This window comes from Eptatretus burgeri, chromosome 12, assembly GCF_056783735.1.
Source record: "Eptatretus burgeri isolate ZD-2024b chromosome 12, Ebu_testis_v1, whole genome shotgun sequence".
NCBI lineage: Eukaryota > Metazoa > Chordata > Myxini > Myxiniformes > Myxinidae > Eptatretus > Eptatretus burgeri.
The window spans coordinates 59,222,365-59,294,453 of NC_140972.1; the positions used below are offsets into that span (position 1 = coordinate 59,222,365).

Genomic DNA, 72,089 nt, shown 5'->3' on the forward strand with positions numbered 1-72,089 from the left:
ACATCATAGATGCTTTCATTATGACATCATAATTGCATATGGAGAATGCTACATCTGATCAGTATGAAAAATTTTGAGGGTCATCTAGTAGTACTGCAGCATAGCAAACCAATTGTTAGACTTTTCATAAAAGCACCAAAATTGGTACATATGTTGACTAATGTATTCTGAACAATTCTGGATCTGGAGCCACTCGAGATTTTGCCTTGGTCAGCTTTGGTGGCCATTTTCCAAAATGGCCGCCATTCTATTTTAACAACATGGAATATCTGTCGTTGTTATTCTCTTTGTAGGTTTCTCAGAGGTGATAAATACTCCATGTGATGTGCATTTACAAAGGAAAACAATACAAATGTCATTTGTGTTGATTTATTATGTTTCCAACCATTGTATTGGGGAAAAATGGTAATTTTTATTGGAAAATCCATTTTTGCACACAGCATCAGTAACAGGTTCAGAAGTATTACCAGGAAACTGGCAGAGTTTCCTACGTGTCGACGCAAACAAGGTGGAGCTCTTCACCTTCCTGTCCGATGTGCTGGTGCAGTCCTTCCATGACAAGGCAAAGGAGCTGGTAGTCACTGATGATGAAGCAGTCATCTGCCTTCCAAGGCAGGAAGATGAAAGCTCTCTGGCTCCATGCAGTCAAGAAGAGGCGGACACTCGCATCATGCTACATGTGGCCCATGCTGCAGAACATGACCACTGTCGGATTCAAGTTCGAACCGTAGACACCGACATCGTCGTTTTGGAGGTGATGGTAGCCCAGGCACTACCATGCGTGGATGAACTCTGGATTGCCTTTGGGACGGACAAGAACTACCGCTACATCCCTGCCCATGAAATAGCTGCCTCCCTCGGTCCACAGAAGGCACGTGCCCTCCCTGTCTTCCACGCCATGACCGGATGTGACACGGTATCAGCATTCGTGGGGCATGGGAAGAAATCTGCCTGGGCCACATGGAACTCGTTTCCAGAACTGACAGATTCTCTTGTGACCCTGACCACCACGCCAGTCAACATCCAGGATGACACAATGCACTGCATTGAAAGATTTGTGGTGCTCCTCTATGACCGCACCAGTCCATATACGGACGTCAACGGGGCCAGAAAGAAACTTCGCCAAGAGGAACTCCGTCCAGTGCATCCCACTTACCTACAATGCTTTGGAACAGCATGTGAAGAGATCAGTCTTCCAGGGTGGCTATGTCTGGGGGCAGGTCTTGGTCCCTCAACCCGTGCTTCCATCACCAAGCTGGGGCTGGCGGCAAACAGAGGTGTGTCCTACGAACCGCTCTGGACCACACTCCCTGAGGCTTCAAAAAGCTGCTTCGAGCTTGTGTCGTGCGGCTGCAAAGAAGGCTGTAGAAACCGCTGCAAATGCAAGAAGGCCAATCTGCAATGCACTGGACTGTGTGCTTGCGAAGGAGAATGCCAGTAGACAGACGCAGTAGACACAGACTGAGATATCGGCCAAGCTTAGAATGTGCAAATGCAAAGTCGCATTGCTTGTAAAAGTGTTAACTTCTTGATCCAGAGCCAGTACACTTGAGCTCAGAAACTCATATTGTACTAGACTGATGTATGTGTGTACCATGTGTCCTGGTAGAATGGTAGTAGACAGTAAACCGTAGCTACTTCAAAGTGAAGTGTGAAATAATTTGACTACATTTTCTGAGTTTGGCATTATCACGATTATCAGTTCCCTTTTCGAAATAGAGTAAAGTATGTAATCTATAATGCAATTTTTGTTGATTCCAAACCCATTGAATGTGATGAATATCATTTGACTCTTGTTCTCCAGGCAATAATGGGTACTTTTCAGCGAAAAGTTTCAGGAGAGCAGCAATTTACAAATCAAATAATGGCTTTTTTTACCGAAAATACTGGCTCATAATATTTGAATACGCATTTTCATGGTCAATTTACTGAATTTTACACTTTCCTTATATTATATCTACCACCAATACAATAAGAAAATAAGAGCATATAGCCAATTTCGCTAAAGTAGAATGGCAGCCATTTTGGAAAATGGTCGGCGAAGCTGACCAAGGCACAATCTCGGGTGGCTCCATATCTAGAATTGTTCGGAATACATTATTCTACATGTGTACCAATTTTGGTGCTTTTATGCAAATTTGAACAATTGATCTGAAATATCAGACTATGCTGCTGGACTATAGGGATAAAATGGTCCACAGAAAAAAAAATTGATGATGTCATCGGTCACGTGATTCGGCAGCCATCTTGTTTTAAAAAAAAAAAAAACCTTCAAAACTCCTCTCTGAAGTGGCTGAACAGATCGAGGCGAAACCTTACACGTATGACCGCCTATCCATGAGGAAAAAAAAGGTTCACACAAATGATATTAAAAGTCACATGGTTTGGCAGCCATATTGAATTGAAGAAAAATATTAAATGTTTTCTTTGGAACCGCTTAATCATTCGACATGAAACTTCACAATTATGATCTCGTAGTGATGGGGAATACATGTTTTAAATTTCAACTTGATCAGACACATGGTCTGGCAGGCATAATTATTAACTTTTTTTTTGATCTGGGTTCTTCTTTTAATCTTTTTTTGAATAAGGCTCACTTGTCTGTGCCTGGATGGGTTTGAAGGTAGAGGAGTCGCAGCTCAAATATGAATCCTATTCAGGTTCCTCATGATGACTTCAACTTTGCTTTTTGCTTGTTTGGGTTCTTCCTGATGACTCCAATACAGGACTGTACTTATTTGGTCTTCCATTTGATTTGAATTGAATTTATTTTAGTCCCAATCTAAATTCAATTGAATTGAATTTATTTTAGTCCCATTCTAAATTCAGTTGAATTGAATTAAATTTATTTTCATCCCACTGCGAATTCAATTGAATTATAATAAACGTCATGGGTCAGGGTCAGGTGTCCAACCAAAGCAGGGTTGCATCAAATCAGGATGTCTTGGTACCTGGTCATCACTGCCAGCAGTTATAAATTGACAGTTCTAGTTATGTCTGTTATTTATTATGTAACACACCATTACACATACACCACACAAAATAAGTCCTGGCGAGGGTCTACAATCTCTGATTGCTCTCTTCCTTGTTGCATTCGGATACTGCAATGGTTAAGTTATATGCAATGCAAACTAGAGGCGATCTGTCATCTCATTTTGGAACAACCATTTGCTGATTTCAAATTTACAAATCTGTTTGCCTTTTGCAATTTAACTTTTGCTGTAGAGCAGCTAGTCCACGGCAGTCATGGTGTTATTCTGACCAAAGGTAAGTGGCGATGTCTGCATCTGTTTATCACAGTGGTGAAAGTGTCAGTATCATCAGCATATGTAAAATAGGCATCATTCCTTGTGTTGTGATCTGAGGATTGTCAGGACTGATAGCTGCAGTGAAGGTAAACCATGAAGGAACCGTTTGCTTAACACTGTTGTGCAGACGACTCAAAATGCATGCTTCATTCTTCAGTTTGGCTTTTGCTCTTTCCTCACTGATTTCAAACCAAGTGTTTCTTTGGATCTCCTTTTCATCATAAAATGATGACTCATGTCCCTGTTGGCAAGGCTGCTTCATAAAGATGGTGAAGTTTTTGTAGAATGTTGTGCTTCAGTGACTTTTCATAGTCAATGTGTACGTCGCTGTTATCTCTCCTTGGAGCAGTTGCCATGACATCATTTGTGTGCAGTGGAAAAGTTTCATTTCCCCCCCCCCTCCCCCCATCAATGGTCTCCTCGAGAACATCAATATTGTCGCATGAGGCAAGAATCAAGTGACGAGGGACAATGCCATCAGGGATATAGACACCCTTTTCATGAAACTTGTCAAAAATGCCAGTGGCAAGTTGAATCAATTCTATGAACAGTATCCATGCAAGTGGGATGTCCAGCACAATAAAGGAGGTTGACAAGACATTCTGATCTTGTTGTTTGGTGTAAGGTGAAGCCAATACCAACACGTTTCAGGGTCAACTTCCTGTTTCTTGATGCTGCATACACATCATATTGTGCACAACAAACCCTCCTTTTTAGCTGCTCTTCACAATTCTCTGAATCACTGTGCTTTTAATCAACGAGGAACACACAGTAAACATGGAGGCAACAAAATAAAGTCAAAACGCGATGAACAACGACCGGAAACTTATTTTTGAGAAAGTCCGCAGAGACCCCTGGAGAGAACCAACCGTCGCCTCAAAAACCCAAGTTGTAACGTTGGTGGTCGGTCACCATTTACAGGTGACCGGTCATTTCTTATTGCGTCGTCAGTTTGTTCATCTCTGACTCTTAGTTCCTCCTTTGTGAATATTTTCCCTTGGACGATCTTTTTCTTTGAGTTCAGTATTGCCTGATTAAAATTAACTTTATCAGGGCATCGTCTTCAGAATATCTGTTCCCAGGTGATCACACTTCCTTTTCTCACACCTTTTCGTTTGGAATATCCCATTGCCCATATTAAGGTCCATTTTTCCTTCTTTGTCCAGCATTTCATTTTTACGCTGATTCTCTCTCCTTGGGTCATCCGATTTTTGTATTCCGTTGCTTGTTGTCTTGCTTTGTCAGTTATTTCCTTTATTCTTTCCTGGGTGAAGTATTTTTCCCTCATTGATGCTGTTGAATTGAATTTCGATCATGGAACACCTTCGGCCTTGGCTGACAGCTTTGTTTTTCCCTAAATTGGTTCATGAATCTTTCTCCTCCACCGTTAGTCCCCCATGCTTTATGCATAGAATAAACTTTGCAGTGGAGGATGATTTCCTTCTCCTCGAAGCTCACGCTCTGTTGATTTATTTTTCTCCGATTTGTCTGGAACCGAGTAGTTGTTGGTTGTGGAACAGGCGACACCTTTTTTGCTTTGGTGTAGACAGCTGTCCTTTCATGAGGCAAGGATCCCCTTCCTCGCTGGAGAAGGTGCAGTCATTATCCTTTTCAGCACACATTCCGACTGCTCGGAGTGGCCACACAGACTTCAGCCTCAACCTAGCAGGAGTCTGTGTCCCTTTAGTCACTTTCTTTGACTGATTGTCATTGTTTTTTGTTTTTTTTGTCCACCAAGTCAAGGCTCGTGTAAGACTGAATACACAGAACATTTAATAAGGCAGGAAACAAGAGGGGTGGGAGAGGGAAGCACAAAATAGTGGGGAACAAAGACAACAGGAGATCCGTGGAACAGGAGATCTGTCCCCCCAGGAGACCCCATATATTTTTATTGATCCATCCCAGAAGCTTGAAATTTTTTCATGCAATAACTGTATGGTAGTAGTATTCAAATACATGTTTACTTTTCTTAATCGGTCATATATAATACAGTCATGATCCCTCAAAAATTGAAAATTTTCATTTTTCCCCGAAATTCAGGTGAGGATTGCAAATACATGACAAGGTATACCACTTCAAATTGTTCACCATTGGAACGAGCATATTCAAGTTTACAAAAGTGTCAAATATCAGTGGCATATTTTTTTTAAATATATTTTCTATTTTTTTTTTTTAAATGTTTGTTAACACAGTCGTGAATACATGAAGTGTGTGCATGGTGTGGGCACCATAGTAATCATGAATGATTAGTTCTATGGTTAAAATTAATAATGCAAAAATGTATCACATACTGCGATCACAATGTAATAAAACATTTCACGTAAATAATTTGAATAGGTCCTTGATCTGCGATTCCAAGTTAGGTGCGAGCTTGTACTGCCTCCCAGTTGACGTTAGGGGAGCATCAAAAACTTTCATCACATAGTCATAGACCAAAGGAACCCAACAAATGTCCTCCCTTGAATGTAACTATATACACTGCTGACAGCAGATCAGCCACTATTCCTGAGTTCTATTTTTAGCCCCAGCCAGATGAGTTTAGCTCTTGCTATTTACAAATGAGAAACAAAGAATTACAAATTCATATTTCAAAGTATTGTGTTCATGGTATCCTAATAGCGGATGATATGTATGTACATTGTATATACATGTACTACATGTAAAAGGACTTCATTAAATAGCACACACAACGTGCACACTGCACAGCACTGGCAGATCATTTATTCAAATATTTTTAAAATATTGATAGAAACATTTTTTCCACTTTGATATTTGACACTTTTGTAAACTTGAATATGCTCTTTCCATTGGTGAACAATTTGAAGTGGTATACCTTGTCATATATTTGCAATCCTCACCTGAATTTTGGGGAAAAATGAAAATTTTCAATTTTTGAGGGATCATGACTGTATTATATATGACTGATTAAGAAAAGTAAACATGTATTTGAATACTACTACCACACAGTTATTACCTGAAAAAATTTAAAGCTTCTGGGATGGGTCAATAAAAATATATGGGGTCTCAAAGTTGGGTCTTCATACAAAACCAACTTTTTTTTCTGGATTTCAACTGATCAGGTCATAAAAATTAATAGAGGTATACTCCTTTTTATGTTTGTTTCTTGCAGAGCAGTTGTAGAAGAATAATCTCTGAAAATTTCAAGGCTCTAGCATTAATATTTAAAAAGTTGTGGGAGTTTATAAGTAGCCGTTCATTTTGTGATGCTCGCAACGACCATAAAAATGGGGCCACAACCACATTTTCAACCCTCAATATCTCGGAGTTGACCGCATCTATGGACCTAAAATTTTACGCAGCTTCATTTTGATACCTGGGAACTATTTTATGAAAGTTTAAAGTAAATCTGAAGGGGTCAACTGGGAACATTTTCTTAAATTTGGTGATTTCAGATGGAATGACTCAGCTGTTTCAGCCTATTTTCAGCTGTGAATTTCCAGTTGCAAGTTTTGTTCCATTCGATAAGATTTTCTTACTACAGTTCACTTTCAGTCAAGTGAAACGATCAGTAACATGTACCGAGTCATAATCGTTGAGCTTTCGTCTTTCATTGGAAACATTTAATGACCTGATCCTTTTATCATCTGATGGAGAGCGACACGGACGTTCATCGCTGTCCTTTTGGTAAGTGATGCACCATGGGAAATTTCATCTTCTTCCCTTTTGCGTTTTAATGAAGTAGGTTGATTGACCTCCATGCTTTCATTTTCAATCAGAAGCTGAAAGAAAAAATGATTTTCCAATTAGGTTACCTGCTGAAAATCTGAAATAATTAATACGGACACTGTTTATTCAATCCAAAAATATTTTAGATTATCTCATCACAAGGTTGACATTGCCATTGATCTGGACCATCAGTCGTGTGAAACAAGAATGGCACTCGGCGGACTTAACACTGATTCAATATGACCTTGAAAATGACCTTCAGGGTCAAATGCTGGAATAATGCACTATTTGATAATTTTGAGTCAAATGAATACATCTGGATGGAGTATAAAGTTTTATTTACATTTACTAGAAGGTAAGGGGCTAGTTACGAGAAAATTCCAACATTGGTTAATTTTTCATCAAAACGACCTTGAAGTTGCCCTTCAAGGTCAAATGCTGAGATGGTATCTCATCTCATTCAAAACATTGAGTCATGTAAAAGACATCTAGAGGGGATACAAAGTTGTAAGAAAAATGCCGTTCTAAGTGTATTTCAGGATTTTGACTGGCCAACTGGTATTTGTAATTGTTAAGAAAATGGTATTCTTACAGATTATATGTACGTATACTGTACTTTAAAATATAAAAACATTGTGTATTGGACTATTGTGAGTATCTTGGTAATCTTATTAATAATATCTTGGATGTTATGTCATGCCATCTTGTGACGTTGCTTTTCTCTCCACAATCATCAGGGCAATTATGAAGAAATCCCACCTCCCCGTCCCCAAGGGGATGCAAAACCCACAGTCTTTTTCCATGCTCTATCCTCTAAATGCTGAGCATCGAGCGAGAAAGTGGCACGTACCATTTTTAAATTATTTGGTTCGACTTGCGCAGGGTCAAAATGAATATGCCGACTGACCAGACTCAGAGCGAGCGGACATTCTAACTGCAGTACCATTGAGTCTGTTTTGCTTTTTCCTTCCCAGCGGTAGTGAGGACAGAAATTTGTAATTTGTTCCAGGGTGCCAACGATCACTCGCCTACTCTTTGTGAAAGATCTTTAACGTCCACTAGCTGATGCTGGCAGGTGGGACACCCGGCTTAATGTCAATTGACATCAGTCCGAGGAGGAGGTGCACTTATTGATGCTACACGCCTATGAAGCACCGATCTGACAGTTTAAGAGTCAGGTCAGGCAAAGGTGTGTGACCTCTTAGCGACCTTGTTGGACCAAACCTTGTATAACTGAACATAAAAATGGACTCTTTCTTGTGAATTGCTTGATCAAGTTCTGTTTATGGAAGCATTCACGAAAATTCACGTTTGGTTCATCGGAATTCGTTTGGTCCATCCAGAATTCAGTTGATGCTTAATGGGAATTGACAAGTCTGGATGTAGGTATGTGTTTGTTTGTTTGTTTGTTTGTTTTTTTACAACTTGTTCACCTAATGTTTCTTGATAACTGAACCCCATTTCTCTTTTCGATAATGATGTTGCAACTCAACAAACGTATTGATTGCACACCATGATAAATTGCGTCTAGTTTAAAGGACTTTTTTGTGATTATATGGACGTTTACTTTAAATATAAAAGTTGCAACAAGTTACAAAACACGTTTTATCTCCCACATGCACCCAGCCATATTTCATGTCCCACCCCTGCACGTCTTTGCATCATCATATTGTTAATTTCCTCCTTGTAGTTTTGCTTTTCAATTCTTTGAGCTTCTCACCGAAGCCGAATCGGTGAATACGATATCAATTCATGCACACGTTCGTGCCTGACGAACTGGTGGTTGCATTTCTGCTGTAACAGGTTTCTAACCGCAAAAAAAAGGTAACCGTTGTTGCACTTGCTGGTAAAATCTGAACCACTCTCAAATGAGTCTGTACGTACCGAGTTGACACACATCCCAAATACATCAGTTCAATGCACTTGCACTCACAAAGTGGACCTGACGATGGACCAAACCCACACGCGTGTTCCTTGTGAAAATGGCTTGTGCTACTCTCTTCATTCCTTAAATGTGTTGATTTTGAAAAGGAAAACCAATTGTTTTTTTTTGTTCTTTTTGTTTTGCTGCTGCTGCTGTTGTTGCCAAATGCAAACATGGTATGTTGCCTCATGTTGTGAATTTTGCTGTTTATCTTTTGCACGAACAATATTCCTCCTGCAATGTGAGGCTGCTCGTCCATTTGCTCATTGCTATCATGGTGTTCGTTCGGAATCGTTAACGTGCATTGCTCAGTTTGAACATTGTTCGTGCATTTCTGAAACCTGCATGTGCGAGTATGCTCGTTTGTTTCCCTCCCCGCCACCACGATAAACAATTCTGTATTGTTCACTGGTTTGTCATTTATACCTGCATCACCAGCAACGTTCCTTGCTTGCAGATGTTTCGGAATTTTATCCGAGGGTCAAACATTTAACTGCAATACTCGGTAGAGCACATACCTCCACCACGCTGAACAGTTTACATTTTGTATCCTGCTGATCGGTCGGATCTGGATTCGAACCTGAACCAAAATCGAATCGGCTTGTTCTTCTCACCGAACAAACTCATCCACCTAGTTTTGTCATAACTCGTCCACAGCCCCCCCCAATGCTCCCAAAACTCGTCCACAACTCCCCCAATGCTCCCATAACTCGTCCACAACTCCCCCAATGCTCCCATAACTCGTCCACAACTCCCACAACTCGTCCACAACTCCCCCAATGCTCCCATAACTTGTCCACAACTCCCCCAATGCTCCAAGAACTCGTCCACAACTCCCCCAACTCGTGCTACACAACGTTCTCCCACTGACGAAGAATCACTTGAAAAAATTTAATAATTCTCGTATCTCTCGGAAAGCTCAAGGATGAGAGGGTAGCCGAGGAGTTTGCAAACAGGCCGAGTGGACATTTGGGGGGTCTGGGTGCTTTGGGGGGGTCCTAAAGAGTTGTGGAGTGCCTTCAAGACCACCATCCTTGATGTTGCCGGTGGATGTCTTGGAACTCACCGCAGGGAAAAGAAGAATTTTGTCTCTCAAGGGACACTGGATACCATTGACCAGAGTCGCAGGGCCAGGGTGAATGGCAGAGCTGAGCTGTTCAGGGAGCTGAGGCGTAAAACTGTACGTGCACGAAGGGTGGACAAGGAGGCCTATGTGTGAGGAATCTGTGAGGGGGTAGAGCATCACCTGTGGACAGGTGATTCCATCCCGCTTACAGGGGAATTCACGCATTGCGTTCATCCAAGCTCATCCCTCGGAGCACTGCAGTTGGAGCAGAGAGTGGTAAGCTCTTGACAGAGGAGTCTGAAGTGAAGGCCCGCTGGGCCGGTTCCTTTGAGCGGTTGTACCAGGCTGATCCACCAGCTGTCGAGTTGGACGTCAAGGGTGTTGCAATGCCTGTTGCTGACCCTCCAATCAACTGTGGTCCACCTTCGTTTGTGGAAACAGGCTGCGGTGAACCGGTTGAAATGGGGTAAAGCTCCAGGGATCTGTGGCATCCATGCTGGAATTCTCAAGGCTGGTGGAAATGCTGCACTCGTGTCGTTGCATACAGTTTTGTGCTCTGCCTGGAACACAGGCATCATTCCAACTGATTGGAAGAGGGGCTTTGTTGTCCCTCTCTGGAAAGGGAAGGGTGATCGCCAAGACTGCAACTGCTACAGAGGGGTGACGCTGCTCTCAGTGCCGGGCAAGGTCTTTGCTTGGATAATTCTTGATAGGGTTCGCCACCATCTGCTTGAGCACTAGTGTCCAGACCAGTCAGGCTTTACACCAAAGAGGTCAACGATTGACCGTATCCTTGCTATTCGGGTCCTCACCGGATGCAGACGAGAGTTTCGGCAGGGGCTGCTTGCAGCCTATGTTCTTTGTAAAGTGTTCGATTCAGTGATTCGGGTTGCCCTCTGGAGGATTCTTGGTCTTTGTGGGGTGCCACCAAAACTGATCGATCTGATGTTTGAACTCAACTCTGGTACTGAGAGTGCTGTGAAATGTGGTGGTACCATCTCAGACTTATTTCCAGTTGTTACTGGAGTTCGTCAGGGGTGTGTACTGGCCCCCACACTTTTCAGCACTTGTATGGACTGGATTCTAGGGAGGATGTCGGAGAGATCAAGCTGCGGTGCATCGTTTTGGAATGTCAAGATCTCAGACGTTGATTTCGCAGATGATGCAGTCATCTTTGTGGAGACTTTAGATACCCTTTTCGGGGCCCTCGAGGTGCTGGGATTACGGGTTTCTTGGGACAAAACTAAGATCCAGGCTTTCAATGACATCTTGGATGCTGTTGTCCTGTCTGTGCCTGTTTGTGGTGAGGATGTTGAGGTCGTGGAGAGATTCACTTACCTTGGCAGTGATATTCATGTCTCTGCTGGCTGTGAGTCAGAGGTCAATAGACGTCTGGGTCGGGCCTGGGGAGTCATGGATTCACTGGATCATGGGGTGTGGCGCTGCCGGTACCTGTGCGGGAGGACGAAAGTCCGAGTCTTCAGGTCCTTGGTGCTTCCAGTCTTGCTCTATGGGTGCGAGACTGGGACTCTGACCAAGGATCTGAGATGGAGGCTTAATTCCTTTGGTACCAGGTCTCTTCGGAGAATCCTTGGCTATCGCTGGTCGGATTTTGTGTCCAACGAGCGGTTGCTGAGAGAGACTCGGATGAGATTTGTTACCTCCATAGTCCGTGAGCGTCAGCTGCGGCTGTATGGACATGTGGCTCGTTTTCCTAATGCTGCTCACTCGATTCTCTCAGCCGGGGAGTCTCGTGAGTGGAGGAGACCAATGGGCCGACCACGTTCCGCGTGGTTGCAGCAGGTTGACCATCATCTCAAGGAGATGGGGATGGCCAGACGGAGGCCCGTGGAGTACCGGTGGAAAGTGGACGCAGCGACGCGCTGTTTTGGCACATGCTGACCTGTTTTGAACTGACCACGTTCACCAAAATCGAATCGATTCGTCCTTGTCACAGACCCGCCTTGTCCACGTTTCGTCCGAATCCGTCCACAACCTTTTGAGGTATCCTGCTCCCAGACAAACAAGGGTGAAAACACGACCTCCACCCACCGATAAGTCGGCGAACAAAAGTGCGAAGTCCCCTCCCACTGCTCGAACAAGTGCGTCACATTATGGTTGGGGGTTGAGGGGGGGGGGTCAAATTGAAAGTTGTTGTTGTTTCAAGGGTTGTGGTCGAAATTAAAACGGACCTCACGTTAACACTGAAGATTGCTACCACCTATCCAAGTTTGTATGTACGATGCAATAAAAGTTATTTTAATGAGGAACTACATGGTTAAAAGTAATCGGCTGTACTGAATTCACGAATAAAAACCACTCACTCGCACGTGACCAGTATTGGCCAATCAGGAGCGAAAATGCTCAATGGACGTGAGGTAAACCGATAATTTTTTTGTTTTTTAAAATCATTCATCGAGCGTACTTCGTTGTTTTATGAGCTTGTCGGTGTTCGAGAGGAACGAAATTGCGATTCCGTCCCGATTCCGCAGGTTTCACGTGAACGTCCCGTTTCCCCCCTCATGAAGCAGCCAATGGCAGCACGAGACGGGTTTTTCCCCCGCCGGCCAATCAGACAGCCGGGTTCGGTTACTGCTGCCCCCACGTGGCGTGGAGACGCAAAACCCTTGACTGGGCTTGCCGCGGATCCAGTGCGAAAGTGTGAAAACAGGGGAAGTCAGAGCAGGTGACGGGTTACCAAGTGAGTTTTTTTTTAAATTTCCCTCGTACGTTCCGAAATGGCTCGACGTGGTGAGACGGCGACGCGTCCACGCCGTGACAATCGGATCGCTCATCCGGCCTAGAACGCTAGTGCTGAGCTTGTTGCTCGGCCTGCACACATTTGCTGCCGAACAAGTCGCTGGATGGAAGCGGGCGACGTTTTTTTCCGGTCGGCTCGAACGTTCGACTTGACGTTTCCCACGCCCGGTCGGGGAGGTTCGATGTCACCAACGACTCGAATGGTAGTGCCGGTGCCGCACGGCCAAAACTTTCCAATTTGCTTTAAGGATCGCGTTGCAGGGCCACTGGGTGAGAGTTGGGAGCGAATGGATTGTTAACTCTTTCTTCGTGCCTCACGGGTCGCTTGACGATGATTTATAATCTCAGCGAACAGCTTGTGACGTCACAGGCTTTTGGTCCCGAAATATTTTGTCCCCTGCGAAGTAAACCGGGCTATCCCACATCCAGGGTCAAAAATTGCGTTGAGAGCGCGAACCTAATCTTTTACAGGTCAGTACACTTGGTGTTTTTTTTATATTTTTTATGGCGTTATCAGTTGAATTGGAACTTTTACTTAAAAACCTCCTATTCTCGGAACTTATACATCTGGATAGCCCGGTGTACTCCTCCTCTGCTGCTTGTTTAGCCGGTTTCTGTGGCATTTTTCTTGATTTCAATGCAGTGCCTTCAGAATCGGTCAGGGGAAGAAAGGAAATCGGGGGGGGGGGGGATTATGGCTGAGTATGACGTCAGTGAAACGAGCCATGTGGACACGAGTTGGTCCGATGGACCAAGTTTTCAATGGTCTTCACTGCATTGCCGCATACCTGCCTGCCATACCGCGTGAGCATTTCACCAAGCCCAGATGTGCTTGGGCCAGGGCATGGATTATTATTGACAAATGATACTACTATTATTATTATTATTATTATTGTTATTGTTAATGGTATTGGTATTAATTAACATATGTTTTGTTACAATGTTATTCTTTTAATTTATTTTGTAATTAGAATGCCATGCCGTGGAAACATCTATTAAGCTGCTCAATACACCTTCAACAAACATGCTGTGCATTTAAAACATGGGAATTCTTCCGGGTTATTTGAAAGTTAATTGGCCTAATCAATTCGTGATGTAATGATCATTTTGCTGTATGACACTTCACATCGGAAAGCTCCAGTGGAACTCCACAAAAATATGCCACACACAAACCTTGCCCATTCATTTTAGATGATCAAGGCTTGTGGAGGAGCGAGAGCAGAATGGAAAGGAGGAAATGCCAATAACTGCAGGAGTGACATCAAGGGGAGGGGGAGAAGGACACATGGGGGGTGAACCATGTTGACGGTGGTAGTTGGGCCTACATGGTGAATGCAGTCACCAACTGGAAGGGCACTCGGTAGAGCGCATACCTCCGCTACGTAATGCCTGATCCATGAGAACATATCCGGCCCAATCAGTACATTTTTGAGATATTGTGCTATCGATCGTTTTTGGCCCAATCTCTCAATGGTGAAGAATCACTTTCAAAATTGTAGTAATCGGATCCGGATCTTCACCAAAGTCTAATCAGTTCATCCTTGTCACACGCCCAACCTATCCAAATTTCATCCGGATCCATCCACAAGTTTTTGACATATCCTGCACACAGACAGACAGACAGACAGACAGAAAGGGGGTGAAAACATAACCTCTTTCACCTTCGGTGGTGGAGGTAATAAAAACCACTTCCAAGCCTTGATATTTGGTTACACTAAATATGTGAAATCTACCAAAAATTTGAGGTTGTCTTTTGAAAAGATTATTAAATCTCAGATGGCTGCAAGAAAATATGTTGAGTTTGGAAACTTGAATGCTACATGCCAGTAAGTTGAGGTTGCTTTCATAGGAGTCGGTATTTGTTCTTACCTCTAACTCTGTGATTTATCTTAAGATGTATAAGAGTAACAAAGGCAGAAGAAGATTATTGTCGTTGTGAACATTGCATATGCCTGCTGTTGGCTTAATGGTTAGGGTGGTGGGCTTGGGATCCTAGGATCCTACGATCCTGAGTTCAAATCCTGCTTAGCTGTTGAATTAATACCAGGTGGGGTTGACTGTGCTTGTCATCCTTCCGAGGTTGGCAAAATTAGTGCCAGCTTGCTGGAATCCTGCATCGGAGTGGCGACCCATCCAGGATTGTGCCCAGGAGACTGCTTGGGCAGCACCTACTCTCTGCAGAGTGTGGTCCCAATGGATGGACGGATGGAACATTGCTTACACACTGTATGACAGTGTGTGATTCTTTGTTGCCCAACACGGCATTCAACATTTTCGGTTGAAGTATTTGAAGAGCCGATTGTTTGTGAAATATTGTGATGTCCACAGAAAGGAGTGCTACCCTCCCCCCACCAATAGTGTATATGCATTGAGATTAATCGATTAACTGCGCTGCTGTAAGGTGCTGTCTGTCCCACCTTGGGAGGGTGGGTGTCATATTACATATGTGTAGCACTACCTGTCAATGTGTTGTTGATGAGTCCCATAAACCGAAGTAAATCTGTCCTCTTGACCCCACCCCCACCACCTTTCCCAATGTATGAAATCAAAACCATCCTCCTTCCCCGACTCAAACATCCCTTTCCATCCCGACTGAGTAGCTTGATCCCAATTGGCCCAGCGTGGAATTGGTGGAACTGATTTTGCCGTGCAGGAGGATAACGTCGTCCCACATTCTGTCCTGTGATCAGATATACTGGTGCAGGCCCGTAGGTGCGTGCCCGTAAGGTGCTTAAACGACGACTGGATTGGGGTCTTTTTTATCCCCCCCCCTCACCCCCTCCCTCTCCACCTCTCTCGCCATCTCCCCTCGTGTCAGTACCCTCTCTCGTGGGTGAGGCGTGCCAGTATGTGCAGCTTCATTCCTTCGCTCTCATAAACGACGACTGGATTGGGGCATTTTTTCAATTAGATCGGAGCAACCGTATCATAAATGGCCATAACTTGGGAAACACCTGGGAAACATACTCAGGTCCCCAGCGTCAATTGTGACGTCGTATCAAATGAAGAAGAAGAAGAAGAATTGTGACACCCCCTCTATCTTGCTCCCCCCCTAGTCTCGCCCCTCCTCTCTCCCTGCCCCTCTCTCGCCCCCACTCTCACACCCAAAATGATCGGACCAAATAGTCTTTATTGAGGCCTATCTCAGACCTGTCCGCCTCGTTCGGTCTTCAAGTCGAGTCGACCCGGGCCCCAGCGAGAGGCGAGCCGAATCCAGGCACCGGCGAGCGACCCTTGCGGTTCTCGTGGGGGGGGGGGGATGGTGTCTCTCGAGCGCTCGATCGTGCGGCGGAGGAGGAGGAGGAGGAGGAAGAAGATGACCAAGACCAGCCAGACAGACTCCCTCCTGCGAGGATCTTCTGCTCCTTTATATCCTCTCCGGCGCGCTCGCTCAGGCGTCATTCGTTCTCGGGCGGGGCTCGACCTTTTCCCCACTTGGCGCTCTGCCAAGCGAATCGGTGGGTGGGGGCATAACCTTTCCCCAAGTGAGCGGTGGAGAGTGCCGGGAGCAGAGGGTTTCTCGTCATTGTTTTATTCCGAGCTTGAGTGGTCCGCAGCTGTCATTGTAGTTCTTGTTGGTGGAAAAATGAAAGAAAAACCCTAACTATCAAAATAACTCCACAGTGCATGGACATTTATTTACCCATTAGACAAGGGGAAGGAAGCTATCTATAAAACACATACTTACCGAAATAACTGCACTATAGGACCTGTATGTTGAGTGCGATAAACTTCCAAATCCGCAACAGATTGACCTCACCAACGCCGCTGCTTTGCAGAATCGCACCGTCTCTTTCCCCCAATGGCTCGACAGGATAGGAGGCTTCGAGGCTGTTCCCACCCGATTCAGCCCAACAGTCGATGACTCGCGTCTTACTTCGTCACGCGGACAAATTCACAGCACGACAAGAATTGCTGCTGTATTTCGTCGTGTCCAGACGGAGCCAACCAGCCAGCGAGACCCTTCTACTTGATCGTATCCTTTCACCACTGTCCTCCTCATTATCCTTTCAGAACACCGATTCTATCTCAATCATGGTCCGTTCGCCACAAACAGCGCGACCGTGTTTCTCTCCTCCTGCCACGAGCAGCTTCCCCCATTCTCCTGCCGAGATGCGCTCTTCTTCCTCTTACTAACGTCACGCCCATTAATCATCCACTCCATGGGCGTGGTTCACCAGCTGTCACCCCTGGAGGCGGGCCTCCTGCCTGCTTGGACGGGCTCTGTAGTTGTTGTTTTAGGGACGTGATCCCCCTTTATCTGCGGTTTTGAAATACAAAAACATAGAGAAAAGGTCACGGGGTGGGGGGGCAATTACATACTGGGGGAATTGGCGTTAATCCCTGTCTAATTAACACAGCACCCCCTGTGTGGTGATAAGTAACACTTAAGCTCACTTTCCCTACTTCATTTACATCAAGACGTCGCCTACACGTCCACGGACCAAGCAACTCTATACAATCCTTTCTTTCTTATGAAATTCCTCCATCTACCCCACAAACATAACAAAATCTTATGCTGAATGTACAACACAACACCCACACAAACACACAAGTGCTTGGCCGATTATAGGCAATTTTGATTGCGATTTATTTTATATTTTATTTATTTTATAGGTGATTATAGCCAGTCCCAACTTGAGGCATTGTTTAGCAAACCAAGCAAAATGGCGAATTAAGTCCCCAGTGAGGTAACTGAGGATGTGCCTGATAAAGGAAATAATAATTAAATCAGGCCATGAATATCTTCAAAAAGGGGTGTTTCAATTAACCCACGCACCCAATTTTCACTCGTGCACTTCCTTGGAGTTCCCATGGTATGCATGCAAAGTTTCAGGCTGCGAGGCTTCATGGTTTTAGAGTTGTGGAGGGCACACACCACACACACGCTGACATTTATTAGTATAGATTATGGGCCCATCAGATTCATACCTGGAAGGATGACTTAGCAAGAAGGAGTGATGAGAATAGTTTGAGGGTTTACGGCTTCTTTATTGTCCACACAAGCTGAGGAGCTTGCACTACCTCATCAACATGGGTAAGGGCAATGGGGAAAAATTGGACTGTCCTCCTCTTAATACTGCACTTTTTAAACATGGTTGGTTGAACGGACTGGACTGGACTGAACTGCTTGTCGAGGTTGCCCCAGCACTTCTCTCTGTTCTGTGCCACCATCCTCAACGCAGGAAATACCCAGATAGCGAAGGTTCCCTGATGCAGCGCTCTCTCTCTGTCTCTCCTCTCTCTTCTCTCCCCTCTTCTTCTCCTCTCTTCTCCTCTCTTCTCTCCTTCCTCTCTTCGGTCCAAAAGCCTTCACTGCGATCGATACTCCAAAAAAACCCACACAAAGCCTACATGCTAAATAACGCATTCACATCTTTTTAAGGCCCCCGAGGGGGGCACGGTCTTCTGGGGCGGCAGAGTCTGAGTCCCTGCCCTCTTCAGCCTGACTGCTGGGAACAAAGGTCAAAGCCCCTCGTCTTTCTCTGAATGCGGCATGCCCATTGATCCAAATGACCCTTTGCGTGACATCATTAATTGTCTCGCGAGCTTGCTGCTGTTTTGAAGTTCTCATTCCTCCTTGCGACTGGCCATGCCATAAAGTTCGGCATTTAACATGTCACATCTGTCATTCCCCATTTGCAGCCCAATTGTCTTGGAAGGGCAGGGTTTGTGCTCTTGGTAGCCAGTGACCTTATTTACAAGGTACGATTAGTTTGAATCCCACCGCAAACTTACACCGATCGATTTCCATGTCTTCTGTGATGGTGTTTTGCTGCGGCACGGATTGATGCTAAATTGCGCCTTCCTTCACGGTTTTGTGGTTATGGATTGCGTCTGTTGTGCTGGTGGGGCTTAGTGAAGCCATTGTAGTGTAGATTGTGGTTCCTTGGTTAGAATGCAGTTGGTCTGATGTGCGAGCTTTGCGAAATGGCGTCTTTGGTGATAGTGTTTGGTTTGTTGGTCAGTCTTGTGGAATAGCAAAGTGGTTGTAATTGTGGTTGATGTTGTGGTTAAATGGTGATGCTGGTCCTTGGATGATGAGTGAGTTATCGTTTGAATCGCGAGCGAGCGTTGTGTTGTAAGCTTCAAAAATGAAAAATAATTGTATTCTGGAAATAAAGTCTGTATTCCTCCTTTAATGTTCCCATTGTGTGCTGCCTTTTTGGCTGCTGGTTGCATCATTGGTTTTGGGCACGGCTATGCCGCTGATGCAGTGCCCTTATTACCAGTATAATGGTGCTCATTTCGCCAAACTCGGAAGGATGACAGGCTGAGTCAACCCCATGGTGTTAATTCAGTGGCCAACGGGGCTCAAACTCAGGACCCGAGGATCCCAAGCCACCACCCTAACCACTAAGCCAACACCAGGCTGCTTTACTGTTGAGATGGTGGTGTCCGAAATTGTGCTTAATTGTCTCCGTGGTTAACTGACAGTTGGGTTTTGGCGGGCAAATTTAAATGGGTTTTAGCGGGATATTTAAGTGTGCTCTATGCTTGTAAGCGAGGCTTCGCTGTGGCGCCTTTGTGATGGTGACCCATGCACTCATGATGTTAACTTTTAAATGAGATGAATTGGAAAAAGTGGGGAAAACCTATCTAACCCTTCATTAGGCATTGTCCATTCGTAACCCAACAGACACAAGGGGAGGACCCCATTTGGAACATGTAATAATGGAATAACTGACTCGGGAACTGCTGTTTTGTGCCATTGCCTTGGTGTCTTGGTTCCCAGAATCATCACAATATTAAACGACTTCTCCAATGGATTTTTCTTTAGTTGTGGCACCATTCTCAAAATGGAATCGGGGGGGGGGGGATCTCTGTCCTGTTGAGGGTAAGAAATATTATTCATGAGTGCATTGGGGAGCATGCTCTGTAGCACATGATCGAAGCTTGCTTTGGCCTTGAAGAGGTGGGGCAGATGCAAGCAGGTATGTGCAGAGTCAGCGTCTCACCCCATTGTGCAGTGCAAACCCCATTGTGCAGTGCAAACACCATCGTGTGAAAAGCTCAATGCGGGTTTTCCCTACTCCACCAACTGCAATACAAACTAGAAGAGCACTCGGGAGAGCACATACCTCCGCCACGTAATGCCTGATCCACGAGAACATATCGGGCCCAATACATTTTTAAACAAGAAGGGCTCTCAGTAGAGCACATGACTCTGCCACGTAATGCCTGATCCACGAGAACATATTGGGCCCAATACGTTTTTGAAATGTGATTTATATTGTTGTGGGGCCGGGTATCGGTGGCGAGCACGACCGCTAGGGGGAGCAGTGGAGTCGGCTCCACTGAATTTAGGTCGTACCTTTCAGATAATTCCGAAAGGTCACGGGTCCCTTATCGGACCGAAGATCGCCAATAGGTGGACCACGTGGGATAGAGTCAATTGCCAATTTCAATATACCTAAATACCCACGTCATCCAAACTACCAGGGAAATTCACCCTCGGCAGGATCTGCATGATCCGGGCCGTTACCGAGCCGGATCCGAGTCGTACCCCGAACGGAGAGTACCAGAACCCTGCCGGCCAATTGCATGATTACGGCAACAATGAGGCCTCCTAATTCCCGTTCGCAGCGCGGCAAACCAATGATAGAAATGATAAAGAACGAGCTGGTACATTCAACAAGAGGGGAATTTATTAACAACAATAATTGGGGAGGGAAACACAGAGCAGAGTTATCACGAATAAAGAAAGGTATCAAATATACAAGCAATTCCTTAAACAGTTCTACTTAGCAGACAGGGCCCACGGACACACACACGCACACACAAATACCCAGAAAGAGATGGACCTTGAGGTCTTTATTGCCCCTCCAGCTCAGAGGGAAGAGAAGGTGCTGGCTACCTGGCCGTGTTCGCGCCGCTCGACGTCCGCACCTTCCCAGAGCACCAGTCGCCAAATAACGGACCAGGGCGGCCGAATCCAGAGGAGGCGAGACGAGGTCAGTGGCAAATCCACGGGGGTTTCCTGGTTGCCTGGAACCCCCCCCCCTTCCCAACAAAAAAATATTTACCATTACCATGGCAAACCCAGGGGTTCCCTGTCACCCAGGACTCCTCCCATGAAAGTGTGCCACAAAAAAAGTCCAGAAGCCTCAGAAAAAACTGAATCAATACAGTACCGAACTAGAGGGGGAGCACTCGGTGGAGTGCAAAACCTCCGCCGCCAATAGCGGCCATATTGGATTTTGGACCAAGTCCAAAATCTAGTGACATGATCCTTGGACCATAACTCATCCCCCCACCAAGTTTCGTCGAAATCCGTCAAAGAATTTTTCCGTAATACTGTTCACCAACAAACAAACAGAAAGGGGTGAAAACAGTAACCTCCGATCTTCGATGGCGGAGGTTAACTCGAGGGGGAGCACTCGGTAGAGTGCAAAACCTCGGCCGCCCATACTGCTAGGTCACTCAAGTGAACCTGATATCCCATTCATTCAATTTGACGTCAACAGTGCTCAGAGTTATAGTTTGCAACTTTCCCTTTTACTTTTAACTTTTACATACTCAAATTCATTCGTGATAACTAGATTCCGTGAGACAGAAATTGATTTTACGTGGGTATATCCACCTGAAGTTCCAAAATCAGCCGCAATTATAATTTTGGCATGTTTTTTGTTGGAAATCACTTATGTAGAAATGCAAAAAAAAATCGAAATTTTGTTGAAAAAAAAAGTTGCAAAATTTTTTTTTCTCTAACAATTTTTTTTGGGGGGGGGGGTTGGAAATCACTTAAAACATGTAGAAATGCAAAAAAAAATTCAAATATTTTTTCAAAATGGCCGCCATAGCGGCCATATTGGATTTTGGACCAAGTCCAAAATCTAATAGCATGATTCTTGGACCATACCTAATCCCCCCACCAAGTTTCGTCGAAATCCGTCGGAGTTTTTCCGTAATACTGTTCACAAACAAACAAACAAGCAGTCATAGACTGGTACTTACGAAATCGACAACTTGACCTCTGACCTTGTCTAATAAAAGCTGTCTCCAGAGAAGGTAGCGACACAAACCAGAAGTTTCTACGATGATTCTGAACCAAACCATCAAAAATCGTAACGTCGACCGAAGCAAAAATCTCCATTTCTCCACGCAATTATTTTATATTATTTTATCAAAGTCACCAAACCGTAATGTTCGGCCATCCACCAACAATCTTTACATAATCCAACGGCTTAGCGAGTCAGGCATGCGACGATAACCTTTATTGGGATAAAAAATGACTTTTAAACACCATCTTTATCGAAAACACCGTTAGCGCGCACACACAAAACCTTTACGTGATCAACGCCTCCTCTGCTCAAGTGCACTGCACCACGTGACGACCCGTGGCGCGGCGAGTGCAATATTTTTTTACACAATCTTAATACGTCTCCAAAACATCTGATTTTTACCAGAATTTCGACAATCAAGTTTTAAGCGTCCTAAGCGATCACAAAAAGCGAAGCAAAAATCTCCATTTCTCCACGCAATTATTTAATATTATTTTATCAAATTCACTAAACCATAATATTCGGCCATCCACCAACAATCTTTACACAATCCGACGGCTCAGCGAGTCAGGCATGCGACGATAACCTTTATTGGGATAAAAAATGACTTTTAAACACCATCTTTATCGAAAACACCGTCAGCGCGCACACGGAAAACCTTTACCTGACTCAACGACGCGTCTGCTCAAGCGCACTGCATCACGTGACGACCCGTGACGCGTCGAGTGAAATATTTTTTATACAATCTTAAAACGTCTCCAAAACATCCGATTTTTTAAACAGAATTTCGACAACCGAGTTTTAAGCGTCCTAAGCGATCGCAAAAACCGAAGACAAAATTAAAATCGAAGTTAAAACGAACTCGTAACGTCGAGCGAAGCAAAAATACTCCATTTCTCCACATGGAATTATGTTTGACCTCACTGTGACCTTGACCTTTGACCGATTTTTGACCAAAATGTAATCAGCGCTAGTCATCACCCTCCTGAACCATGTGGTGTAATTTGACATTGGTAGCTTCTTCCGTTCTCGAGTTATCCTGCCTACAAACAAACACACAGAGGACGGAAGTCATCAATATACTTACGAAATCTTTAGATTTCGTAAGTAACAAACAGAAAGGGGTGAAAACAATAACCTCCGATCTTCGATGGCGGAGGTTAACTGGAGGGGGAGCACTCGGTAGAGTGCAAAACCTCCGCCGCCAATACTGCGAGGTCACTCAAGTGAACCTGATATCCTAGTCATTCAATTTGACGTCAACAGTGCTCACAGAGTTATAGTTTGCAACTTTCCCTTTTACTTTTAACTTTTACAGTCTCAATTCATTTGTCATAACTAGATTCCTTGAGACAGAAATTAATTTTACGTGGGTATATCCACCTGAAGTTCCAAAATCAGCCGTAATTATAATTTTGGCATGTTTTTTTTTTGTTGGAAATCACTTATAACATGTAGAAATGCAAAAAAAATCGAAATTTTGTCGAAAAATAAGTTGCAAAAAAAAATTTTTTTTCTCTAACAATTTTTTTTTTTGGGGGGGGGGGGGGGGTTGGAAATCACTTAAAACATGTGGAAATGCAAAAAAAAAAATTCAAATATTTTTTCGAAATGGCCGCCATAGCGGCCATATTGGATTTTGGACCAAGTCCAAAATCTAATGGCATGATCCTTGGACCATACCTAATCCCCCACCAAGTTTCGTCGAAATCCGTCGAGTTTTTCCGTAATACTTTTCACAAACAAACAAACAAACAGAAAGGGGTGAAAACAGTAACCTCCGATCTTCGATGGCGGAGGTTAATACACAATAAACCACTAACAAACAGCTCACAGTAACAAAAAACAAGATTTCAGTTTATGATCAGTCTGATAAGCAATGCATGTTAAAGACAGCCCTGGCATGTCTTTAAACAAAAGAGCTGGCTGTCAGATCTTTAATTAGCACACAGGAATCGGGGTCATATGACTTAGATTTTCTGTTATTTGGAAACTCCCCCCTACCCAATTCCTCTATTTGCCCCTGGAGGTGATCTCCCGTGATGAGATGGTCAACTGCTTGTCGTAATGCGCCAGACGAGACGCCTCGGATGCGCGCGATGCGATCAGCCGCAGACCCAGACAGAAGTGTGCTCGAGCAGACGGGACGCACTCATCAATTAATTCCGTTGCTTCCTCGGGGTAGGTCCGCTCCCCCGTCGCCTGCTCTCATTGGGTGGATGGCGTGTCGCGGCTCCGCCTTCTTGCAAAGGACCGCCCCGGTTCTGGTCCGCACATCGCCCATTGAGCGGAAAATGACGCATACCCTTATTTGGCGTGTACCCAGAGCGAAACGCTTCGTGACCATATTCGGTGCGAAATCCACACCGCCTGGGATATGGAATTCCGCCCATGCACACGCCCGCATGCTGACGAGCGCTCGAAGAATGCCGCGAGCAGAATGTTGTTGTAAAAGCGAAGATGGGTGTTGTTGGTGATGTAAAAATCCTACCGATAAAATAATTGCGCAGCGCACATACACTTAATCACCCATTAAACATTGGATGGGACCCTACCTAGAAACACATACTTAACGATATCTATAGGACCTGGCTGTTATGTGCAGTAAGCTTCCAAATTCGTAACAATACTGTATATCGTTTTTGGCCCCATCTCTCAATGGTGAAGAATCACTTTCTAACAATTAAATAATTCTCATATCCACATCCGGATTCAGATCTTCACCAAAATCGAATCAATTTCTCATGGTCACACGCAACCTGTCCACCAAGTTTCATCTGAATCCGTCCACAACTTTTTTGAGATATCGTGCTATATATTCGTTAAGCCCGATCTCTCACTGGTGAAGAATCGCTTAAAAAAATTATCGGATCCAGATTCAGATCTTCACCAAAATTGAATAAATTCTTCCTTGTCACACACACCCAATTTGTCCATCAAGTTTCGTCCGAATCCGTCCACATTTTTTATGAGATATCGTGCCACACTGTATGTCATTTTTGACCCAATCTCTCAATGGTGAAGAATAACTTTTAAAAATTCTAGTTGCCGGATCCGGAGCTTCACCAAAATCTAATCAGTTCGTCCTTGTCGCACACCCAACTTTCCCACAAACTTTCATCCGGATCCTTCCCCAACCTTTTGAGATATCCTGCACACAGACAAACAGACAGAAAGAGAGGGGTGAAAACATAACCTCCTTCAACTTCGGTGGCGGAGGTAATAACTTGGTATAAAAAACGCACATGATCACTGGCTATGTAGCACAAACAGGGATTCCTTCAGCTCCTTGTTTTGTGCTCGTTCCTGGCCCTGGTGGTCCACTTCCACATAACACCCTTTTTCTGGCCAACAATTGAAAAAAGAGAGCTGTCAACAGCTACTGATTGTAAAGAGATAAAACAGCAAGCCCTCTGTATTGTATGCCGTTGCTCTTGTGAATTTCCAGATTCCACTGCTTTAAGGCCCATATTTCTTGTGCCACTGCTTTCGTGACATTCCAATATCATTGGTTCCTGGTTGCCCTAGTGCAGCAGAGGGGACGTGCAGGTGGTTATCCTGGAACTCTTTTCTAACCGCTGCCTTTGCGGCCGGGCAAGCAAGAAGCGCTTGCTATTCAGTGGAAAGCCCAAGTCGAGGCAAAATCTTATGTCCTGTCTGTAAGATTCCCAAAATTGTAAGCACAAAAGACTTGGAATGAAGACACTTTTATGCACTTGTTATTCAATACATTGAATTGCAAAACTTACAGTGCCTATAGAAAGTCTATACCCCCTTCCAAAATTTTCACCCTTTGTTGCCATGTAGCCTGGTGGTTCAAACCAGTGGTTCAAAATCCACAAATCACATTACATCAGACTTTTTCCACCTTTGTTTATGCATCGTGACCCACAACTTCCAAATTAAAATACAAATTCTGCAAATTTCAGAATATTAATTAAAAATACAAAACTAGAATATCTTGGTTGGATAAGTGTCCACCCCACTGTGTTAAAACTTGGTGGAAGCACTTTTGACAGCAATTACAGCTGTGAGTCTGTTGAGATAGGTCTCTACCAACTTTGCACACCTTGATTGGATAATATTTGCCCATTCTTCTGCACAAAACTGTTCAAGCTCAGTGAAGTTGCGTGGGGAGCGTTGATGGACAGCAATCTTCAAGTCATGCCACAGATTTTTGATAGGATTTAGGTTGGGGCTCTGACTGGGCCACTCAAGTACATTTATCTTTTTGTTCCTTAGCCACTTCAGTGTCGCTTTGGCTGTTGTCATGCTTGGTTGTTCGGGTCATTGTCATGCTGAAAGGTGAACTTTCCTCCCAATTTCAGCTTTCTTGCAGAGAGCAACAGGTTTTCCTCAAGGATTTTTAATTATTTTGCTCCATCCATTTTCCCTTATATCCTTAAAAGTGCCCCAGTCCCTGCTGATGAGAAACATCCCCAAAACATGATGCTGCTACCACCATGCTTCACAGTGGGGATGGTGTTCTTTGGATGATTTGCTGTGTTGGGCTTGTGACAAATATAACATTTTGCATTTAGGCCAAGAAGTTTAATCTTGGTTTTGTCAGACCACAAAACTTTTTGCCACATGGTTTCATCATCTCCGGAGTGTTTTTTTTTTTACATAACTCAAGGTGGGCTTATTTTGAGTAATGGCTTCCTTCTTGCCACCCTCCCGTACAGACTGGACTTGTGGAGTGCTTGGGATATTGTTGTCACGTGCACATACTGTCGTGGCCAAAAATATTGGCACCCTTGCACTTTTTTCAAACAATGCACCATTTCTTCCAGAAAATTGTTGAAATTTAAAAATATTTTTGTATCCACAAGTGTATTTCTTTGGTTTGTAGTGGAACAAAACAAAAAAAGCTGAAAAACTTATTAAATTTTAGCTTATTCCACACAGAAATCCTAAAAAGGCTCGGACAATATTATTGGCATCTTTTTAGAAGTTGTAAGAAATAATAGGATTTCAAGCAGGTGATTCACCTTTACTTTGGAATTGAATTCACCTGTGGTAAGTTGCAGGTGCTTGCAATATAAAAATCAGTCATTCAACCAATTTGAATAGAGAAAAGGAGTCATTCTGCTGTTTTGTGTCACTGTGTGCACTGCAATGAGCATGGAGAAAAGGAAAAAAACCCAGAGAATTGTCTGAGGAGGTCAGACACATGGACAATCTCAAGGCTACAAGTCAATCTCTGGAGACCTTGATGTTCCTGTGTCCACCATATGCAATGTTGTCAGGAAGTTTAAGGCCCATGGCACTGCAGCCAACCTCCCTGTACGTGGCCTCAAGAGAAAACTTCATCGAACATTGCAGCAAAGGATTGTTTGAATAGTGGAAAAAGCACCTCGATCAACTGCCAACAGATTCAATCTGACCTACAGACACAAGGTACGACAGTTTAAACTCACACCATCCGTCGCCAACTCAATGAAAGGGGGTTCCATGGTAGGAGACCCAGGAGGGAGAACCCCACTGCTGAGAGAGGACATAAGAAAGCTCAACGAGAGTTTGCCATAACACACCTGAACAAGCCAAAATCCTTCTGGGAGAATGTCCTGTGGACAGATGAGACCAAATTAGAGCTTTTTGGTGAAGCACATAATCTCTGTTTACAGAAAACAAAATGAAGCATTCAAAGAAAAGAACACCTTCTCTACGGTCAAACATGGATGACGTTCAGTGATGTTTTGGGGTTGCTGTGCTGCCTCTGGCATTGAGTGCCTTGAATGTGTGCACGGCATCATGAAATCAGGAGATCGCCAAGGCATTTTGGAGCGCAATGTTTAACCCAGTGTTAGAAAGCTCGGTCTCCATCGGAGGTCATGGGTCTTGCAGCAGAACAATGACCCCAAACACACTTCAAAAAACACCCAGGAATGGTTCAAGACAAAATGCTGGACTGTTCTGAAGTGGCCAGCAATGAGTCTAGATTTAAATCTCATTGAACACCTGTGGAGAGATCTGAAAACAGCAGTTGGAAGAAGGCACCCTTCAAATCTGGGAGAACTGGAGCAGTTTACACAAGAAGAGTGGGCCAAACTGCAGTAAGGAGGTGTGGGAAGCTCATTCCTGGCTTTAGGAAGCGCTTGACTGCAGTTATTTTGTGCAAAGGCTGTGCTCCCAAATATTACGTCGAGGGTGTCAATAATTTTGTTCATGCCATTTATTTATTTTTATGATTTCATAGGATATATTCAGTTCTGAATCAAAAACAAAGGTCCTGTAATATTAACAGTGAAATAAAGAATTATGGAGACCAAATACTTTTCTCAGTTTCAACTTATTTTTGGACAAAATTGTGAGTTATTTGAAAAGTGTAAGGGTGCCAATATTTTTGGCCATGACTGGTGACCAGTCTTTGCCATAAAGGCCTGTAGCTCTTTCAAAGTTGCATTGTCCTATTGGTGGACTCTCAGTCTCCTCCTTGCTTGGTCATCCAGTTTGGAGGGAAGGTCTGATCTCGGCAGGGTCATGGTGGTACTGTACACGTTCCATTTCTTAATGATTGTCTTGACTGTGCTCCAAGAGATATTCAAGGCCTTTGAAATATTTTTTATACCCATCCCCTGATCTGTGCCTTTCCACAACTTTATCCCGGAGGTCTTTTGAAAGCTCTTTGGTGCTCATGGTTGAGTCTTTGCTGTGAAATGTACTATCCAGCAGAGGAAACCTTCAGGAACAGCTGATTTTATTCTGAAACTAAAAAGGCACTCGGTAAAGCGCATACCTCCGCCACGTAATGCCTGACCCACGAGAACATAATCGGGCCCAATACATTTTTGAAATACCATGCTATACAGTCCGATATCATTGTTGGCCCTATCAATGGTGAAGAATCAGGCCTGTCGGAGCAAAGTGGGAGCCACCCTGTTCCAATGCTTGTATTTAAATAACAGTAAATAAACACAAATATGAGTAAACTAGCCTTCTTGAAACCCTCACAGTCAGTTAGAGCATTGAAAAATCTATTTAAAAAATGTATACTTTAATGACCGTCAGATGTCAGGATCCTAAGATTCATGTACGTTAAATGCTATCAGCTGAAAAAGCAGTCATATTTCCAGTTTCATTTTTAGATTTTCAGATGTTGTTTAATTTATCTGATATTCGTCATTGGAACTTGGTTTTGAAAAGTTTATTTCAACAGAAAGAGTGAACTTGCCTTTCCAGAACATGTTACAGTTTGGAAATCAATCAAAAATTGGCTGAGTGGCATGTGATAGAGTGAAATTTATCCGAGTTTCACTTTGAATGCCTATTCAGGGATGAAAAAAATAAAAGTGCCTGTGCTATTCTGTGAAGTGTGCTGAAAGTGGCTGAGATGAGGCTCATTTTACCAACCATAATCGTATTATCTAATTTTACAAACATTATAGACATATTTTGATTAAATACCGCTCACTGACCACGCGTTGCAAAGTTTCAAATTTGTCCGCCATTACGCGACAATCAATATTATACACAATACAATTTTACCTGAATCATTGAATTTGAAATCTCTTACACCAAATGATATATTTCTGTCATGACCAATTTGCAGGAAAAATACAGGTTTGCCTCAATCTCCCTCAACAGTTAAAGGGAGATTTTTTTTCTTGTCCGCCATTACATGACGATTATGGAATTCTGGAATTATTGCTGAAATATTGAGGTGAGTGAATGTTTTAAGTATTTGGACATTAAAATTGATGAATCAGACAGACTTCACAAGTCTCAGCAATAATGCTCAAATATTTATCTGACAACCATTTGGAGGGAAGAAAATTTAATTTTTCATTCATGTCCAACGAGAAATATGAAAATTTGCCAAAATTTGATACTATCGTGTCGCGACATCCTGGCCTAACAAGTGGAACGGATTGTCATAGTAAGTGTCCATGATATTTAAATGTTTATCAGTCTGGTTCCTTTCCTGAGTTGTGTTTGTCTGAATTGATAAACTGTTTTTGCCTTGTGTTCCATATATGCTCCAGTTTATGGAATAGTTAATGATTTGATAATTTCATGAAGTTCATTTTTGATAATTTTTGGAACGAAGTGGCTCCCACTTCGCTGCGACAGGCCATCACTTAAAAAAATAAATAATTGTCGTATCCAGATATGGATTCGGATCTTCACCAGAAATGAATTGATTCATCCTTGTCACACACTGAACCTGTCAACAAAATTTCATCCAGATCAAAATTTCTTCCATCTTCCACTCTTCCCCTCCTCTTCCTCTCCCCCTCCCCTCCCCTCCTCTCTCTCCTCCCCTCCTCTCTCTCCTCTCCTCTCTCTCCTCCCCTCCTCTCTCCCCTCCTCTCCCTCTCCCACTCCCCCTCCCCTCCCCTCCTCCCCCTTTTACCTCCCCTCCTTTCCCTCTCCCTCTACCCTCCCTCCTTCCACCCCCTCCCCTCTTCCACCCTCCCCTCTTCCATCCCCTCCCCTCTTCCATCCTCCCCTATCCCCCATCTCCTCTTTCTTATCCACCTCTTTCTTCTCCTCCTTTCTTCTCCTCCTTTCTTCTCCTCCTCTTTCTTCTCCTCCTCTTTCTTCTCCTCCTCTTTCTTCTCCTCCTCTACCTCCTCTTTCTTCGCCTCCTCTTCCTCCTCTTTCTTCGCCTCCTCTTCCTCCTCTTTCTTCGCCTACTCTTCCTCCTCTTTCTTCCCCTACTCTTCCTCCTCTTTCTTCGCCTACTCTTCCTCCTCTTTCTTCGCCTACTCTTCCTCCTCTTTCTTCGCCTACTCTTCCTCCTCTTTCTTCGCCTACTCTTCCTCCTCTTTCTTCGCCTCCTCTACCTCCTCTCTTTCTTCGCCTCCTCTTCCTCCTCTCTCTTTCTTCTCCTCTCTCTTTCTTCTCCCTCTCTTTCTTCTCCTCTCTCTTTCTTCTCCTCCTCTTTCTTCTCCTCCTCTTTCTTCTCCTCCTCCTTCTTCTCCTCTCTCTTTCTTCTCCTCTCTCTTTCTTCTCCTCTCTCTTTCTTCTCCTCTCTCTTTTTTCTCCTCTTTCTTCTTCTCCTCTCTCTTTCTTCTCCTCTTTCTTTCTTCTCCTCTCTCTTTCTTCTCCCCTCTCTTTCTTCTCCCCTCTCTTTTCCCTCCCCTCTCTTTATCCTCCCCTCTCTTTCTCCTCCCCTCTCTTTCTCCTCCCCTCTCTTTATCCTCCCCTCTCTTTATCCTCCCCTCTCTTTATCCTCCCCTCTCTTTATCCTCCCCTCTCTTTATCCTCCCTTCTCTTTATCCTCCCTTCTCTTTATCCTCCCTTCTCTTTATCCTCCCCTCTCTTTATCCTCCCCTCTCTTTATCCTCCCCTCTCTTTATCCTCCCTCTCTTTATCCTCCCCTCTCTTTATCCTCCCCTCTCTTTATCCTCCCCTCTCTTTATCCTCCCCTCTCTTTATCCTCCCCTCTCTTTATCCTCCCCTCTCTTTATCCTCCCCTCTCTTTATCCTCCCCTCTCTTTATCCTCCCCTCTCTTTATCCTCCCCTCTCTTTATCCTCCCCTCTCTTTATCCTCCCCTCTTTTTCTCCTCCTCTCTTTCTCCTCCTCTCTTTCTCCTCTTCCACTCTCACCTCGCATCCTCTCTCCACTTCAAAATAGAGATGGATCTTTTTGACTTATATCAAATTGAGCTCACCGATAATGTCCACCTCTTTGGATTAGGTAACCACAGAGTGATCATAATAATTATGGTAACGGTATTTAACAATAATGATAGCACGTCAAGCATGAGATGGCCGGTTTTGTAATCGCTTCCGTGTTCCTTCATTTATTTAACATTGAGCTTCAGTGTGTTTGTCCAGGTCCTTACGTTTTTTACCATCTGAGCTTTTGGCATCAAATCTTCAACAAACCCTTAATATGAGCATATGGAGAACACAAATGAACAAAATATACACTCGCTAATACAACCTGTTGCTTTGCTGATGGGGATAATAAAGGGGAGGGTTGGTGGGGGGGGGTAGAGGAGAAGGAGGAGGAGGCAGGTGTGGGGTGAGAGAGGGGAGGGGAGGCAGAGAGGATGAAGAATGGGGAGCTAGAGGGGAGGTGGGGAGAGCGACACCTCACCAAACGTTGCTATTCACTGTGGGAGGGAGGGCTGCATGAGAGAGAGAAGAGAAGAGACAGATTGAGAAAGACAGGTGAGGTGTGGGACGAGAGTGCTGCATTTTATGAGGGGGGAATGAGTCGGGGACAGAGTGAGAGAGGAGGGGGAAAAATACACAGGTGAGGGGTAGAGGTGGAGTTAGCAAAGAGAATGATATGTGACGCTTAATGACCGAACACAAAAAAATAAGTGTCAGAACAGCTGTACACACAACAACACAACAGAGTTTGCAAAGTAATCCGCTGACACATCTGCAAAAACTTTGATATTCCAGTTCCAGAAAAATTGTGGGAAAATGAACCAAAAGCATTGACTGAAAACATTGAAGAACCGCTCACGTTGGACCTAATGATCCCATCGGCCGTGAACATTGAAAATGAAGCATTGTGACCAGATATCACACTTAGGTGCAAAAAAGAAAAAGAGAAGAAGGCCTTGCTAATTGAGGTGTTAAAGCAGTGATTTTGGACTAATGATGCAGAAATCAAGAAAATGACCAAATACCAAGATCTGAAGCTGAAGAATGCCAAATGCCAGTGATGACAAAGAACCTCACAGAGGTGTTAAAAAACCATCCCTAGGAATTTTATTAGAAACAAACCACTTGGAAGCCGTCCTCGGTAATGACCCTAAAGAGAGCCCTTGGCACAAAACTTTGAAAAAAAGAAAACTTCACAGCTTGGTCAGTGAATCGTGACCCCTTTCTGAAATGAAGGTGGATACTTTGAGCCCTCCCTGGGAGGACTCCATTTCACATTCTGAAACCCGCATATGTAGATACAAATCACGCACACGCACACACACGCACACGCACACACACACACGCACACACACACACACACACACACACACACACACACACACACACACACACACACACACACACACACACACACACACACACACACACACACACACACTTTGAGACCTGGCAGTAAACAGAGTTCTTTGAAAGAGGAATTCAAGTGGGAAATTAGCAAAATTCAGATGAAAAATATATCAAAACACAGAACACAAAATGTCAATCTATGCTTTGTGCCTTCGTAACCACATCACCGGCAAACACGTGGTCGGATGGACCTTATTGTTTTAATATATGTATCGATGTCAAAGTGAGGGGTGGATTATATTAGGAGATCGCACAAAATGTTAAACAAAGTGATATCCTGTAAAAATATAATTGCACATTTTCAGTGGATGAGACACTTCCCGAGGCACCAACCGCACGGCACCACAGGGCCCAACACGAGGAAATGTGCGTCTGTCTAATCGATGTCCCCTTGAGAGCACTGATACTTTTGCAGAAACTAAAAGCCAATCAGCTTGGAGTGTTTGCCAAGTGGCTTAAGCACTCAAGCAAGCACTTGTTAAACGGCTGGCTTGGCACACGATTAGCAACAAATTAAACATACACCTCCCGGAGACGCCCGAAATGCCATGCGACGAACGCTGACGTCTCCGGGCGTTTATAAGCATTGCAATGTACCCAGCGATTTGTAGCTATGATGAACAGGCATTTGATAATATGAGTGAGGAAAGTGGAAACAGCAACATTATCTTTAAAGAATCATTGTGGCCTGTTCCAAGTCAAGACATGGTTGAGCAGGTCAAAAAACATGGCAGCTTCAGACCCCCAGAGAGGTTACCCAGGAAACGCCTTCAGACCCCAGAAAGCGAGGTGGCGAGGATCGCCTGATGAAGGATATAATTAAATAAGGCCATTAATTATCTTCAAAAGGGGTGTTTTAATTAACCCAAACATCCAATTTTCACTCTTGCACTTTCTTGGGGTTTTCTTAGTATGCATGCAAAGTTTCAGGCTGCTCGGTTTTATAGTTATGGAGGACACACACACACACACACACACACACACACACACACACACACACACACACACACACACACACACACACACACACACACACACACACACACACACACACACACACACCCTTTTATTAGTATATATTGTTGCGGCCACGGGTACCGAGACACCAGCTCAGGGGGATTAATCCACAGTTGTCCTCGGAAGAGCCGGACCTGGGGCCACCGCTCACAATTAACGTTGTGGTACGGTGGGTTGTTTTAAAACCACGAACGCCACCCAGTTAACCACGAATTCCAGTGTCCACCATCTAATTATGCCGTTTAACTAGAGGTGACGTGGTTACCTGAGAGGGGAGTGCGCCCTCGGCAAAGCACCAATGTTATCTCGATTACATTTTAATGAGGGCGGCCGAGCATTTTAACCGCTGGTACGTGCCGATTATTTTTGGTCAAATCTGTGGTAATTACCTCCCAGTCTATCTAGGTTCGGACAATGCTGGATCAATGGAAGGAAAGGACAAACACGGACAGGTTGGATGTTGACAAATGATTTATTCGTGATAAAATAAACTAGCGATACCCGTGCACATGCACGGGATAGCAGTACAACATAGCTGGTAGCAGACGACAGACCGTGCACGGGGAATGACAAAAAATACGCATTGTGCAAAATGCAAGTGGTACTATGGAATTCCAAGACTTCCCAAACATTGTCGGCATGTCCGCTAAGTGCCACAGCAATTTCATAGGGATCGTATGACGGCGAGCCGAGTTTTTAGTGTGCAAGCTTGGTATTATAATAGAGAATAAATAAAAAGAACTTTATTTTCTGAGGTAAATAAATGAATGAATTCCAAAGCAATTGAAATAAATAATTACTCAGGCAAAATCAAAATGCCAGGAAAGAGACAGTGAGCAGATGCTAATTGGGGGTTGACTTACAGCTAAACACAGACATGGGTACCCAACAGATCATTTAGGGGGAAAATCGTCTCGCTCACCAGAGAGTAGTTGTCCGTGAAGTGAAAACGTCCTGAAATGTGTGCGTGCGTGTCACGTCCATCGCAAGCACCCAGCCTTGCCGTGCACCCTCTCGCGAACAGCCTTAAACGCCAGTCGAGGTCTGGGAGGGCACCGAGATCGTCTGTCGTGGGTTTAGACCCTGGTGCTGCGACACGGGCAGCTCCTCACACTTCACGAAACTAGTGATGTCCAGTGACCCACACGGTCCGTCGGTGACTGACCCGCGCCTCACACGTTGGTGACCGACCCATGCCTCACTCGTTGTCGGCACTGCTCACACGCTCGCTTGCTCAAGCACTGGGAAGGACGAATTGTCTCGTTGGCGCTGGTCAGATACCCAAACGCGCACCACACGCTCGCTTGCTCACTTGCGGGCTTGCATGCTTCCTCGCTTGCACACTTCTTCTCTGGCTCACTTCTTCCCTCGCGCGCTTGAAATCTCGCTTTCTTTTTGGCTCGCTTGCCCTCTCGCTTTCTTCTCCTTAGAACGGACCTCAAATTCGTTTTTACCCCTCAGCCCGAATTGGCTAAGGGGTATTGTCGTCATAGACGTTGTCCGGGCGGGCGTCCGTCTGTCTGTCAACTTTTGGTTTCCGTCAATTTCGAGGAGAACGCCTTGTCCGATTAAATCCATTTTTGCTGCATGTGTTGGGGTTGAGTAGAGGAAGGTTCCTTTCGAAAATGGGCATGCTGCGATTTTCAATATGGCCACCATCTTGAAATTGGTTTGCGTCAAGGGGCTGAGGGGTTACGCCCGCTTTGCGGTGCTATTTTTATACATGCGGCCCGTCTCGGCGGGCGCAGAGTCCCTGAAAGCTCACCCCACCCCACTTGCGTTCTGAAACCCGCATATGTAGATTCTAAAACCCGCATATACGTTACCGTGACATCCCGTGCGCTCCAAAAAAATGCGGGCGTCAGCGCTCGCAAAATAAATATGTGCATAAACGTTGCTGAGGAAAAATATGGGTGGGCACCAGCGCTCGCGAAATAAATGTGTGTAAACGTGTTTGGCGTAAAGAAAAAAAGTTTCCCATAAGAGGGGGGACCTATTCTTTCCCCTTCTCAACGCATCACATTTAAAATCCCATTAGACATGGGGATGGGGCTAATCTGAACATGCATTTAAGGAAATAACTGAGGACCTGGATGTGTGGATGCATTAATCAGACCGGATTCTGAAATCCGCAACACTATATATTAGTTGCTGTTTTCATCAAGTTTATTTATAATACAAAGCTGGCGGGCTTTGGGTTTTGGTATACTTTCGAGTCTACATGTTGTAGATCGCCGCCCGGATAAGTCCAAGTCAACGGGTCCTTGTACAAGAACCGAAATACGCCAATGGGCAGATCACGTGGGTTAGGGTCGATTGCCAATCTTCAATGTACCTAAATACCCACGTGATCCAACTACCGGGATATTCCACCCTCGACGGAACAAACAGCCGAGGAAAGCCTGTCCCGTGCGCGATTCCGAGTGGCTTCATCGCTGAGAACCGTCGGTCCAAATGTCCCCCTTTTACGGCAAACCAACGGCTTTCTAACTACCAATACACGAAATGCTCAGTCAATGAAAGAATCGACGCGACGAGCTGAAAACATTTAACAATTGGGGTATTTATTAATAATAATGGGGAACTAGGGAAGCACGTAAGAGCAGAACTATTCCGACTATACGAAATGCAACGCAAAGATTTACAGCACACAAAGCACTTAACAATTTCCTACTTATTAGACGGGCCCACGGACACATGTACGTACGCACACACACCCAAGAAATGGTGGCTGAGGCCTTTAATAACGAGCTCCAGCTCGGAGGACAGGTGAGCTGAAACCCAGAGCCTATCTCGAACCTCTCCACCTCGTGTGGTCTTCAAGTTGTTCGGACCTCGACTCCAGCGAGAGCGAGCTGGATCCAATCGCCGTGAGCCGCAATCCTTCTCGAGCGCCCGCGAATCCTCCCGCGCTTCTCAACACGTGCTGGTTAAACGAGGCGCCGATCCTTCCCGTAGATGCGTCGCTTCCCCGAGGAACCACCTCCAAGAAGAGGTCGATGAGTCGCACAAAGCCGGGAACCAAAATGGAGAACAAAGAGCTCCACGAACCAAGAAGAAGAAGAAGAAGCCACCACTCGCAGCTCGAGCTGAGTGACCAGCTCAACTCTCTTCCAAACAAGGCAGCTCTCCAAAAAGCTTTCAAAAGCCTCCAACCCTAACCAGAGTCAAGCAGGACCCGAAGGTCTGCTGAACTACCACTTCTGCAGAAGCAAAAAGCTTCTGAAGGCCTCAACCCTAACCCGAGTCAAACAGGACTCGACGGCCTGCTGAACGACGCAGCAGAAAGCCTTCACAAAGCCTCTCCTACTTCCAGCCCGAACAAAGAAAGGATCTCCTCTTATCCTTCTCCGCCCCCCTCCCCCACGCTCGGCGTGACTCATGCCCTCATGATCCATCCCCCGCTCAACCACGGGTGGGAGGGAGTTGTTGACATCATGAATCACGGGACGGCAGGGTTCTTCTTCCTCTTCGCAGAAGAGGGGGAGGGACGTCTCCATTGTTTCATTCCCTAACTATTAAATCTATCCGCAGTGCATCTCATCGATTTCTAAACATTTAAACAATGGAAGGTGAGCTATCTAGGGAATAAGCACTTATCGACATAGCTGACTAAAGGAACCTGTATGTTGTGTGCAATCGAATTCCAAATTCGTAACAATACTTTTCAAACATTGGACCGTCTTGCACCTCTCCAGAAGTTGGTTTAAATAACCCACACACTTCTTGAACTTCGTGACTTCCAAACCTTATGAACAACTATGAAACTTGTGGTTTGAAGGATTTTTCTTTTTTTTTAAATTATTTTATAACCTAAGCATTGGCGTCTGGGGAGGGGGTTGGGGTGGCGGGAGTGAGGCGAGCGGATAGAGGGTAAGGGGATCCTCCTGTATACTCCCCTCTGTCCAAAGTGTCAAGAACTCATCAATCTTAACATTACTCCAAACATATCGACTCTCTTCACTGTTGTCCACTATTTTTTCAGTCCTCCAGTAGTTGAGTAACACCATGGGGTTAGCTGGTGTACCTGGAAAGTTAATGGCGTCTGTTGCTTCAGAGTTTAGACTTCAGAGCCTAGGTGGATGATCATTGTGTGCATGACTTGCTGGCCATGTTTAATGTGTGTCTATATCCATGTGGAAGGCGTGGTTTTAGGGAAGGAGATGGAGTGGGAGGCGGTTTGACCCGAACACTGTCAGTAAGAATCGTTATAAACACTATGCAAATGAGGTATCGGTAAATTAATTCGTAAATTCCTTTGTGAAAAGTTTCTAAACGTGGAATAACAAACATCGGTAGCTTAAAGATCTTTACTGTACCCTTATTTTGTAGAATTATCACGTTCACAGTTTTCTAGCTTCATGGCACTATTCTCTTGTTTTTTAAGCATTTCATGAATAATTCTGCCATTCTCCTCTAACCGCTTCCCTTTCACATGATTTTAAAACACCTTCTCTGTAACCTCGCCTGGTCTACAGACTGAATATTTTTCATTGCTCCCCAAAATAAATGTATTTTCTTTCTTTTCTGAAGCCACACACACAATTTCGATGAAACTTGACCACAACCTTTATCACCCGTGATGTACCAAGGTTTGTTCATGACATTGAAAAAAAAATCCACAGGTATTTACTGTCTTCTCCATTATATATTTTGTGGGTCATCCATACCTTCCAGTGGATGCCTGGTTATCTTATCCAGCCACGACCAAGTTAATATCTCTGTTAGATTCTTTGTCATCATTCCTGTAGGTCCAGCTATCACTGGTACAACCTTGGAATTCTTCAGCTTCCAGGATCTTCTCACTTCGTTCTTGAGGTCTTTGTGTTTGGTCATTTTCTTGATTTCTGCATCGTTTTGTCCAAAATCACTCCTGTTAACATCTCAATAAGCAATGCCTTCTTCTCTTTTTTTTTTTTGTACCTAAGTATGATATCTGGTCACAACACATTTTTTTCAATGTTCACGCTTGATGGGATCACAAGGTTGTATGTGAGCGGTCGGTACTTCCATGTTTTCAGTGATTACTTTTGGTTCATGTTCCCACAAATTTTCTTGAACTGGGATATCAAAGTTTTTGCAAATATGCCAGTGGATAACATTATAAACTCTGTTGTGTCGTTGTGTGTACAGCTGTTCTGACATGAGTTTGTTTTTGTGTGCATGTTCAGTCATTAATATGCTTGGCGTTGGCGCAGTGGTGGCACAGTCGAGCCTGGTGTTGGCGCAGTGGTTAGGGCAGTGGCTTGGGACCCAAAAGGTCCTGAGTTCAAGCCCCGTTGGGCCACTGAATTAATATATGTGTATATATATATATATATATATATATATATATATATATATATATATATATATATATATATATATATATATATATATATATATATATATATATATATATACCAAGTCGAAAACACCAGGGGGTTGACTCAGCCTGCCATCCTTCCGAGGTCGGCGAAATGAGTACCAATGTACTGGGCCCGGTGTATACCCCGGTTAGGATAGGTGTACCATATCCCTGTGTGGTGTAAGAGGTGACCAGGGTTGCTTCAGGAAGGGCATCCGGCGTAAAAACCTATGCCAAATCGTTATGCGGACAACAAAACGAATTTCCATACCGGATCAGTCGAGGCCCGGGTTAGCGAAATGGAGACGGTTGATCCGCTGTGGCGACCCCTAACGGGAGATAGCCGAAAGAGGAAGAAGAAGAAGAAGTTCAGTCATTAATATCATTCTCTTTACGAAGCCCACCTCCACCCCTCACCTTTTTCTCTTCGTGTTTTTTTTTTCATTCTCTCTCTCTCTCTCTTACTCTCTTACACACACACACACACACACACACACACACACACACACACACACACACACACACACACACACACACACACACACACACACACACACACACACACACACACACACCCTCCTTGCATCCCTCCCTCCCATGGTATAGCAACGTTTGGTGAGGCATAGCTCTCCCCACCCCCCACCCCCAACCCGCCCTTCCTAGCTTCCTCCCTCCTGCCTCCTCTCTCTCCCCTCCCTCTCTCCTCTCTTCCTCTCTCCCCTCCCCCTCCTCTCTCAACCCCCTCCCCCTCCTCTCTCAACCCCCTCCCCCTCCTCTCTCAACCCCCTCCCCCTCCTCTCTCAAACCTCCTTCCCCTCCTTAACCCCCCCCATCAGCGAAGTGACGGGTTGTATTTGCTTGTACTGTATCTAATATTTGTGGTATTTGCTAGTATTTAATATTTGTTCAACCCTTCCATTCCATCACCTCTTTCATTTCTTTCTCTTATTCCAAACGTTCCCACTTCAAGATGATTATTCATTGTTTTTATCCCCCGCCGCGTGGCGGAAGGGGGATATTGTTATCACCTGGGTCGTCCGGCTGTCCGTCCGTCCGGGCGTCAACATTTATAGCTGTGAGTGCGATAACTCATAAATTGTGCGCCATATCGATTTGAAATTTGGGTCACACATGTACCACTTGAAAAGGAAGAAACCTATTGATTTTGGGCGTGGCCGGATCCAAGATGGCCGACTGGGGCGGCCATTTTGAAAAAATTTTTTGTAATAAATGGAAAACTGCTTATCTGATTTCAATTATTTTTGGTTACTACGTTCCTCACCCCTGGGGAACTTTTTTGAGATGATGACCAAATGGTGTCTTGTTTCCAATTCACCTCCCTCGTTATCTGGAATATGTATGACCTTTTTCATTCAATGGCGGGGGATTCCCCATCTCTGATGGTATATTTCCTTCTTCCTACTCTCACATTGAAATATCCCATTATGATTCTGTCATTGGCTTTTCCTTCTTTTATAACCTTGTAATTTATCTTCATTGTCACTAAAACCCTTACTGCATGCTTGCTTGCTATTGTCATTGTGTGAGACAGCTCTGTTCAAGAAACCTGAACCCTTTTTTTGTCATCAAACAAATAATTATATGTCGCTTTGACTTTTGCGAATTTTCAAAAGGCAATTTTCCACACCCTTGCATACATTTTTAGGTCGCGTGGAACATAGTTCCGGGGAGCTTATGGGATGGTGCATCGTCCGTCCGTCCATCCATCCACATATACTTGCAACTTCTCTGAAACAACATATCTGGTTTGGATGGAACTTTACCACAATGTTCATCACTGTGTATGTACTAAAGTTTATTTATGGCATTTAAAATAAATGGGCCCGAAGGGGTTCTACTGGGGTTGTCCCCAAAAATAAGTATTTGCTTTCCTCTCAGAAACTACACACACAATTCTGATGAAACTTGACCACAACCTTCAACACCCATGATTAACCAAAGTTTGTTCATGACATTAGAAAAATCAGGGTCTAAAGTGGTGTAAGGGGGGTTGCCCTCCAAAATATGCATTTGCTTTCTTCTCTGAAACCACACACAATTTTAATAAAACTTGACCACAACCTTCATCACCCATGATGTACCAAAGTTTGTTCACAGTATTAAAGAAAAAAAATCGGAACAAGGAAACCCAACACAGGTGGAGGTCATTCAGCCCATCATGACTGCGTGAACACCACACTAACCCATCTACACAAGATCCAATGTAATAAAATGCAAAAAAAATGTTTTCAATTAATGAAATTAATTTTTTTGTTTGTTTGTTTTTTTTGTTGCATTTTTTTTTTGTGTAGGTTTTGTAGTTTTATTTTTACTTAGGAAATCTAAAGATTTCGTTAGTATATTGATGCCTACGATTTTTGATGGTTTGATACAGAATCATCGTAGAAACTTCTGGTTTGCGTCTCTACCTTCTCGAGAGACAGCTTTTATTAGACAAGGTCAGAGGTCAAGTTGACGATTTCGTAAGTACCAGTCTATGACTGCTTGTTTATTTTTTCCCCTTTTCTTCCCCTCAGGGGAGGGGGGATGGGCTTGGTTAAAAACACACATCAACCACACAACCCCCTTGACAAAACCCCCAACAACAGCACTCCATACACAATCACCCATCAATGCTCACACGAGCGAAAAGTCTTATCATCCTCCCCAGACCCCTCTATCTCCATAACTTCCAGGTACCTATCTCATTGGTTCACGAAAAAATATTTTCACGAAAAAAATAAGTGACCACTATATTCGTTATTGTTGTGTGTCTGTCTGTCTGTCTGTCTGTCCCGAGCATAGCTCCGTGGGTTTTGATCCGATCCTGACAAATTTTTGGTGGGGGATTTATATCATGATCTAGTTGTGTTTTCCTGAAAATGGGCGTGGTGCGCCCATTATGGGCGGAGCCACGCCCAAAAAACATGTGCTTTTAGGGGGTAGCCGATTTCAGTTTGCATCTTCTCCTAGGGGGTTTGTCGAATCTGACGGGTTTTAGTATTTGGTTCGCCCAATGGCACCTGCATCGTCCCATGGAGCTCGATTTTTCATTTCCGTCACAAGGTCACGAACTTAGAAAATTGCGTTTTTGACATAAAAATCCATCTTCTCCGAGGGGTTTGTCGAATCTGGCAGTGGTTTCGGTATTTGGTTCGCCCAATGGCACCCGCATAGCCCCACAGAGCTCGATTTTTCATTTTCATCACAAGGTCAAGGTCACAAGGTCACGAACTTAGAAAATTTGTAGTTTTGACATAAAAATCAGACGACCACCCAAACTTTGAGAGCTAGGATGACAAGATTTTTAATGCATAATCTTGAGGTCATTCCCCACCTAAAGCCTTGAAACCATTTTGCTCTATCTCGAACACCTTGCCCGTGGCGCCCCCTTCAAGTTTGTTTTTGCGCTGATTTCATCAAAGTATGGATAATCCGATGAGTGTGAAATGCCATATAGCCTATATGACATTATATAGTTCCTGGAATGTTCCAGAGGAAATTTTGCACCAAAGGTCATAATCCTTGACCTTTGACCTTTAAAGGTCACAAAGGTCAAATTTTCAAAGTTGTGGGAATCTAACCGGGTTTTCGACCTTCTTCGACGAACTAACTCCAATAAGCTATAGCACCTATCCTGTTTCCTTATTTTAATTTCCAAAACATTGTTTTGTGACCTTTAAAGGTTATGCAAAGGTCAGATTTTTAAAGTTGTTGAACGAAACCGGGTTTTTGACATTTTGCAGCTAATAACCTGTCACTCGTACCACATCATGTTGATCATTTTTATAACTTGGTCAAACATTATCACATTGTCTCATCCTTGACTTCTGAAACAATCTACATCGTCAAATACCGCTCGTGAACCATCGTCGTCTTCAGACTTGTTCCAATTTAAACTTGTCTACTTTTTCTGCTGCCACTACCTTTCCAGGGAGGCCATTCCATGCATTAACTACTCTCTGAGTAAAAGTCCCCTGCCTTGCTACCATCTTAACTCTCCTCTTCTTTACTCTCAAGCTATGGTCCCTGGTCCTATCACTCTCTACTCTGTTGAATAATTAATCTGCACTTATTTTTCTATACCTTTCATTGTCTTAAACATCTCTATCATATCGCCTCGTAACCGCCTCCTTTCTCGTGAAAAAGCCCTGTCTCCTTCAGCCGCTCCTCATCGCTGAGTCTAGCTGGGCCCAGAATCAATCTAGTAGCCCTGCGCTGAACCCTCTCTATGGCATCTATGTCCTTCCGGAACCATGGTAACCAAAACTACACACAATATTCTAGATGTGGCCCTCACTAAATTCCTGTACACTGTTAACACCACCTCTTTTGATTTGTAATTGATCCCCCTCTGAGTACAGCCTAAAACCCTATTTGCTCTACCTATAGCTGCCTGGCACTGTGCTGCCTACTTACCTCCCGTATCTATTACCACCCCCAGATCCTTCTCCTGTGTGCCATGCTCCAAAATTACCCCTTGCATCCTGTAATCTCTATTTTCATTGTTCTTTCCCATCCCCAATACCTTACACTTACTCAGAATAAATTACATCTGCCAATCTTTTGCCAAATTTATACAAGTATCAATACTTACCTGAATCTGATCCCCACCTCCTCTGCTATCCACCTTACCTCCAAGCTTTGTGTCATCTGCAAATTTGGAAAGCTTACTCTTTACCCCATTATCCAAATCGTTGATGTAAATAATGAAGAGTAATGGACCGAGTACTGATCCCTGAGGTACCCTACTACTTACATCCTCCCAGAAAGACATCCTCCCATTCACAGCCACTATTTGCTTCCCATCATGAAGCCAGTTTGCAATCCATTTAGCTACCTGACCAGCCACTCCACAAGCCCTCACTTTGGCTCCCAAACCTCTGATGTGGAACCTTATCAAATGCCTTCTTAAAGTCTAGAAATACTATGTTCACTGCTTTTTCTGCAACCACCAAATCAGACACTGCTTCATAGAACTCTAAAAGATTTGTTTGTCTAAAACAAACTGTTATTAAAAGTCTAAAAGACAGGAACTACCTTTGGTAAACCCATGCTGACTACCTTTAATTAGTTTGGAGTTTTTTTTTTTAATCGTTCCTCATCTGGTCCCTAATTAATGTCTCCAACACCTTCCCCACAACTGAAGTCAAACTAACAGGTCTATAGTTTCCCAATTCTTCTCTGGATCCTTTCTTCAATAATGGTATTGAGCTTGCTACTCTTCAATCCTCCGGTACCTGACTCCAGTGAGCTATTGAAGGTATCTGTTAACTTTCTTCTCTTCTTTCTTAATGTATTTACTTTCTTCTCTATTGCATATTTTGTGGGTTATCCATGCCTACCAGTGGTTCCCTAGTTATCTTATCCAGCCGCTACCAGGTGAGCGCCCGGGGGAATTGCCCCTATGTTTTTAATATCTGTTCTGGAATTCACCATAATGGTATATGTTGGCTGTTTACCCCAAAGCATAGAAATAGAACATTCTTCAAATGAGCTTTGAAATGCATAAACTTGAGATCCACTATCGGGATCTAAAGTTCCTACCTATTATGATGATGTTTTATATGACAATGTTCCCAGGATTTTGACTACTCTACACTTTGAAAAGTACCTGTACCTTAATCGGTAATGAAGTTGGTGTGTGTGTCCACAAAGCATTAGAAACAGTGAAGTGACTGAATGAAGGAGTGAAAGAATTTTTTTTTGTTGGGGGGGGGTTTGGGGGGTTGGGGGGTGAGGGGTGGGCAGATGGTTGCTGTTTGGAGTATGAGAGGGAGTGTTACTTTGTATGTTTCTCTATTGGATAATAAAATATACAAAAAGGAAATAATCAAAACTGTGACACGGTTTAGTGTGTGCCATACCAATTTTCTACTAGTTTCCCCCTCCCCCTCCCCCTCCCCTCCCCTCCCCCTCCCCCTCCCCCCTCCCCCACCCACCCACCACTTCTACTCTGTGTCCCATTTGTATGTCCTCAGAGAGAGAGAGAGAGAGAGAGAGAGAGAGAGAGAGAGAGAGAGAGAGAGAGAGAGAGAGAGAGAGAGAGAGAGAGAGAGAGAGAGAGAGAGAGAGAGAGAGAGAGAGAGAGAGAGAGAGAGAGAGAGAGAGAGAGAGAGAGAGAGAGAGAGAGAGAGAGAGAGAGAGAGAGAGAGAGAGAGAGAGAGAGAGAGAGAGAGAGAGAGAGAGAGAGAGAGAGAGAGAGAGAGAGAGAGAGAGAGAGAGAGAGAGAGAGAGAGAGAGAGAGAGAGAGAGAGAGAGAGAATGAATGAGAATCCACGAAGGTCCCTCCCTCTGCATACTTCAATTTGGTCTGTTGTCTTTTCAGTTAATAAATGGTACCAGTGGATGATTAAATGATGCTGGTGGAAAAAAAGAGGAACAAATGAGGGTTGGTGAGCAACGATTGGATTTTGGCAGTTTCACCAGAAGATACCTGGTGGACCACATACGCCCTGCAGATACCTGGAAGGGGACAAAGTACGGAGAGGGCAGAGGGTGCAAAACCAGAAAGGAGGCTGAAGAAGACAGAGACCACTGACCTGTTTGAGATGGCAAAGTAATAGAACAAGAGACTCGGCTTCATCGCGGGAGATTCCAATGATCTTGAAGGCCTTGGCTTCCACAGCGTCAAGCTGAGCAAGGTGTGGAGGCATGGGCGCCAGCCCAGAGGGGATAGCAGTACTCTATCAAGCTGCAGATGAAAGCCTTGTAGGTGGATGAGAGTTCAGGTGTGCCAAGAAAGGACTTTGCATGATGGAGGATGCCCATTTGGTGACTGACTTTGGAGGCCAACTTTGAAATGAGACAGACAGATGGTTTTTTGGGGGGTTTTTTTCAGGTTTACAAGACATATTCCATGTGTTTGACCAGTTTGTGATTTTTATCAAGGCCTGAAGAGAGTGAATCACTTTTCTCAAGGATTGGGGGTGGGAAGAGGGTAAAGTCATCAGCAAAGAGATAGAGGATTTTCAAAAGGGTCAGAGAGATTGTTAATGAAAATTAATTAATCCTATAAATTGTTCCCTGCGTAATGTCTCTGTTGCTTTTGAAAAAAAATCATTTTACTCGCTCCGCAACCCACCAAATCTCCCCCCACCCCTCAAGGAAGCCGAAAAACAGGACCATGGTTAAGGTAGACGCCACACACTCGAAGAGATCCTGTTTTGGCGTTTTTTGTTTTTTTTTGAAGTGAGGAAGGGGAGTAGAATAACTTTGAAGAGGCAGAAAAGACAAAATTTTGGGGAGAAATGAAAAGAAACGACAAACAACCTCAAAATGGAGATTTTTTTTTTTCTCCAGGCTAGAGGCCTCGGCCACCCAAAAACAAATTTGACAATATATACAACAAGGTACGATTTAACACGTTACATTTCGATGAAGACACAAACAACAACACAGGGATGAAAATATAACAGAAAAACAAGATTGATCTGGTTTGGAAAACTTAGCTTTGATTGAGGTGAAAGGAGCAGGCTGTAGATTTAACTTGCATGTGGAGCAACCCCGAACCAGCTCTCCTTGCTGCTTTCTTCTTTTTCCCATACAGGTCCCTTACCCCTGCTTCTGGTTGTCCCACTCTATCCTTTATCTTCTCCATCCTCTTCCAAACCTTCTTCTCACTACCTTTGCTGCTTCCTCCGTCCACATACCTGGTTTCTATTCCGAGATGATGTGCCCTTTCTTGAATTTCTTCCAACACAAAGCTTCTGCAATTCCCCTAAATGCCTCTCTGTACTTCTTCCACTCATCCAAACCTTCAGCTTCTTCGGTAAGTTACTCAAACTTTGCCCTCACCCTCTGCTTGTACTCTACAGCGACGTCCCTGCATTTACCCCACGTTATCATCTTCCAACCCCTGCTCTTAACTTCCTTCCTTTTTTGCAACCATACAACAAACACCATAGGTTTGTACTGTGTGGTGACATGCTCTCTCACCACCACCATGCAGTCCTTGATCCTCCACAACTGTTGCTTCCTAACTACCAACAATCCAGTTCCATTTTGTGCTGTCCACTTCTGTAAGTAATCTTGTGGCTGTCCTGCTTCTGGAAGAACGAACCAGCCATGGCTAAACCATTTCTCACCACTAGCTACACCAGCTCTTGACCCTCTATTATTCATTCCCCATCCAAATTTACCAATATGTTCCTCTTCACCCGGCTCCACCACTCCCACCGACACGTTAGTCTCCCACAATGCACAGCATCACCTCCAGCTCAACCATTCCCATTATCCTCTTCAATGTGTCCCTGAACTCCTGCTTCTCTGCCTCAGTCCTTTCCGTATGTGGCCCATATATTGACATAATACACACCATTTGTTTCCGTATCACCAACCATGCCATAAGTTATCTGTCCCTCCCATCATGACACTGACCACATTCTTGGTGATGTCTTCTGATGTTATGATTTCAATGACATTACTCCTTTCATCCCCTCCTGTGTGCAACAGTTTCTACTTCCTCACTCTGTCCCCTTTCCATTTAGTCTCCTGAACACACAACACTTCTAACCTCTTTTGCATCATGTCCACCACCTCGACTTCTCCCCTCCATTGATCCCACATTCAAACTTCCTCGTAGGACCTCACTTCTGAATTGCTGTTTGCCATGCAGAGCTAGTAGCATATTGTTCAGTTTGGAACATGCTGATCATCAATCAGCAGCTCTGCCCAGGCTGACCTGCTGGACCTGCTACTCAAGCCTTTAACCAAAGCAGGAAATCCCCGTTTCTAAACTGAGGATGCAAATGATCAGCCTATTTTTAATCACAAAAAAACAAGGAATATGGATAAAAGTTTCAATGGAAACAAAGGAACACAAACACTGACCGAGTTCATCATTGATGAAATTATTTTTCCAACCAAAAGGTAAAATAACTTTGTTTTTCTTTCCTTTTTTGAACTCGGTGAAAAATGCCAGCGGTGCACTGTTCAGTAGGCTTGCGCAAACCGCCTGCTTTTATGGAGAACACTATGGTGATTTGTAAAAAAAATAAATTAAGCAAACGTCTTTTGTAATTGCATCAATATGATCGAGTAAATGTAATTTGTAATTGATGTTTTCGTTTTTTGATCTGATCCGAAGTACAGAAATTTGATCCGACCATTCCATTGGATCATTTTTTTTACTTCCACCTCCGAAGGTGAGAGAAGTTATGTTTCACCCCTGTCTGTCTGTCTGTCTGTCTGTGCAGGATATCTCAAAAGGTTGTGGATGGAGCCTGATGAAATTTTGTGGGTAGGTTGGGTGTGTGACAAGGACGAACCGATTAGTTTTTGGTGAAGATCCACATCTGGATACTAGAATTCTTTTTTAAGCGATTCTTCACCATTGAGAGATCAGGCCAAAAACGATCATTTGTGCGATATCTCAAAAAGTTGTGGACGGATTCGGACAAATCTTGGTGGACACGGATTTTGTTGTTGTTTTTGTATACATTGTTGAGGCTCGTATGAGAGCTAAGGATGTGTGACGAAGAAGAATTGATTCAATTTTGGTGAAAATCTGGAGCCGGATCCGATAATTTTTTTAAGTGATTCATCACCATTGAGAGATAGGGCTAAACTGATATACTGTATATCACTATATCTCAAAAAGTTGTGTACGGATTCGGATGAAACTTGGTCGATAGGTCGGGTGTGTGACAAGGACGGATTGATCAATTTTGGTGAAGATCTGAATCTGGATCTGGATATGAGAATTATTTAATTTTCAAAGTGATTCTTGACCATTGTGAGATGGCCAAAAACGATATATGGCAAAATATTTCAAAAATTTATTGGGCTCGATATGTTCTCATGGATCAGGCATTGCAGGGTGGAGGTATGCGCTCTACCGAGTGCCCTTCTAATTTTTTTCTTTTTTAAACCTCTTCTTATTCAGATGTTTTCTGGTTTGTGTGGTAATGTCTAAAGCAACTGTGATTGTGAGGAACTTAATTTCTGCCTCCATTTCCATTGGAGGAATCATTCCTGTTAGGTTTCCTGCTGTGTACCATTCTGACTGTTTTAAGGATTTATATTTTTATACTCCTTATAGACCAACCTGTTGTAATCCCAGTTGTGTTTGTATTTTCATTTTTTTGTACAGGTATCGAGGTTCGTGGAAGAGCAGAATGGCAGGGGGTAGCAGATCGACAGACAAAATGGGACAAAGGGAAAACAGAGAGATGACGACAAACGGATGCATGACAAGTTTGCTGGTCACTTTTGCTGTTTATGTTCTTGCACTTATTTTGCTGCTTGTGTTGCAGGAAGACTTCTGATTGGATTTTTTTGGGGGAGTAACACTCTCCCCTCTTCTCTCATTTGTGTTTGTGGACCACTTGGTGTTCTTGTTCTGGTGCTTTCAGGTTGAGAAGTTGAACAGATCGGTGACAAGTGAGGCATTTTGTTCTGTTCAGGCATCACACAATATACATTTGTTCCTCAGTTTAATCTGAATCGATCCAATAGGGAGAAATCAAATGGAATTTTTCTTTCTATAACTTTTTTGTGTGTGTGGAAGCAAAAACTAAAAATTTTCATGAACTTGTACCCATTATGATAAAGTTGTTAACATGCCCATCGCTATATCGACAAAAATATACATTTTTATTAACCTCTGAAATTTTGAGATTTTTCAGTTTATTTTATTTCCTTTCTCGGTTTGGGTGGTCCTTATTCCTCAACTTCGGATTTTCTAAACTCCAACCCCCGGGATTCATTGGAATAGTCGAGAAAACTCTCCTCGTGAACTTTTTTTCCAATCGGACAACATTTCGATCTTGAAGTTTCACCCTGAGGAATAAAAACAACAATCCTTGAAAAAAAAATTTTGTGCCATTTATTCCCAAAATGTTAGCTTATAACACACAACATACATTATTTTATAAATGGTTACCTCATTACACAGTTAAATGTGTTAAACTAAAACAAAAATCTTAATCAAAATGTCCCACAAGGCTCCTAGGCCCGTCCGACTTGGTGCCCCTGCTCCTGCTGGGCCGCCACACCAGCAGCCACGGTCTTCTTTGTGGAGTCCAGGAACTCCGCGTGATGACGAGAGACAACTTGGAGGATAAATTGAAGTTTCTCATCATCCTGAGTTAGCATTCGGCTGTATTCCTGGATGAGGGCAACTCTTCGCTCCGCGTTGTCGTTGATGACCGCTATCCCCTGCACGAAGGCCGCCGCTGTCCGGAAGTCTTCCCGCTGCAGCCAGGTCGCAGGATCGGCGTCGAGGAAGCCATCTTCCAGGCGCAGCTTCTGGAAGAACCGTCGCGTGTTGCTTGATGCCATGTCTTGCAGTTGGAGTCCTGAGATGTCTTGGCTGGGCAGCTTTGAGCGCTTCGCTGGAGATTCATCTCCCACCGTGGTGTGAAGTGAGGTGAGTATTTTCCTCTTCTCCTCCACCGTGACCAGGGGGTTAAAGAGCGCCAGAGCGACAAGCTCCTCCGAGAGGTACCACAGGTGCCCTTGCAGCTTGGTCAGAGCTGCCTTGCCCACGTCCCGGTTGACGTCGATGTAGGTCGTCAAATCCTTCAGCAGTTGCAGGTCGTGTCGAGGGGCAGCTGCGGCCTCCGGAGCTAGTGTCCAGGCTTTCGCGTACAGGCGACTGACGAAGACGGCGATTTCCCGCAGGCCCTTCTCCTCCCTCGCTGTGAGCTTGAATTGGCTCCGGAACATCCACACGTTCAGTGCGTAGATGGCTTTGGACATCCACCTTGCGTGGTGCATGGGTCCAGGGACTAGGAACCTTGCTCCTCGTGGGGGGACCTGGACGAGGAAGATCACAATCAATTCCAGCAGCTCCCGGTAGTCGTCCCGAAGGCCCTTGTGGTTGATGAGGGTGCTCTGGAACCAGTCCTTGTCCACATGGTCCAGCAGAGGACGCACATGGGGGTGGGAATCACCGGACTCGAACTGATTCCGGTCAATGAACTTCCAGTGACCTTGGAAGCGCTTGAACATGATCACTGTTGGACCTGACGTAGGGCCGATGACCGTCGTGAAAGCCGCAGCGAGGAGCAGCTCAAGGACATGATGGTGGCACGCGAAGTACAGGAGATCTTTCTCGAGCTGCTGTCCGATCAGGACACAAGCCCCGTTCTTCAAGCCAGTGTTGGAGGATGTCGTGTCAAACGACATCCCACCGATGCGCTCAGTAAAGACCCAGTCTTTGAGTGCCCCGACAACTGCTTTGGCCATCTTAGAGCCCGTTCCGTTCGGCAGCTTGGGGATGTTGAGGAGCTGCACCGTTCCATTGCCTGAGACCAGAATGGGAAGTCGATCGACGGTCTCCTTGGTCGGAAGGTCTTGCATCAATTTCCTATCCCAATGAGCAATGAGCGTGCACCCCCCCCCCCCGTTGCTCCTCCTTGAGTGCCACACGAGCATCCGTCCAGTGTTTCCGCCGATGCCGCCGGATTGAGCTGCGGTTGATGTTCATCTCGGAGACATCATGGCCGGACGAGTGGGCTGCCGCCGACAGGACATAGACTGCTCCCCGGTTGGTAATCTTGGTCTTGTCCAGAGCCGCTGCCACACTTGGCGTGATCACGTTTGTCATAGCCCTCCTGGGGCGCTTTGGAGGTCTCGCTTCTCCGTCTCCGCTCTCCTCCTGACTGGTCTCATCTGCAGAGGTGGACGACGATTCCAATTCCACTTGGATCATGGACGTGCTGGCTTCATCCTCCGCGCGCTGCCTCTGTCGCTCCTGCTCCTCACGGCGTTGAGCGGCGCGGGCCTCCACGGCAGCTAACCGTGTGTCGACAGATCCCAGCTTTCCATGGTGACCAGGTTCGCGCTGAGCTAGCAGAAATGCCTTATCCTCCTCATTCGTGAGGACGGGCATTGGCAGCGGCGACATCGAAGAGATTCTTTGTCCGCTTCTTGAAAGCTTCCTCATGCACCGCTTGAGAGCCCTTTGTTCCGCTTGACGTTTCCAAACTCCTTATGGAGTTTTTCAATCTTTGCCAGGATGGTGTCCTGTCACTGTAGTGGGATCCTGGCTTTCAACCAGAGTTCAATGACAATTTTCATCACATCGTTGGCCGCCTCCCGCACAGACTTCCTGTCGACCTCGATTTGGTATATCAACAGTCCCAGCACTTCTTCTTCCGAGGGAAGTTGAGACCCGGCAATGATTTCCAACGGAGCAATCAAATAGCGACGGTTCGCTGCTGCCATGCTTGATAGATTGATGACTCAACCAGAAAAAAAAATTTGTTAGGGGGGCGGCGAGAAGAACGAGTAATACACATTACACAAACACACAGATCGACGTATCACATCAAAAGAGACGATTCGACATTACAGGAGCGTTTTAAAGTTCAGCACAGGTCGATACGTCGTCGTTCTAATGTCAGCCGCCCCGAGAAACTGAAGCTAAACTTCAAGGTCGATGAGGGAGAGGTAAATGTTGTTGAAATTTGAAATAAAAACACCAGAAGAGTTTTCTCGACTATTCCAATGAATTCCTGGGGTTGGAGCTTAAAATAAATGAATTCGAAAATTTATCCCCTAATGAAGGACCACCCTATTCTCGGTGAGATTTTAGGGGGGTTTTTTTCAACTGAAGGAATACCACAGTGGATAGTTAGTGCTTAGATTGAGGAATAGCCAATGTTTTGTGTTTTTTTTTCTGCAGCGAAGAATGTGGTTTTATTTGTATTCCAGTTTGCATATTTATGTTGCGGTAAGCGCCCCATCACGACGCCTCCTTACATGTCAGGAAGTAGTATTGGGGCTTCTCAAATCATTTGGTGACGCTTGTCATCATGCAGGTGCTGGTCAGTGATGGAGGAACCGGCGGTGGAAGGGGCCGAGCAGGTGAGCTTGGCTAGTACAAAGCAACTCTCAGACCTGCTACAGGAGTTATACGAGCTGCGCATCACGGGTTCCTTCTGTGACGTGGTCGTCGAGGTGCAGAGCCGTCGTTATTTGGCACACAAAGCCGTGCTGAGCAGCACCTGCCACTACTTTCGCTCGCTCTTCCTCGCAGAGCCCTGCAGCACCCTGGGTCCCTTTGTTCTTGACTTCATCTCGGTGGAGACCTTTGAGCAGGTGCTCGATTTTATTTACCGTGGGCAGCTGAGCGTGCCACGCGCTGACCTGTCCCGGTTGAGGGCTGCTGCCATTGCTCTTGGACTCCACTGTTTGCAGGAGGCCTGTGGTCCTGCAGAGGATGACTCTGATTTATGGGGTGCACCTGAGGGAGCCATGGACACATGTGACGATGATTCGTCACGGAAAGATGGTAACAGCCCAGCCCGTGAGCCCGTTTTTCCTGACTGCAGTGGCTATGAAGAAGGTGCCGAGGGAAATGGGAATCATTCTCCATTAGAAACGAGCTGCAATGACCCACCCTTAGTGCCTGAACAAATTGTAAACAATGAAGAAAGCAACACTGTGTTGCCCCCAGCTGATTTGTGTAACACCGAACCAGTTCATATCAAGACAGAATCATGTGAAGAAAGTGATAAAAATCAAGAAACTCCGTCGGAGAGTTACATGATGCCATCATTCTCCAGCACACCTGAATCTGTGCTGATTGGTTCAGAGGGTCGTTATGTTTGTCACAAAGACGTAACGTGGAGGACATATGCTCATTGCAAACCAGAAATTGGGTCTACCGTATCTGGTGCACCACCCTCTCCTCGCCGCAGCTGCTTAAATCCCTCCACCACCCTGTTGCCGCAGAGCCTGGTGCTTTCACAGAGCCATTTGCTTGATCGACCTATCTCTCGACCTTGGCGGGTTCATGAGGTACATTCACGGCAGGATGGTAAGGGTGAATCAGGCTCTTCGGCAGACACTGTCTCTTGCCGTGTATGCGGCGAGGCAATCTTACAAACTATGACCGCTCTTCGGGAGCACGCACGCAGCCATGTGGATATACAGGCACTTGTGTGCCAGGTTTGCCACCTGCATTCGACATTGCTCAGCAACCTGGTGAAGCATGCACTTCTCCACGTTGGTGTTTTCCTCTTCTCTTGTGATGGTTGTGGAAAACGTTTCCCTGTGAAATGTCGTCTTCAGGAGCACCAGCGTGGTGGTTGCAGAGCATCTTTGTCACATGGTTTGGGGCTTGCACCAATGGGGCTGGGATCCGCAGTCGTGGGCTTACCAGGTCAAGCCCAGCTCAAAGTAGAAACATGTCTGACATCTTGGAATCAAAGAAAGACTATGTGATTGTTTCCAATCTCTGCTGGAGTCATGGTGGCTGATCGTCATGCTTGCCTGTCATGTGCATTTCCTGCTTCTGAGTCTTCGCTCACCCTCCCACTTCCCACCTTCCTGCTTTTGATGGCCAAGGAAGTGAAATATACAATAATGCTTTTGATCTTACTGCTGACATTAACTTTTTTCTTTTTTAAAAAATGTTTTCAATGTATTTGGACAAATTTTCTTCCTATACTTTTGGTCAATGTGCTCGTTAAGATTGCCATTTTTATTGTCCAGAGGCACAGTCAGTAATTCCAGCTACATCTGCAAGCCACTTTCGAAAGCAGTTTTTGACTTTGCCCTTTTCACACGCAAAGTAAAGCATGCCATGTCATGCTGAATCCCCTTATGCAAGGCTGATCTTCGTTTTGTTTTTTGTTTTTTTAATCATCATGTATTTTTATGTATATTTCTTAGCAATCATCTTTAAGACTTATAGTGGAGCTTGTACATAACTTACCTGCAGGGCAGAGAAATTAGCAGATGTCATTGTACTTTTAATGTTGATTGCAATTGGACATGAGAGACAATGGACAAATATATAGATAATATGGGATTTGAAACTGAGTTTCGAACATCGTGAGCCATCAGTTGAGATGAGAACGCTAAACAGGACAACCCATTTCCCAGGCCGAGGACCTGATCAGTTTTTTTCATTTAACCCACTGACCCTCTGCACCCCCGCCCCCCCCCCCCCCATTTCCTTTGCTTCCCTACCACCTCATCATATTGTTAGTATCTTTAACTTGCTGTTCACAGCAGGATCCAGCACTTGACACAGGTCACTTTCCTGTGCAAAATTGGCATCTCGGTATCTATTAATTCCAGTCATCATGATCCACACAGGTTTTTGGAGAGGTGTTCACAAAGTTCTAGGAACGGGTATTCGTTGGCACCCTTGGGCTGCATTCTTTTGCTCATTATAAACATGTGTGTGATTGTAATATGCCATTAGTAGTTTAATTAATCTGACATTTGCAGTATCATTCTCGAGTTTGCTACTTCGTACAGTTATGATTGTTTCTATTTGAAATTGAGCGTCGAGGTGTCATCAACGTTTTATGCAAAGAAAGTGTCAGCTCCAAAGAAATTCATTAAAGCAGTTGTGGATATGTATAGCCATCATATTCTACTGTAGCCAAACGTCTGGCTCACTTTTAGCCACCCATTTGGCTCCTGTAGAAAATGATAGCGCATTGTCAAAGCGTGGACATGAGGTCCTTGAATATGACTCCAGGTCAGAATGGTTGACAGGCAGATGCAACTTGTCTCCTACATAATTGCTGCCCATGCCAAGGCATTAATCGTGGAAGGTGATCAAGTTGTCAATAAAATATTCCCTGAACTTAGAATTTCTCAAGGTAGCATTTTCATCATCATCCTTGAACACTTGGACATGTGTAATGTCTCAGCAAGATGGTCATCCAAAAATCTCAGCACTTGCAATGGAAACCAACAGCTGGCCTCATGTTGCACTCTTCTTGAGCTGTTCAATGCAGATCTAGCTGACTTTATTGCTTGCCTGCTAAATGGTCGCAGAACTTGGTTTTATCACCGGGATCCTGAAACCAAATTATAATCTATTCAATGGAAAAAGCAATTATTGATTATTACCATCTAAGAAATTACACGGCATCTCTGTTGGTGTTCCTCAAGAGATCTGTTCTTGTTTCAGTGCAATTTTAGGGAATTTAAATATCAGCTTCCACTGCTGCACATAAACCTACCTATCCAATTAATCTGATGATGTCTCTTCTGCAAACTATGAATTCCTATTTCTCTGACATTCAAATATGAATGTCCATTGACTTTGCAAACTTGGTGCTGCGTCGATTGACATGCTGGTCCTTGCCCTCTCAACACTGTCCTCAGAGCTATGACTCCAAATAGTGAAACTTGAAGATCACCACCTGATCTCTGCTTCCACAGTTTCAAATCTGGGTGTCACTCTGGACCCACCTCTTTCTTAGATGCTACACATTGCTAAAATCTGTTGATCTATTCTTATATCTGCACAACATTGCCCAAAATCTGCCAGTGCTTAAATCTGAGGGAATCTGAAACTTTAATTCCTCCCCTCACAACGTTGCGCTTCAATTACTGTAACTCACTGTTAGCAGGCATGCCTCTTCTTATATTCTCCAGCCCTTATGACACATTCAAAATATGACTGCCAGGTTCATCGTTTATGCTCACATATTTGGTCACGTCACTCCCATTGGCAAAAAGCTTGACTGGCTCACAGTAAATCAATTTGTAGATTTCCATATATTACTGATCATGTTTCATTGAAGCCACATTGGTTCCCGATTACATTTCTGACCTAATCGCACCTTGCATCCCTCAAAGAAGGCTGGGATTTAACCGTGACAATCTCCCAGTAAGTACTCTTACGGGGATGAAAACCGTTGGTGCTCAAGCATCCTTAAGATTTGCTCCAACTGTGGAGCTCTCTCCCTTTTTACAACTGGCACGGCCTAATCAATTAAGGGATTTTGAAATTTCTTCTAAAATATCATCCTTTTACAGTTGCTTTCTCTTTTTTTTTTTTTTCTTTTCATACCTCTTCTTTTAAACCATTTTGAGATGTAACTTTGAAGTGAAAAAAGAAAATAGAGGAAATTCTTTGATTGATTGAATATGCCCAAGGCTCACGTTGTGTACATCATAATTTCTGACTGGCTTAAAGCAGTTGGAATGACCCCCCCTCCCCCTCATACAGCTTGGACCTAACCACCAGTGACGATTATGGGTTTCGGTATTTGAAGTCGCACCCTTTTGCCTACCAATTCGTTGACATCGACAAGCTGACCAAAGCAACCGAGACGTAGCCGAAGGAGCAATCAGAAAACTTCGTGTAGACGGTTTAAATGACAAAACAAAGTTGAGGGACACAATGTGGGCTGGAGAGGGGGGGGGGAGGGAGATAAATAAAGTTGACATATCTTGTACTATTTTGTGTGTTCTCGTTCCTCAAAACCTTTTGAACACCCCTCCTCATAGGCCATTACTCTTCAGGAAAGGAAGCATCTGTATGACCAAAGTCTTGTTTGTTGGGTCTGCCACAAAGGTTCCGTGGACCTAAAAATGAATATCGATTGATGTACGACTTGTTTTTCAAATGTTTTTTTTTGTTTTGTTTTTTTTATCGTACAACCAACACACTGTAACATGCTTTAGTGCACATGTTCAGAACACTCTTGTGCACACAGGTGGGTGCACTGAGGCATTCCACAAGTTTTCATGTCCTGAACCAAATGGCAGTTGGTTAACCTACCTAATACCACCCCACCTAAGTCGCCCCAGCCTATAATGCACATTTTTCGAAGTTGGCTTTTGATCTGATGTCTACAATAGCCGGACCAGGCTCGTATTCACAACAACCCACAGTTACTGGACCGCAAATGCAAACAGTTTGTATCGTAAACCACAAGCCCCTGAAAGATGTAATGTTTATCATGTAGTGGCGTCATCACCTCAGAAGGATAAAATACATTAAAATATATTTTCCCTGTATGTATGTACGTATTCAGCAATTTTACAAGCTCATGTAAAATTCAAACTTCCTCATTTTCATCTAATTTGAGATTTATTTATTTTTCAATCTTGATTTTGAACCGCTCTGTTTTGCACATTGGTTTGCCTTGGCAATTTACACACAACTTTCAATACACTGTATGTACCATGGTTCATGATAATGTTTGAGTGTTTCCATTTCCACCCGCAGAAGACTTTCTTTGCTTACACCCGATGGTTGTGCATTCATTTATTACATTGCACATTCACTCACGGATTTATAGATAAAATGTTTATGTATTTCTTATTGTGAATAGAGAAATGAAAAAATATTCTGAACTTGTTGATTTTGAACTTTTCGAGTTGTTTCTTTGTCTTTCATGTTTTCATTTGGTTGGAGTATGATCAATATGACAGCAGATGACACAATTCTGTTCTTGAATGAAATATTTTTGCTTCCAAGACTTTTTCTAAAAATCTACTTATACATTATTATTCATGTATGTTTGTATATATAGTTCTTCTGCCAGAACGTTTCTGAAGCTGAGAATTGACCCGGCATGGACAGGGTGTTGCTCCGTATAGGCTGGCAGGATAGCCGACAGTTGTGCGCACTGGCCTTTATGCAATCTAGTCTGGGTTCAAATGTTGACCCGTCTATCAACTGTCACACTGGTGTTTCACATGCTGCTGCTGCGCTTTGTCATGTTTCCAAAGCAATTTACAACCAATTCCTTTCTTAATGTATCCATGGGACCTTCAATGCCTCACAAACAGATGGGGGCAGCCTGCTTAACACTCCCTTGAAGTATGATGCACTTGTTGATGCAACACCCTGCTTGTGAAGCACCAGGCGGAAAAAAATAAATATATCTGACCTTTCCTTTCGGTGCAACCACCTCCAATGACTGTTTAAGTACTGATGTCTGACACAAGCATTTGGGTGACACTTTCTTAACCCTCCAAGCTTCTTGAGGTATCACTTCTTACTATGAATGTGAGATGACAGAAGAGTTTTGACATATGACCAAATTAACTGAGCACAAAGCAATGTTTAAAAATGTCAGATTGCACTGTCTGAAAAACTTGTACCACACCAATAGGGGGGTTCAAAATTGATTTGAGGACCTCTTTGGAATCTACAGGCATCTGGGGAGAGACATGCATGCCTTCATGGCAAGGAATTAGGGCTTTAATGTGATGTCAGCAAGTACTGTACAAACAATGATTGTAACAAATTCACAGTGCAGCTAAAAACTCAGTGGAGGAAAGAAATGACATTTTAACAACTTCTTGGAGCGTTCTTATCGTTTCCAAGTGGACTTGTTTTAAAGGAAGAGAGGCTCACGTAAAACTTGGGCTCCTCATCGTGACCCGGGTTAGCAGGAGCTTTACGATATAAAATTTAAATCTTCCGGTTCCGATTTTTGAGGTGACAGTTGATTCTCTCAGGGGTCTCTGCCGACTTTGTCAAAGATAAGTTTCCGGTCATTTGTTGCGTTTTTACTTTCTTTTTTTTTACCTCCGTGTTTACTGTGTGTTCTTAGTTCGGTTTTGTTTCAAAACTTGTGCTATTTGGTGAGTTTTTGTCGGTCTTGTTATAATATCGGGTTTCCCTGAAGCCTACCCGTATCCCCATCGATGTGCACGATCGTGTTTATCTGAATGTTCTCCTTTTTATGTCATCTCTTCGAGCATGACCAAGCTGTCATGCTCCGTCCATCCGTTCACAATGAAGTTGAAGCGGGAGATCTGGTCATTAGTGATCCTGATCGAGGTCGATGAGACGTACACGATGGTATGACTTTCAAGGTCACGGAAGGTCAAGGTCACGAGGCCTTTGAAGTTGCGAAAATGACGATTTTCAAATTCTTTCTCCTCCGCCATTTCTCAAACGATCTTGAATGTGATTGTGGCATATGAATCTATGGGACAATATCTAAATTTGATCGGGCCGGAATATTCGCTTTCGTTTTCGTGTCACGTGACTTCAAAGTTGGCAAAAAATGCGAAAATGACGATTTTCAAAATCTATCTCCTACATTTCTCAAGCGATCTTGAATTTGATTGTGGCATATGAATGTATGGGACAATATCTAAATTTGGCGGGACGGATTTTCGAATTTCGTTTTCATGTCACGTGACTTCAAAGTTTGCAAAAACTGCCCGACCTTCAGGAGGATAGATATTCTCTACTGGCATGGTAAAAGTTAGTGAATGGTGTCATTGCATAGCAGCTGACCTTGTATATTTATACATTTTCCGCCGAAGGTGCAAAAGTTTCAAAACCCGAAATGTAAACGTCGGCATTTATTTTCAAAACATAATTTCGTGCGTGTGCGCCAAAATGCCGAGTCATCTTTAACCAAACTGTGCAGTTTGAGCTGCACAGTAGAACTGCGCAGTAGTCTTCGGTCATAACTGAACATTGAGAACTTGTGGTATTATAGAGATGACCGTCACCCCCACACGGGGGTCATTTTTACCATCAGTTTTTATTTTTCACCACTTTTCCCTCCACCCTCCTATCCCTCCCAACTATACCCTATGTTTCATGTCTTAAAATATAAAAAATACAACAACAAAAAAAAGCCTTTCCCCTTATCACCATATACCCCATGTAACTTCCTGTATACTGACTTCTTCTTCCTTCTCCCTCTTCTACCCTGCTAATCCCACTCTGATCATGAAGGTTTTTCACCACATCCTTTCACAACCTTTTCTTCAAACTTTTCCTTGACTCTTCCCTAATCTTCAAAAAAAGAGGAAAAGATCTCTAATAATGCTTCAACTTCCCCTCTGCGCTTGGTTCTTCTTTTTCAAAATCTTGTGTTCAATTTGACCTTTCTTTCCTCCAACGTCTAAAAATTCCATCTGTTACAACGCTTCCTTTCTCCACTCTGCCTATTCTTCTGCACTCCATCCATCTTCCAATGTTTAAACGAATCTCTAACCTGCAAATTAAAAAAAAATCATTTTGCAATACTTGCTCGGCTTCCGTTCTTACTCATTCTGTTTTTTTTTCCAATTTCAGTGCAAATTCATACCACCTCCCCAAATCTACCTCCTCCTAACTCCTTTCCTGTTATACCCTCTCCTTACCCCCCCCCCCATCTTGACCCCCATCCTAGCATCTCTCCACTGTCCTCTGCCTTACTAACAGTTCCCCTTCTGATATCCAAAACTGTTTAATTTTCAAATGTCTCTCACTCTCATTCAGCACACTGCTCAATATCTCTAATATGCTCTCTTTCCTCTCATCACATCTCCCCCTCTTCCCACCCCATCAAATCTTGTTCCTCCCACTGCCCACTCCCACCTCTACCATACCACTACCCAGTCTCATCCTCCCCCTCTCCCCACCCCTCCCTTCTCCCTCCTCTTCCATGACCTTGCCTGCTCTCATTGTCCCCCATCCCTCTCAAAGCTTCCTTCTCACCACTCCCTCTTGATTCAGCTGCATCCTCCCTCTTCAACGCAAACTTCATTCACACCCCCCCCCAAGCTCCCTCCTCACCCTTCTCAAAAGCTCCCCCACACCTTGCTCCCTCAATTCTACCCCCTCACCCTTCTCCCTCAATTATCCCCTCCCCTTCAAATCTCACCCCTCCCCTTCAAATCTCCCACCCCTTTCTCAAAACTGCCTCCCCCTCTTCCCACCCCCTCAATTTTTGTTCCTCCCCTCCACCTGCTCCCATCTCCACAATACCTCCACCCAGTCTCATCCTTCCCCGCTCCCTTCTCCCTCCTCCACCATGGCCATGCCTGCTCTCATTGTCTCCCCTCTCCCTCAAAGCTACCCTCTCACCCCTCCATCACAAATCAACTGCCTCCTCCCTCTTCAAAGCAGACCACTCTCTTCAACCCTTACCTTTCTTAAAAGCTTCCCCCACACCTTTCTCCCTCACCCTTCTCCTTCAAATCAATCCCCCTTACCCCTCCATTTCAAATCTCGTGTCTCACTCCCCTTCTCAAAGCTGTCCCCCTTCACATCTACAAAGCTGCCTCTTTCCCCCAACCTCTCTCTTCCAGCTCATTGATCCACATTCTCCAATCTCCCACTTCCCTTTGCCCCCTCTCTTATTACTCCCCATTGCTACTCATCCCTTCACCACCTAGCCCTCTCTCCTCCTCCCCATCCAACCCTTTCCTGAGCTCTTCTACAATCTGTCATCAACTGTCAACAACTCTCACTCACTGCCTCCAACTCTCCTCCCTCACACTACCCTCCCCTCACCCACACACAAAGCCTCCTCCCCTCCTTCCTTAGCAGTGTGGACCTCAAACATCTGGGGCCTTCACTCTAACTTGACTGATCTCTCCATACAGGTTGCCACTGACAAACCAGGCATAATCTGCTCAACAGAAACCTTCCTCCTTCAAGATGTCTCTGACTCCTTATTAGTTTCTCTACTTGGTTACTCCCTTCTCCAGAATGATAGACCTGAGCCTTGTCCTGGTGGTGGAATTACTCTCTTTATGAAAAACTATATTCCTCACTCTCCATGCACTGCGCTCACTCCTCCACACCCCCCAGGAATACCTTTGGCTACAGCTTCCCCTCCGCTCCCACCTCATATTTATATGTGTGTTGTACCGTCCAACAAACGGTGATGACTCCATTTACATCTCGCTCACCAAAAACATGGACCAACTTCTGTCTACTCACCCAAACTCTCTCTTCCTCATATGTGGTGACTTCAATTGTCACCATGCAAATTGGCTGGGTGTGGGTACCTGTTTCACCTGCCATTGCACTTCAGCAAAGGACTTCTGTGACTCATTGGGACTGACTCAATCTATTAACTTCCCGACCCGGATCTCAGCCAACTGTACTCCATCTCTTCTGGATTTCATTTTGACCAATTTTCCAGAAAATGTCTGCTGTTCTTCTTCTGATCCAATCGGTTCATCTGGCCATATGTTTGTCAAAGTGGTCATCTCTGGCCGTGATTGGAGAAACACGTCTGGCACTTCACTCAGGCTGACTGGCAGGGTCTTCAAACAGCCATCAAACTTTTAGACTGGTCTCCCATTTCTACTGTCACCGACATCAATTCATGCTGGGAAATCTGTCAAAGAAATTTGTTCTCTCTCATGCACAGATTTATCCCATCTTGTCTTCAGTTGTCCTATCCTTCCTCCTGCCCATGGTACACTGAAGCTTGTGGTGAGGCTGTTGCCTTGAAACAACTTGCCTTCACCTCGTGGAAGGAAAATCCGACTGAAGGCAATCTCAGTTCTCTTGCTCACCCTCTCTCTATTCTGTTCATCCTCTCATTTTCTCAAGGTCATTGTCCATCTTCTTGGAAGTCAGCAAACATTACTGCTCTGCGTAAAAAAGGTGCAAAAACAGATCCCTCTGAATACAGACCAATCAGCCTGCTCTCAATCATCAGCAAGGTCATGGAATCCATCATCACTTCCGACATCAAATCCTTCCTCTTCTCCAGTGGCTCAATTTCCGACCATCAATTTGGATTTGCACCAGGTCACTCAACCCTGGACATGCTACTTCTGCTGTCAAACAATGAATGGAGGTCCTAAATGCCAAACATGAGATCATAGCCATCTCCCGAGACATATCGTGAGCTCTCGATATGGTCTGACATCCTGCACTGCTCACCAAACTTTCTTATGGCTTGTGGACTTCCTCTCCTGTCAGTCAATGCGTGGCTCTTAATATAATTCTTTCATCTCCTCCTCTCGTCCAGGCTGCAGTTTTTCAACGCAGTGTTCTTGGCCCTGTGGTTTTTTCTGGTTTTCATCATTGATTTCTCAGATTCCCTGGAAAATCCTCTTTATCTCTTTGCTGATAACACACCCTCTGCCGTACATCTCTCATCCGTTAGATCGGCAGGCAGCAGCCTCTTCACTCCCTGCAGACCTGGATAAAATCACGAGCTGGTCAAACACTTGTAATCTGTTATTCAATCTTGACAAATCTCACACCCTCGCCATGTCCCTCTGAAGGGACTGTCTGGAACCCCCCCCCCATATACTTTCGAAACAATCCCCTTGAAGAAGCACCTTCTTTAAAGATTTTGGGTCTCACTATCTGCCATGATCTTTCCTGGGAAAGCCACATCTCCAAGCAGGCCTCCAAAGCCAGTTGCTGACTGGGTCATCCTCCGTCGTACAAAGTCCTTCCTTGGCATACCTGAGCTCCTGACCACATACAAAGCTTTCATCCGTAGTTTGATGGAGTACTGCCCCCCCCCCCCCAAACGTGGGATGGTGCTCCACCTCACGCTGAGCTTGACTTTGCGCTGTGGAAACCAAGGCTTTTAGGACCAATGGTCCCTCCCATGATGAAGCTGAGTCTTTGGGTCTTTCACTCTCTCACTGGAGGCAGGTCGGTGGTCTTTCTGTCTTCTACCGTCTCCTCTCCGGCCTTGTCCCCCCTCTCTGTCTGTGATCTCCCCCCCCCCCCCCATATTTCCTCGGGGCATTCAAGATCCACCAAAAAAACCCCTTCTGCTGAAACCGTCAAAATCAAGAATCACTGCTCACCTTCACTCTTTCATTCCTCTTTTTTCCCGCCTCTGGAACAAACTCCCATACTCTCTTCAATACCACTCCTCCCTCCAGGTCTTCAAAACAGCTGTTCACCACCATCTCATATCTTCCCCCATCCCAAATCTTGATCTTTACTTCCCCCGTTAATCCACCCATAACCCACCTCCTTCAAATTCCCTGTTTTCCTTCCTGAAAGTCCCGTTTGTACCATGTTGTTTTACCCCATATACCCCACCCTATCGCTCTTCCTTTCACAGATATCCTGCTGTCTATGTTCCCCACTGTTTTGTGCTTCCCTTTCCCGCCCCTCATGTCTCCTGCCTTGTTACATGTTTCTGTGTCTTAGCTCTTACATGAGCCTTGATTTGGTATACAAAATACAATTAAAATTTATAAAAAGCCAATTCTCTGTACGGCTGATACTTATACAATCGAAAATGGCTGGGCCAATCTCCCCCAAACTTTGCATTCGTGTTCGGGGTAGGCATCGTCAGGTCATGGTCACAATATAATCCCTCCCAACTCACCCACCCGCACCGAGGAATAGGAAGAGTGATTTGTGTCTCCATGGAGAATAGTGCAAATGGTCTCACCACTGACCCCTGCCAGAGGGAGTGGATAGTGACACATTTTTTTTCGCTTCCGGAGGGAACAGGTGTTACTAATATTAAAAGAACTTTCTGTCCATCAGGTGTAGAAGAAGAAAAAGCAGGACCTCGAGTTTTAATGTGGCCTTGCTGTCGTAGAACAATTAATTGGTACTGTTGGAAAACTAGTAATCGATTTACTTTGAACAAAAATTTGTGTAGGTTCCACCAGTAATCATTCTACGACAGCTTCAAACCTGCAGAAGGACACGGAAGGAGCAAAATTCTTAGTAGTAATTATCAATGCAATAGAAAAATATATAAAGGTACACGGAAGGAGCACACAAACAATGACAGCCACGAGGAGAGCAGCAACAACTAATTAGAAAGCATCTCAAAATGCAAACCCTGTCTGTGTCTGCTTTGTACTCAAACTAAACTTGACAAAAACAAGTTTAAAAAAAAATTGTGCATTATATTCATTTGTGTTCTCCAAATTCTCATAATAAAGGTTCGTTGAAGATTTGATGACAAAAATCTCAATTGGTAAAAATGTTATTGCTTGGACAGACACACTGAAGCTCAATTGTAAATAAATAAACACGGAAGCCATTAAAAAATAAAAATACATATGGGCAATACCCTTGGTCACCTGGTAGTGGATGGATAAGAAAACCAGGGAACCATTGGGAGGCGTGGATGGCCCACAAAATATATAATGGAGAAGAAAGGAATACCTATGGATTTTTCTTTTTCTTTTAATGCCATGAACAAACCTTGGTACATCACGAGTGATAAAGGTTGTGGTTAAGTTTCATCGAAATTGTGTGTGTCAGGTCAGGTATGGGTACATGCGCCAGAGCAGCATGTCGCTGCATCCACTTTCTGCCGGTACTCCAGGGGCCTCCGTCTGGGCATCCCCCAGGCAGATGCCAGGCCCATCCCCATCTCCTTGAGATGCTGATCAACATACTGCAACCATGAGGCATGTGGTCGGCCCATTGGCCTCCTCCACTCACGAGACTCCCTCGCTGAGGGAATCTGGTGAGCAGGATCAGCATCAGGAAAACGAGCCACATGTATGTACAGTCGCAGCTGACGCTTACGGACTATGCAGGTAACAAATCTCATTTGAGTCTCTCTCAGCAACTGCTCGTTGCAAAGTCTGACCAGCGATAGCCAAGGATTCTGTGAAGAGACCGAGTACTTAGGAATTAAGTCTCCGTCTCAGATCCTTGGTAAGAGTCCAAGTCTCAAATCCGTAGAGCAAGACTGGAAGCACCAAGGACCTGAAGAATCAGACTCGTCCTCCCGCACAGGTACCGGCAGCACCACACCCCATGATCCAGTGAATCCATGACTCCGCAGGCCTGACCCAGATGTTTATTCACCTCTAACTCATAGCCAGCAGAGACATGAATATCACTGCCAAGGTTAGTAAATCTCTCCATGACCTCAATATCTTCACCATGAACAAGTACAGACAAGATATCAGTATCCAAGATGTCTTTGAAAGCCTGTATCTTAGTTTTTGACCCAGGAAACCCATAATCCCAGTAGCTCTGACTCCACATTCAGCACCTCAAGAGCCCCCAAAAGGATATCTAGAGTCTCTGCAAAGATGACTGCATCGTCTGTGAAATCAAGGTCAGAGAACTTGACATTCCCAAACAATGCACCACAGCTTTATCTCTCCAACATCCTCCCGACAATCCAGTCCATACTTGTGCTGAAAAGTGTGGGGGCCAGTACACACCCCTGATGAACTCCAGCAACAAATGGAAATAAGTCGGAGATGGTATCACCACATCTCACAGCATTCTCAGTACCAGAGTATAATTTAGACATCTGATTGATCAGTTTTGGTAGCACCCCATGAAGACCAAGAATCCTCCAGAGGGCATCCCAATTCACTGAATCAAACGCTTTACAGAGCTGTTAGGGTTAGGCTGCAAGCAGCCCCTGCCGAAACTCTCGTCTGCATTCAGTGAGGACCCAACGAGCAAGGATATGGTCAATTGTTGACTTCTTTGGTGTAAAGCCTGACTGCTCTGAACGCTGGTGCTCAAGCAGATGGTGGTGAACCCTATCAAGAATTATCCGAGCAAAGACCTTGCCCGGCACTGAGAGCAGCGTCACCTTTTGGTAGTTGTTGCAGTCCTGGCAATCACCCTTCTCTTTCCAGAGAGGGACAACAAGGCTCCTCTTCCAGTCATTGTGATGATGCCTGTTTTCCAGGCAGAGCACAGAACTGCACGCAACAACATGAGTGCAGCATTTCCACCAGTCTTGAGAAGTTCAGCATGGATTGCACAGATCCCAGGAGCTTTACCCCATTTCAACCGGTTCACCGCAGCCGGTGTTTCCACAAACGATGGTGGATCACAGTTGAATGGAGGGTCAGCAATAGGGATTGTAACACCCTTGAATTTCAACTCAACCAGCTGGTGGATCAGCCTGGTACAGCTGCTCGAAGTAACCGGCCCTGCAGGCCTTCACTTCAGACTCCTCTGTCAATAGCCCATCACCCTCAACTCGAACTGCAGAACACCGAGGGAGGAACACAATGTGCAAGTTCCCCTGTACGCAGGACGAGAATCACTTGACCACAGGTGATGCTCTACCCACTCATTCATCGCACACAGGCCTCCTTGTCCACCCTCAGCACACGCACAGTTTTATGCCTCAACTCCCTGAAATGCTCAGTTCTGCCATTAAACCTGGCCCTGCAACTCTGGTCAATGGTACCAGTGTCCCTTGAGAGACAAAAATCAAAAGTGGGTGAGTATTATTTGTATATTGACTGTTTTTGACATTTGCGCGTGCTACATGTTTGGGAGCCTCATTGGTGTGCATTGCTGTCTGCGCTGTCGATGAATTACCAATAAATGATGAAACCGGTCCGGCAGCTGAGGGAGGATGTAGCATTGGGATTCTCATGTGTGTACTATTTGTGAATGTCTGTCTTTATAGTTGTGGAGGATCGCTGGGAAGGGGTTGATGCAGCAAAGCGCTAACTTTGTGTCGGCCTTCTTCATTGCTTTACGCAGCAGTTTCGGCTAGAGAAGCATGGGAGGTGTCAATCTATCCATATATTTATATATATATATATATATATATATATATATATATATATATATATATATATATTTTTTTTTTAATTATATGAACAAACTTTGGTGCATACTGGGAGATGAAGGTTGTGGCAAAGTTTCATCAAAATTGTCTGTGTGTGGTTTCAGAGAGGAAGTTGCAAGTGCTCGTGGTGGGACGGATGACGCACCATCCCATAAGCTCCCCGGAACTACGTTCCAGGTGAGCTAACGAGAAGGGCACCCAAAAACGTGTACCTTCATCTGGATCCGGATATAGATCTTCACTTTTTTTTTTTGAGAAAGGTGATCAAGGATGATCAACGTGTCTGACGAAGATGACGAGGGTTCATCTTGGTCGGTTAATCGAACTAGGAAGAGGGGCAGACCATGGCGGAAGAGTACCGATGAGTCGAAACCTCCCAAAGCGATTAAGGCCACCTCGATCCCCGATGAGCACCGTGCCAAACTATTGGTCATAGCTTCGGCTTTTGATGGTTCGCAACACTGGAGGCCCCGACAACCCAATTGAAATGGCTCCACTGATTAAAAAAGAATTCGGAGACGGGTCCAATGCCAAAAAGCTCAGATCCGGTGACCTTTTCATTGAAGGTAAATCAGTCGCTCAATGGGAGATGTTGATGATAGCCTCGTATTTTGGCGGGGTCCAGGTATCGTGTCAAATTTCTCGGTATCTAAGGGAGAGTCGAGGAGTCATTTACGGGATTGATCCCTCCATTGAAATTGACGACATCAAGAGCCATTTAGTGGATGTGGGAGTTGTTGTCAACCACCATCTCACCACGGTCAGAAATGGGGTCAAAGTCAATACCACCTCGGTGGTTTTGTCCTTCGGCAACCCAGTCCTTCCCCCAAAAGTTTTCCTGGGGTATCAAGCCTTCACTGTACGGGAATACATTCCAGCCCCCTGAAGATGTTACAAGTGTCAAAAGTTCAGTCGTACTGCTCCAGCCTGGAGGGGCAAACAACGCTGCAGCAAATGTAATGGAGAGCATGAATCCGGAAGCTACACTACTGAAAAGATGTCTTGTGCTAATTGTGGTGGAGACCACAGTGCAGCCTTCAGAGGGTGCCCCAAATTCCAAACAGCTGCCCAGATACAACTGGTGAAGATGCAGGGGAAACTGTCTAATGCTGAGGCTGGCCTGATGGTCCCCAAAATCAAGACCCCATTAAACGTGGTTTAGGAGCAAGACCAAAACTGAGGGCCCGGTTAACGTACTAACTTAATCAGTAGGAGCTTAGCCTGAGACAAAAGAAAGAGAATGCCAAACTGAGAGTGCAATCACCAACGTGGAAATGAATGTTACAAAAATGGGGTTCATTGGTTTGATCACCGAAGTAGTAAATTGTTCAGCTGCAGCCAAAATTATTATGTCCGTTGCAGCCATCAAACATCTGGGCTGGGTGGGATTTCTTCCAGGACGATTAGTAAAATATTCAGTCAATCAGACCAGGAACGCAGAGGGTTGGACTCCAAACGGTCTCAGGGTCCCCCTTGCTGATTCATGAAAATTAGCCAATCAAATGAATAAAGTTGAGCTGCTCAAGGACCGGAGTTTATTAAATACATAAGCGATGTCACATCCAAAGCAGATATAATCTGTATTCAAAAAACCTGGTTAAAATGTCACAACCGTTTCCGGATCCTCGGAGACACCCTTCAGTGTATCCCCTCGTCGGGCATGCTGGATACTCTGCCAACTGAGGCAGATGTACCCTCAAATCTGCAAATCGGTCTTAAAATTCATTTAAAAAACGGTGCGAACACCATCAATTCCCTGGCATTTTTCGTTTTATGTTATTTTTTGTATTTGGGTGGAGCCGATTAAGTTTGGGTGCGTGGCGTTTATCAAGCCTCATGGCTCTGATCACACCACTAAACACAACAAGCTCAAATGAGCTAAGATCCTCGTCCTCTTAATGATGACGCCATAAAAACGAATATGACGTCATTGTGATGTATCAGGTTTGCGATAAATTATCTGTGCTAATGCCCTGCTTGATTCCCGCAAACAAAATTCAAACAGCTTGCCAAGTTTCGAAGATAATGGTATCGGCGATTTCCATGAGTGGCGATATTATGACGTCAACTTTTTTTTTTCTCGGAAGAATTTCCAAAATCGGAGATGGTTACTGCCTGCGCGTGGACTTTCTGCATATACATGGCAAGTTTCACGAAGATCCGATGAAAACTCTGAGTTGTGAAACAAAAAATATCAAAAAATAGGAATGATGTCATTAAAATTGATATGACGTCGTAGTGATGTATCATATGTGCGGTAATTCATCTCTGCTAATGCCCTGTTCGATTCCTGCAAACAGAATTCAAAAAGCTTGCCTAGTTTCGGAGATAATTTTTTAGCCGATTTCCATTAGCGGAGATATTTTGACGTCATAACTTTTTTTTCTAGGAGGAATTTTCAAAATCGGAGATGGTTACTGTCTGCGCAGCGTATTTTTACATATACATGCCAAGTTTCAGGAAGTTTCGATGAAAACTGTAGGCTGTGAAACAAAAAAGTCCACAAGAAGAAGATGAAGAACAACAACGAGAGTAAGACTTAGAGATCCTCCACGAGGATCTAAAAAGAAGAAGAGTGAGTCAGAGAGGAAAAAAGGCGGGAACTGACGCACGATTCGTGGTCCTGCTTGTGATGAGAAACGGCCTGTAAGAGCTCTTTGAGGACTTGGGTGATCTCTCTGAGGGTTGGCTGTTTGAGGCACCGTCTGTGTTGAAGAGACTGATGTGGAGGAGAGCCTGTCGGTGCACGTGGATCGTGTTGTGAAGAGGGAGAGGGAGCAACAAGTGTTTACTCCTGAGTATCGTCTGAGCTGACCTGAGGAAACTTGCGGTTCCAAGGTGTTGGAGGAATTGCTCTGGTTCGTTTGTTCGTGAGATATATATATATATATATATATATATATATATATATATATATATATATATATATATATATATATATATATATATATATATATATATATATATTCCTCCTCCTTTTTTCTTTAACCATTAATTTCTTTATATCTTGGCAAATATTCCTTTATTTTGCTTCCCCACCTCTTCCCCGTAATATTCCCTTCAGTGAAGCGATGGGTTGTTTGCTGGTAAATCTATAAATGGATGAGTTATGTGTGAGTAAGGCACGTTTTTGGTGGAGCTTGACTGGAGCCTTCTGATGTGGAATTGTGATACTCCGAAATAATTGTTGTGATAGCTTGAGTGGATTTGGTTGATTAACGACATTAAAAAAAAACCCACAATAATTCCCATGTATTAAACGCACGCCATGTTGAGGTGTATCAAGCAGCTTAATAGGTTCTTCCATGGTCTGGCGCTCTATTTACAAAATAAATAACAAATATAACGATAACATTGCAACAAACCATAAATTAATTAATATTACAACTAATAATAATAATAACAAGGACAAATGTGTCCAAGAGCCGCGTCCTAAAGGTTTTGTCTTCACCAAAAGAAGAAGAAGAAAAAACTTACAATATTTCGTCACGTGCCTTGATGGAGCCAATAGCGAGACCCGTTATGGACGATCGTCGTTCATGACGAGAAAATAGTGTATTTACGAAATTACAATTCATTAAATGGAATAATCTTTAAATAGTAACGTGAACTTTTCGAAACTTTAAAGCAAATGTCCGAATATATATAAAAGTTCATGATAGACGCTCTCAAAAGGCACCGTCAATGTGAGGATGTGTACAGGTGTTTAGTATTTAAGGAGATCGGGATTCTGTAGATAAAAGAGCCGAGTCATAAAGGTTTTGGCTTCATCAGAAGGACAAATGTGTCCAAGAGCCGCGTCCAAAAGGCTTTGTTCTTCACCAGAAGAAGAACAAGCAGAGGAGGAGGAAGAAGAATAAAAAACCCACAACAACAACAACAACAACAACAACAAAAAAAAACAATCAACGTTCGCTACGCGAGACGCGGCTAAAAATAGTAGTATCATTTTGGCCCAAACTCATGTGTGCTTGGTGAAAGGCCAGGTGATGCCCCAGCAAAACAGCAGGCACGCGTGTTGTTA

General features: G+C 44.3%; 3 protein-coding genes across 12 annotated transcripts in view; 2 read left to right on the forward strand and 1 right to left on the reverse strand.

Moving 5' to 3' along the window:
- The window catches only part of LOC147015705 (phospholipid phosphatase 4-like), a 103,341-nt gene extending 94,016 nt beyond the window's left edge, over positions 1-9,325 (forward strand). For all 7 annotated transcript variants that reach the window (XM_085848133.1, XM_085848134.1, XM_085848135.1 and 4 more), the window contains one exon: positions 1-9,325. This exon is cut by the window's left edge. The gene's annotated coding sequence lies outside the window, so the exon portion shown is untranslated.
- Positions 9,326-12,532: 3,207 nt separating this feature from the next.
- On the forward strand, positions 12,533-58,704 carry LOC147015707 (zinc finger and BTB domain-containing protein 39-like). Of its 4 annotated transcripts, none has more exons than XM_085848126.1 (3): positions 12,533-12,686; positions 49,352-49,478; positions 52,865-58,704. In XM_085848126.1, exon 3 carries the CDS (start codon positions 52,878-52,880, stop codon positions 54,270-54,272), a length of 1,395 nt encoding a protein of 464 aa, XP_085704252.1. In that variant the 5' UTR covers positions 12,533-12,686; positions 49,352-49,478; positions 52,865-52,877; the 3' UTR covers positions 54,273-58,704. The 4 variants fall into 4 exon arrangements, with proteins under 4 accessions (XP_085704252.1, XP_085704254.1, XP_085704253.1 ...); XM_085848128.1 differs by lacking the exon at positions 12,533-12,686 and adding an exon at positions 12,696-13,216; XM_085848127.1 differs by lacking the exon at positions 12,533-12,686 and adding an exon at positions 13,415-13,549.
- LOC147015708 (uncharacterized) lies at positions 50,046-51,615 on the reverse strand. Its single transcript, XM_085849118.1, has one exon. The coding sequence runs from the start codon at positions 51,474-51,476 to the stop codon at positions 50,046-50,048; it is 1,431 nt and encodes a 476-aa protein (XP_085705244.1). The 5' UTR covers positions 51,477-51,615.
- Positions 58,705-72,089: the final 13,385 nt, after the last annotated feature.

Bases quoted from the DNA above. Each gene is read 5' to 3' on its own strand.
- LOC147015708 (XM_085849118.1), bottom strand. From the start codon at position 51,476: ATGCTCGTGTGGCACTCAAGGAGGAGCAACGGGGGGGGGGGGTGCACG.
- LOC147015707 (XM_085848126.1), top strand. From the start codon at position 52,878: ATGGAGGAACCGGCGGTGGAAGGGGCCGAGCAGGTGAGCTTGGCTAGT.